Genomic DNA, 72,089 nt, shown 5'->3' on the forward strand with positions numbered 1-72,089 from the left:
ATTGCAGACGAGAAGTCATGACGGGGGTAAAATGGACAGCACTTTGCTTGCCGTACCAGCCACGTCCTGTCATTTCTTGAATGGATACATCTGGTGATTATCTGGTCTCACTCCACAATCAAACAGTGTATGGCTACAAAGACCTACTGCACCTATGTCCACCATGAAATCCTACACTAGACTAAGGGCTGGGCTCTGGGTTGAACTATGCACCTGCAAGATAGGGGAGTAAGAAATCCTCTTCTGCCTCTATCTTGCCTACCAGGCCCTTGGACAGGAGCGGACTGGTAGAGATGGGGGGCTGAACAGAGCCTTGACTCCTCTCCCCCACCATTCCAGCCAGCAAAGCTGAGCCAGTAATGGGTAGGGGAATAATAAGTTGTCACTGATATAGGCAGCAGAAAATAACTAACGCCCCCACCTCCACACCAAGGGGAGAGAAGGGAGGGAGTTGTGACTCCCCGAGCCACAGTTCCTTCCCTGGGAAGCTCCTGGAGCTGCTCTGCCCTTCGCATGGGCTGAGTCCTTGTGGCAAAATCTAACACTAAAGGAGAAGCTTACTATGGGGAAAAAAATGGACTTGCTCCACAGCTGGTGTAAATGGAGCATGTTGATTTACAACAGCTGAGGATCTGATTCATTATCTTTAGGTGCAGGGAAGTTGGGTAATTTTTTTCTTAATGACTAGAGCTATGCCTAGACTACACAGCATGCAACTGCGCCATTGTACAATCTCTAGCTCTACGCCAATGAGAGACCTCTCCTGTCAACATAATTAAGCCACCCCCAATGAGCAGTGGTTGCTATGTAGGCGGGAGAAGCAAGTTCTCCTGCTCACCTAAAGCACTGTACACACTAGGATGACCAGACAGCAAATGTGAAAAATTGGGACAGGGGGTGGAGGATGATAGGAGCCTATATAAGAAAAAGACCCAAAAACTGGGACATCTGGTCACCCTAGTACACAGCGGCACTTCTGTCGGTGTAACTTATGTTGCTCAGGGAAGTGGTTTATTCACACACATTCAATGTAAGTTATACTGACTAAGTGGTAGTGTAGACATAGACATGACTAAGGTGCAGAGTGCTTTTTGCAGGCAGCTTTGTGTGGGTCGCATTCATCTAAGAAGAAGAGAGAACATCACCACTGGATGTGTCCGCTCTGGTAGCAATCGATGCACAGTGTATGCCACTGATGAGGACAAATAACAAGCATCACATGGGGAGAGGAGCACGATGCAGCACTACCCTTCTGAGTATATGTCAAGCAACAAAATGAGCGCTACAAAAGTCAGCCATAACAGGCCACTCTAGGATGTCTCATGTATTTGGAGTTTATCTATGCAATATGAGTCTAAAACCTCTAATTTGAAACCAAAACACACATGCTGTTCTGAGCCATTGACACAAAAATATATTTTTTCCATAGCATTTCTAATATCAAAAATGAATAATTCTTTCATGTTACAGTAATGTATAGCCCACCTAAAACTTCATTATTACCACTGACAGAAGGACAGGTGTTAACAGCTTGGGGATGAACAGGTGTGGGGAATGGTGGCAAAATTTGAAGGGAAACGTATGAGTGACTTAGCCTTTGTAAGAGGATTTCTCAAGCTTGTATAATACTAATGTAAATATCAGCTGCAACCTACACCATTGCATCAAATTATTTCACTCCCCCATGATCTTCTCCACCGCCTCTGACTATCATCAGAAGTATCTGTTAATTGCCAGGGCAACAGCATTTTCCCTAATATAAAATGGATTTGGACTTTTAGCAATAGGTGTTCTAAACTATGGACACCAAAGAGTATGTTAATTCAGGAGACAACAGGACATGGAGTTGAGAAATACAGATTCATCAGCAAAGAAAAGGAAGATCTCCGCTAATCAATTAACCTACACTGGACCCAACACTGTGAGAAAGTATTGTGCATAAAGGGACAAAATTCTCTATGACAGATGGCACTTGGCCTCATGCTATTACTGAGTTACTGCTCACGAGCTTGTTTACCTCCCATTCAGAAACACTAAAATTGCTTATTTATTTTAAAGAGAGAAGTGGAAATGCTTATTTACCAAATCAATCAAGGCTTACTAAGGCAGAACAGCCACAATCCTCACTCCCCTAGAACATTAGATACTTCACTGATTTCAAGTGGCAATTATCCACTGCATTTTTTGCAGCCCACTCTGACTAGAGGCATTTTAATTTGCAGATTTTGATGAAAATTGTCGTATTTTTTTAATTGCCTATTTCACCAAACTGAATTTTGAAGCAAGTGATTAACTGGAAGCTGCTTTTCTCGCCCCCCCCCCCCCGCCCTTGCCCCCAACTGAGTTGCCTTGGGCAAGCAAGAAAAATATTTGTCAAGACCCATGTCTGGGTATTTCACGTTTGAGCTGAGAAATGCACAACTGCCTTCAAGTCAACATTAGGTATACCAGAAACATCACTATTATTTAACAGTAGCTGAAATGTCAAAAACAAGCTGTGCCTGGCATTTTGACAAGACAGACAGTGTTGAAAAGGAACCACTTTTTCAACACTTGGGAAACTGTAGAGCAAAACTGTACAGTTATCACTTGGCCCTGGGCAGGACTGTAGAGGTTTAAGTTTAGATTCTCAGGATTGGGTTATTAGGGAGTACTAAATTATTATCATTTGTATTCTAGTAGTCTCTGCCATGGACCAGGACTGCATTGTGTTAGGCACTGTACATAGTGAGGACAAAACCCTGCCCCAAAGCTAGATAAAACAAAACCTGAAGTCCCAATCCTACAAATGCTCACAGGTATGCTTGGCTTTACACACATGAAGTCAATGTGACTGTTCACAAGCCTGACAGTAAGAATGTATGTAACTTTTTCCAGATTGGGACCTAAATTATGACTCAGTGAGTGTTTGTTAGAAATAAACCAAAAATATTTTAAATCAGACATCCTCCCTAGAAGTTTATTAATTATCATCAAAATTTGATTTGGCACATTTTTATTAAAAATAGCATTGTGAAGGGGGAAAAACCCTTGATACTGAAATAGCGTAGAAAAATTAAAATCAAATATACTTTCCTCTGAACAGAAGAGCAACTTGAGGGAGATCTTTTTAACCGTGGGGTTAAGAAGTGACAGTTCTTGTGATCCAGAATATTGGGTGGGTCAGTGCTAGAAGCGGACAATACTCTCTCTATATATTGATGATAGTTTTAAAGAATTCTAATTAGCAGGATGGACAAGGTGTTATGCAATTAAAAGACTCAAAAGCATCAAATATATGTTCCGCATAGTACAAGCAACTGTTGACCAGCTTCAGGTAGGTTAACTGGCTGCATCTCTCTGTGCTTCACCAAGATTCAGGTAAACAATTTCTAACCTGTTCATTTCATCCCACTAGGAACCTTTGATATCAACCAGTTTTAGGCCATGTATCGTAGCTCACGTAGATTTGTCTGTATAAACATCTTTGAACTGAATTTCACAGTTGTTGGTTTCCTGAGCAAAAGCTAGAGTCCAATAATTCATACCCGTTGATCCTTGGGTGAAGGATCATGATTTCTTCTCTCTCCAAACTCCTGCCTACAAACCTTTAACTTTGTACCAAAGGACAGTTGCAAAACAGATCTCTGCTTGTTCTACTAGTGGTTTTCTACTTCAGGGTCAAACTCTACTGAGAGTTATGAAGACTGGACTAAATGAACCACTACTTCAATGTACTAGGAGTCCTGAAGACTTTCACACTACTTTTGGAGCTTCAGGGAATCATCCATACAAAGAGAATGGGTATCCTCAGAGCAGAGAGATTCCACATACAAAGAAGTATTTGTTTATTTTTCTGCTGATGTCAGGAAATATATTTCAGTTTCTAATGCCCAGGAGAACTTTCCCTTCACCGACCCACAGTGCAATGAACAGGGTCTGTAGACATAACATCAAGAAAACTTTACCGTGAGCAGATACCCACCTCAGACATTTCAAATGTAGATTTCACCAACTCTCACCCAGGTCACCGCTAACTGTTTGTGCTTGTTACACTGCTTTTGGGAAGCCAGTGGCTAACTGTGGATCTGAAATCACATGGAACATTATTATTGTTTAATCAGAAGAGACACAGGCCCGAATCAATCTGGAGCTGAATTTCCTACCGTGAAATATCAAACAAAAATGAATGAATATGGCAATCTGTTATGAAAACAAGCTCACCAATAGCCAACACTTTGCACTCACATCATTATTACTCTGATCTGCCACATCTGATGCTAACAAATTCGTCCCTCTGAAGAGTTGACATACCCTATAAAAAGTGCACCTTGTAAATCACAAAGAAAGATGACTGTTTTCATCCATGATGAAAGAGAAGGAGGGAAAGGCAAATTTCACAGCTTGTTCTTGTCTATCTAGGTACATTTCTGACCCTTTATTGCCTTAGGAAAAGGACTGAACAATTATTGTAACATTCTTGAGCGTTCTCAACCATGGTGGGCTAAATTCTCTGCGGTGAAACTGCTGCAAATCCACTGAGGTCAATGGAGCTGTGCCAGTTTAGCAGAGTACTTGGCCCTGTTGCCTCAGTTAATTGAGTAATGATTGTACTTGACAGTTAGTACAGAACAAGCATTTGTTTTTAAAAAGGAAAACAGTGGGTTCTTTCAATGCTAACCCACCCTATAAATAGTCCCAGTTTTCCAAGAACTTAAGTGCCTTTAAATCAAACTCATATGTGTAAACTAGTTTGAAGGGAGGGGCAGAGGAAGAGAAAGGAGAAGAGGATATCACTTTTACTTCTTTGGTATTTTTGAGTGATAGGGGATTTCAGCAGTGGAGGATGAGCAAGTGACTGCTTGAAAAGCAAGGCAGCCTGTTTTTCAGTTGTACCTCATTAAAACACACACCCATCACAATCAAAGTTATTTCTGCTCCACATAAACTTGATGTACTCTCACATTACCAGCAAAATTACTGAAGATCAGATCCTCACAAGACCGCTTTGCACTGCTTCAGTGGGTACTTAAAGTTGCCGAAAGACTGCAGCTCAAGAATGGCCTATGCTAAGGGACTGCTAGCCCTTGGTATAAGGTGATATTCAAGGTTGGATTAGGGGTGGGGATGGAATGGGGCAAATGCACAACATACTCTGCCAATTCTAGGCAGCAGAGTGACTCCTTAGGAGCAGTTACTCACTGTTATAATTTGAAGCAGGCCCAAGGATCAGAGAGTGTCTGTCTGAACACTGTACCTGTGGATCTGGCTCCCAATCTTGAAATTCAGGCTGTGAAAAAAACCCATTGATCATTTCAAGCTTTCTTGTCCCTTACTGTTCGTTGTGTAGTCCTGTGCAAAATGTTGTGGTTTCCCTTTCCCAGAGATGGATACATAATTTGTAACAATTCCTTTGCTGAATTTTGTTTCCATTTCTGTTCACGAATTTTCACTGAATAATTGCTTTGAATAATTCTTGCTTCAAAAACTAGTCACAGCAAATATTCAAAATCTGAAATTCAAGCTGCTTTTACCACAAGGCACATTCCCGTTCCCTGATTTGCTGAGCATAACTTTGAGTGAAGTTTCTAGTGCACACACACTCACATTTACAAATTCAATATTCCCTTTCTGAATATATTTTGCAACATTAGCTTAAGTTGCACTATTTCAGCAACCATCCCCACCAGTAAACTTATTTATTAGCATATTCATCGAAAGCAAACACAACAGGGGCATGGGCATAGCAGACGAGAATCTCTTTTTAACATTTGGATGAATATTCATGGAAAATAATATTGCATTGGCCTTCAAAAAAGTTCACACAGCTCAAGGCAGTTGCTGCGTGAGAAGAGAGACGTTTCTGTTTATCTGGGATTTGGAACATCATGAGTTCTGTATGGGAATCTAAAACATAGAATTTTCTGAACTCTCAACTAGTATATCTGTAATGTACTTACTAGTATCTCTCTCCCTCATCTTCTCTTTCTTATTGTTGTATTTGATTCCTTGAAATTATGGTACACTGGGTGCATTAGAAAATACCTAGAGCAGAAGTATTAACAGGAGAGTTAATCTTTTGGACCTCACACCTCGGACAGCAGAGTTCTAATGACTGCTAGAAAAAAAAAGAAATCCCCTTAAAAAAAAAAAATGCAAAGCTGCCCTTTAGCCTGGATTTAAGCCTGCAAAGTGAGGTCAGGAGAGGACTGCTGCTTCCCCTCGGAACTAACTTTCTTTCAGGAGTCAAAACACTAACTGCCAGTATGCTGCGTACAAATCTGTGCAAAAAGTTTATACTTTAATTTGAGGCTGCTACTTGCCTGCTGAAGAAAATTGAGGACAAAGCAGTCCTTTTGCTCAAACCATGATCATATACATCATGAAAATGCAATGTGACTGCATGAAACAATTAAACTAAGTAATGTTTACTATTCCACTGTCATTAACTAGTTGGATTTACCTTTCATTTAAGATTTAGAGTTGGACATTAAATTCCAACATGCCTCCTGCTTTGCATTTAGTGCTGGCATCAGAACTAACAGCACTAGATGATTAGTCCCACTGTGAGGCACATACTCCTTCCAAGCCGAGGTTGTACTTTTACAAGCACTACATTTCACATTTAACACCACTTAAGTGTGTGATGTTTATCCATTAATGTTATAAATGGGCATTACTAGCAACGATTCCAAATGTAAAAAACACGCAAGACGGGCCGTGTGATACACTTGTTATGACAACACTCTTTCCTTATGAGCTGGGGGAGGGAAGGGGCTGCCAGTCCCTACTGCTGCAGAATCCAGCCAAACACAAAGATGGAAAGACTGGCTGTGACAGAGTGCTAGGAGCCTACAGCTGACCCAGCATTCTGGTCACTAAGATTATGTCTATACAGGGATAAAAAAAACCACCGCTAGCCTGGGTCAGCTGACTTGGGCTCATGGGGCTTGGGCTGAAGGGATGAAAATTGCTGTGTAGACATTTGAGCTCAGGCTGGAGCCCGAACACTGCAAGTGGGGAGGGCCCCAAAGCTTGGGTTCCAGCCTGAGCCCAAATGTCTCCACAGCAATTTTCAGCCCTGTGATCCCAAGACAGGTGACGCATGCCAGCTGTGGCCATGTTGCAGGTCTTTTATCCCTGCCTAGATGGACGCTGAGGTACTAGCTATTTCTCCCATGGAGCGCAGTCAATTGGGAGATGGTGCTCAATGTCTTAATTAGGTGGGAGGCTGACGAGCTAATGAGAGCAATCAGCTTGTCAGCTGGTAACAGTTACAGGACAGGAAGAAAGTGCTGGGAAGTCTGCCAGGGGATACAGGATCTCAGGATGGTGAGATCTTGCCTTCTCCCTTCCCCAGCAAGCGGGTAAGGAGGTTGTTTACTTCTAACAGTATGGTGCTGCACAAGGCTGTACTGGTAAGCTGGTGCAGTGGACCCAATAAACAACACACTGGTGTTCATGAACTTGAGAGCAACTAATCTGTTTGTGGTGGCCCAAGGTGTGGAGAAGGTGGCCCTGTCACACTGGCTTAGAGGGGGAACATAGAGAGAGGAAAGTTGGAAAAGGGTGGAGAGGACACAGGGTAGCTCCACCCCACTCCTCCTCCAAGGATGGACACTCCATTGTAAAACTCCTGCACCTACCTTTTGGCCTATACAGGACAGGTGACCTCAACAATTATTCAGAGCCATTAATAGCTCAGATCCCACAGACTTCATTTCTACATACAAACCACTGGCAACTGCGATCCCCAGGACATCATGGATCACAAAGCTCAGAACAAAGCCTGTGAGGACAAGGAATCTTGGGGTCAGGTGGGAGGAGGGGATCCAGCGGTCTAGGACAGTTTAGATGAGGCCAGAGTCCTCTAGGTTTCTCAACCTTTTTGATACCAGGCACCAGTGTGCTGCTTCCCTAAACTGTCAGGGAAATCTCAGGGGCCGGTGCCGATCCACAGACCAGCCGTTGAGAAACATTATTCTAAGAGATGCTGCCAAGCTTCCTATTTGACAAAGCTTTTCCACAGCAAAAGAAAGGCATTCACAGCCTTCTACCCTTCCTCCCTCCTCAAGAAAAGAAAAAAAAGACTCTACCCCAGGCAGAGCTGTCTATAACCGAAGAAAGGAGAAAAACTAGAAACTCCATGGAGCCTGGGACTTCTCTATTGCCAATCTCAATCTATTGTGTCTGGAAGGTGCTCTGATGACGGGCAGCAGCACAGAATGGATACATCATTTACGTCTCTGCAGTGTTTAGAACAATTGGGTCCTGGTCTCTAGGCACTATCATAACAAAATAGTAACAGTCAGACATATACAACCTACCCACTAAAGCACCCAATGCATCACCTAAGAAAAAGCTACATGTCAAAACAGCAACAAAATGAGGACTGCAGCCTACAAAAGACTCTCTCCAAAAGGTCTTGATGGGCTAAAGGAAATTTAAAAGAAAAAAGAAATATCTAAGTTACAAAGCATACAGCAGAAGTTTCATCCAACTTCCAGACACAGAACTCTGGGTCACCACCAAGCTGGTAATTTGGTAAGTGACATCACTGAAAGCTCTGTGTTTTCCTTGTCCATGGGAGAGGACATCAGCCGTGGGTTTGGGCTGGCAAGACCAGACCTAAAACCAATCCCTGTTAGATCCCAATAGACAGTCTCTGGCTCCTACTATTGTGGTTTATCATTACTATTTGTTTACAGTTCCTTCAACCAGTTTTTACATGTGTATGACAGTGCCTGTATTTAAGACCATTTGAATTAAGCTTTCACACACAGGTGTGAGGCACTGCATTAAAATGCTTTCATAAAATCCAGATCCATTAGACCTACTCCTTTCATCCAAACATCAAAAGAGCAATCACATTCATGTGGCTTGATTTACTCTTTGTAAACTCATGCTGTCTATTGTTCATAACTGTCACCCTCTAGTAAGAAAATGAACTCTCTCTTTCCATATTTGTTCCATTATTTTATTAGGGACTCAAGTGAGATTTCCACATATTTAATGAAGCACCAGTCGTCACAGAGTCATAGTACTCTTTATCCAATTGCTCCTGCCAGGGTTTCTTTTATATTAATATTTAAAGGACTGGCATCATGTTTGCTTTCTTCACAGCTGCCAACCCCCACTTCCCCAAATCACAGGGTAGCTTTCCATGGCTTTTTTTTTTTTAAATTGCAAAGGTCAGTAAATTCATTAGCTAAAGACTTTGAGAACCTGCAGGAGTGAACGTAAGATCTGTCACACTGCATCAGACCAACGATTCGTCTAGTGCAATATCCAATCTCAAACAATGGATAGTACTAGATATTTCTAAGAAATGTGTAAACCTCCCTGTTAAGGACAATTATGCAATAACTTTCCCATGGGAGTGGGGTGGAGTTTTTTCCTAACCCCATGCAACTGTTTGGCATGACCTAGTATGACGTAGAGTTGCCAAGTTTGGTTGAATGTATTCCTGGAGGTTTCATCATATAACGATCTTCAATTATAGATTAATCTTTAATTCCTGGAGACTCCAGAACACTCCGGGAGGGTTAGCAACCCTAGCATAAGGGCTCTATTCATTGTACATGCTTACCCTGTGTAGCATAACTATGGATATTCTTATTATTCATTTGTCTAATCTTTAATTTTACATGCTCTTTTCCTCAATACTACCTTGTGCCAATGAGTTACAAAGTGTACTCACTGACAAATGAGTTTTTTAAATAACTGTTTCTATTACAGTAGCAGCCAGAAGCCTCAATTAGGGATCTGGGACCTATTTAGCTAGACACTATAATACAAAGGCCTCCCCTTCTCCAAAGAGTACACAGTCTATACACCTGTTAAGACAACAAGTGTATAAAACAAACAGATGGGCCTGGAAAAAGACAAGGTAGACAATGAAACAATCCGGTTTATATTAATAAATAAAGGTGTCAGTATGCCAATGGCCTAGCCATTGTGCAGTGATTTATAGGCATCAAGGCAGAGGTGAGTTTCAAGGAGGAAACAGAAAGAGGAAATGTCTTGCCTGGCAATTTCATTGCTTTAAATTCCTTGCTACAGCATTGAGAAGAGGTAGAGAAATGCCCAATTTATGTTCTTTATAACGTTCATTATTGTAAATAGTTCCATCGTACCACATCTTCCCTGTTTCCTCTCTAATCTAAATAACCCTAACCCTTTTAGTATCCCCCACTTTAGATGTTTATACGGATATCATCATCCAGAGGTGTGTGAGATCTCATTAGATAAAATGAGGGATGTAAACCCTCAATCTTCAGTCCATAAATTAACCACTAACTCACAGGTGTTAGGGAAAAGCTTTGCCTACGAGTTATTTCGTAACAGTTCATAGAAACATAGGAATTGTCATGCTGGATCAGACCCAAGGTCCATCTAGTCCAGTATTCTGTTTCTGACAGTGGCCAGCACCAGGTGCTTCAGAGGAAGCTGTAAGAATGCTGGAGCAAGCAGATATGGGAAAATCTGCCCCCACATCATCTCTCAGCTTAATCTCTAATACTTAAAGATTGATTTAAACCATGCAGCATGAGGCTTCATATCCCTTCCAAAATTTTTGTTAGCATTACCTATTATGACAACAGGGATATGTGTGTAATAATTCCTATGTTCAGATGTGAAGTCATTTAATACCCCTGTCAAGGTTCCTTCCCCACTCTGAACGCTACAGTACAGATGTGGGGACCTGCATGAAAAACCTCCTAAGCTTCTCTTTACCAGCTTAGGTCAAAACTTCCCCAAGGTACAAAATATTCCACCCTTTGTCCTTGGATTGGCCGCTACCACCACCAAACAAATACTGGTTACTGGGGAAGAGCTGTTTGGACACGTCTTTCCCCCCAAAATACTTCCCAAAACCTTGCACCCCACTTTCTGGACAAGGTTTGGTAAAAAGCCTCACCGATTTGCCTAGGTGACTACAGACCCAGACCCTTGGATCTTAAGAACAATGAACAATCCTCCCAACACTTGCACCCCCTCCCCCTTTCCAGGGAAATGTTGGATAAAAAGCCTCACCAATTTGCATAGGTGACCACAAGCCCAAACCCTTGGATCTGAGAACAATGAACAAGCATTCAGTTTTCTTACGAGAAGACTTTTAATAGAAATAGAAGTAAATAGAAATCACCTCTGTAAAATCAGGATGGTAGATACCTTACAGGGTAATTAGATTCAAAACACAGAGAATCCCTCTAGGCAAAACCTTAAGTTACAAAAAAGATACACAGACAGAAATAGTTATTCTATTCAGCACAATTCTTTTCTCAGCCATTTAAAGAAATCATAATCTAACACATACCTAGCTAGATTACTTACTAAAAGTTCTAAGGCTCCATTCCTGGTCTATCCCCGGCAGAAACAGCATATAGACAGACGCACAGACCCTTTGTTTCTCTCCCTCCTCCCAGCTTTTGAAAGTATCTTGTCTCCTCATTGGTCATTTTGGTCAGGTGCCAGTGAGGTTACCTTTAGCTTCTTAACCCTTTACAGGTGAGAGGATTTTTTTTCTCTGGCCAGGAGGGATTTTAAAGGGGTTTACCCTTCCCTTTATATTTATGACACACCCCCCAAATCTCAGCTAGAGTGAAACACTGGCTGGGATTTCTTCCTGGAGCTCTAGGAAAACAGAGTTAATAAGACACATGCATCTCTAAATATACTACCAAGTACATAAAGACTAACAATATTTTCCACATCTCAAGGATGATTTTAACCAGGTGATTCTGGGAAACTTTCACGGGAGAGTCCATCAGCCACTTTGTTAGAAGCTCCTGAGATGTGTTGGATGTCGAAATCAAAATCTTGGAGAGCTAAACTCCACCGAAGAAGTTTTTTGTTAGTTTCTTTGATGGTGTGAAGCCACTTCAGTGCAGCATGGTCGGTTTGCAGGTGGAAACGCCGTCCCCAAACATATGGGCGTAGCTTTTCCAGAGCATAGACAATGGCGTAACATTCTTTTTCAGTGACTGACCAGTTGCTTTCCCTCTCAGACAGTTTTTTGCTGAGAAACACTACAGGGTGGAATTCTTGATCAGGTCCTTTCTGCATTAAAACTGCTCCCACACCACGCTCGGACGCATCTGTGTTTCCTAGGAACGGTTTGTCAAAGTCTGGGGCCCTTAGTACAGGGTCAGACATGAGTGTCGCTTTAAGCTTGTTAAAGGCCTTCTGACACTTTTCGGTCCACTGAACAGCATTTGGCTGTTTCTGTTTGGTTAGGTCTGTCAGTGGGGCGGCGATTTGGCTGTATTGCAGTACAAATCGTCTGTAATAACCGGCCAAGCCTAAGAAGGATTGAACCTGTTTCTTTGACTTTGGGACAGGCCACTTTTGGATAGCATCCACTTTGGCCTGTAGGGGGCTGATAGTTCCTTGACCCACCTGGTGTCCAAGGTAAGTCACTCTGTTTAGGTCTATTTGACACTTCTTAGCCTTAACAATTAGTCCTGCCTCCCTTATGCGCTCAAGGACTTTTTGTAGATGTTCCAGGTGGTCTGCCCAGGAATCCAAAAATATGGCCACATCGTCAAGGTAGGCGACTGCATATTCTCCTAATCCCACTAGGAGACCATCTACAAGTCTTTGGAAGGTGGCGGGTGCATTTTGCAGCCCAAAAGGGAGCACATTAAATTCATACAGCCCGAGATGTGTGGTGAAGGCTGACCTTTCCTTGGCAGATTCATCTAGCGGTACTTGCCAGTACCCCTTGGTTAAGTCCAAGGTAGAGATGAACTGGGCCTGTCCCAGTTTCTCTAATAGTTCATCTGTGCGTGGCATTGGATAGTTGTCTGGGCAAGTTACAGCATTTAGCTTATGGTAGTCCGCGCAAAAACGTATTTCCCCATCTGGTTTGGGAACTAGAACCACTGGAGATGCCCATGCACTTCCAGAGGGGCGGATTACACCCATCTGTAACATATCCTGGATCTCCCATTCTATAGCAGTTTTAGCTTGAGGAGACACCCGGTAAGGTTGGACCCTAATTGGGTGAGCATTACCTGTGTCAATGGAGTGGTATGCCCGTTCAGTCAATCCTGGGGTGGCTGAGAACGTTGGTGCGTAGCTAGTGCACAGATCCTTGATCTGCTGTCGCTGCATATGCCCAAGGGTCATGGAGAGGTTCACCTCTTCTACACCACCAGCACATTTCCCTTCGTAGTAGACACCTTCAGGCCACTCAGCGTCGTCTCCTCCCTGGGCTGTAAACTGACAAACCTTTAATTCTCTGGAATAAAAGGGCTTTAGAGAATTAATATGGTACACCTTAGGCTTTCGGTTGGAGGTGGGGAATGCTATGAGATAATTAACAGCTCCCAGGCGCTCCTGGACCGTGAATGGCCCTTCCCACGATGCTTCCATTTTATGGGCCTGGAGCGCCTTTAAGACCATGACCTGGTCCCCTACTTTGAAGGAACGCTCTCTGGCATGTTTATCATACCAGGCTTTTTGCTCTTTTTGAGCATCCTGTAAGTTTTCTTTAGCAAGGGCTAAAGAGGTTCGGAGGGTGTTTTGTAGGTTGGTTACAAAGTCCAGAATGTTAGTTCCTGGAGAAGCTGTAAATCCCTCCCATTGCTGCTTCACCAACTGCAATGGCCCCTTAACCTCACAGCTATATACAAGTTCAAATGGGGAAAACCCTGAACTGGGATGTGGTACAGCTCTGTAGGCAAAGAGCAACTGCTGCAACACTAGGTCCCAATCATTGGAGTGCTCATTTACGAATTTACGTATCATGGCCCCCAAAGTTCCATTAAACTTCTCCACCATGCCATTTGTTTGATGGTGGTAAGGAGTGGCAACCAAGTGATTTACCCCATGAGCTTCCCAAAGGTTTTCCATAGTTCCTGCCAGGAAATTAGTCCCTGCATCTGTGAGGATGTCGGAGGGCCAACCTACCCTGGCAAAAATGTCTGCTAGTGCCTGGCACACACTTTTAGCCCTGGTGTTGCTTAGAGCTACTGCTTCCGGCCATCGGGTGGCAAAAACCATGAAAGTCAGTATGTACTGCTTTCCTCTGGGTGTCTTTTTTGGAAAAGGACCCAGAATATCCACAGCTACTCGCTGAAATGGAACTTCAATGATGGGGAGTGGCTGGAGAGGGGCTTTGACCTGGTCTTGGGGTTTTCCCACTCTTTGGCACACCTCACAAGACCGGACATAGGTAGAAACATACTTGCCCATTCCCTCCCAGTGGAATGACCCCCCCCCAAACGGTCTTTGGTCCTGTTCACCCCAGCATGGCCACTAGGGTGATCATGGGCTAAGCTCAAGAGCTTGGCCCGGTATTTAGTTGGAATACTGTCTCTGAGGATGCCAGTCTTCCTGGTGTCCACCAGAAAGAGTTTCCTTGTATAAAAGTCCTCTTTCTACAACAAACCTGGATCGATTAGAAGAGCTAAGAGGCAGTGGGTTGCTCCGTGCCGCCGTCCAAGCTCTCTGGAGGCTTTCATCTGCTTCCTGTTCGGTCTGGAACTGTTCCCTTGATGCTGGAGACATCAGTTCCTCATGGGATTGTGGACCTAGGCTTGGTCCCTCTGGAAGCGATGTAGGGGATGGGGCTGTTTCCGTTGACTGTGAACCGCTCTCCGCTGGTGCACTATGTTGGGATTCAGGCTCCAGCTGAGCCTCTTGTGTAGGGTTATGGGCTGCTGCCAGTTCAGGTTCGGTGGGGCCCTCTGGTGTTGAGGTTGCAAGTATTGGATTCAGTGCTGACAATGGGTCTGGTATTGGTTGTTCGGCTGGTTCCGGTTCTGGGACTGGTTCCCGTCTGGGTCTCTGGGACTGGATCCACTACTGCTGTTGCAGACATTGGCCTGGGGTCCGGGTCCATCACCTCTGACCGGGTCCTGATAGAAGTTTCCGGAACAGAGCTAGGCCTCACGGCTTGTTTAGCCTGGCTGCAGGTGACCGTTCCCACCCTCTTGGCCTGCTTCACATGATTGGCCAAGTCTTCCCCCAACAGCATGGGGATGGGATAATCATCATAGACTGCAAAAGTCCACGTTCCTGACCAGCCCTTGTACTGGACAGGCAACTTGTCTGTAGGCAAATTGAAAGAGTTGGACTTGAAGGGTTGAATCGTCACTTGGATCTCTGGGTTGATTAAATTGGGGTCCACTAAGGAAGCATAGATAGCTGACACTTGTGCGCTGGTGTCCCTCCACGCGGTGACCTTCTTCCCGCTCACACTCACAGTTTCCCTCCGCTCCAAGGGTATCTGGGAGGTATCCGGTGTGATTCCGGTGCAATGAACTGTAATCTGTTGGGATTCTTGGGGCAGTTGGCCTTTACATGCCCCAGCTCGCTACATTTAAAACATTGTCCAGCTGACGGATCACTCGGGCGCGGTGGGTTGCTGGAGAATGGGCTGGTGGGACGATAAGGTGACTGGAGGGTTCCTTGGGAGGTAGGTGGGGCCTTGGGCGGCCCCCGGTAATAGGGTGTTGTCTGGGGTTGTCCCTGCTGGTCTCCGCTCCAACTGCGATCAGTTTTCTTCTTCTTTGCCACCTCCACCCATCTGGCTCCAATCTCTCCTGCCTCGATTACAGATTTGGGCTTCCCATCTAGAATGTATCTTTCTATTTCCTCAGGAACACCCTCTAAGAATTGTTCCATTTGCATTAGGAAGGGCAAATTTACTGGAGATTCAACACTTGCTCCTGATATCCAGGCATCCCAGTGTTTCACAATGTGGTAGGCATGTCGGGTAAATGACACGTCTGGTTTCCACCTTAGGGCTCTGAACCTCTGACGAGATTGCTCGGGTGTTATCCCCATTCTGACTCTCACCTTGGATTTAAACAGTTCATACTTGTTCACGTGTTCTTTAGGCATTTCAGCTGCCACCTCAGCTAAGGGTCCACTGAGCTGTGGCCCCAGCTCTACCATGTATTGGTCGGTAGAGATGCTGTACCCAAGGCAGGCCCTTTCGAAGTTTTCTAGGAAGGCCTCAGTATCATCGCCTGCCTTGTAGGTGGGGAACTTTCTGGGATGGGAAGTGGTACTTGGAGAAGGATTGCTAGGGTTTGTTGGGATATTCTGCTGAGCCTTTATCTTCTCTATCTCCTCCACATGCTTCCTCTCTTTTTTCTTCTCCTCCAGTTCTTTGTCCCTTGCTTCCATAGCTCTCCTGTGAGCAGCCTCTTGGTGTTGTTCTGCCTCTTTCGCTGCCTCCCTTTCTTGTTCCTTCTCCTTCTTCTTCAGCCGCATGAGTTCTATCTGTCTTTCATGTTCCCTTTGTCTTTCCTCAGCCTGAAATCTGGCTAATTCCAGCTTTTTTCGAGCCGTGGATTTCGTCATTTTAACCTCTCTGTTTTTAACTAACTTTACACCCGAGGTTTAGAAATAAACAAACAAAACTTGGCTGTAAAATTTTGCTGTGCTGGAATAGAATACCTATTCTCTGATAGTGATTGTCAGCCTACAGAAAAAGACAATTCCCTTGTCTCTGCTCTGGGCCCAAATCAAATCAAAAAACCTCCAACTACTTGGAAACCTGCTTACCAGCAGCCCAAAGGAAAAAAAAAATTTCCTTTTTAAACTTGTGCTCCTTGTAAAAATTCAAAATCCCCCCCCCCCAAAGAAACAAACAAACCCCTGCCACTTTTGTCTCCAGGCAAATGGGTAGAACACCCCCCCCCCCCCCATTTACTTTTAGGGGAAAAAAAAAACTCTGGGTTGGAAGACTGTGAATTTCCCTGCTGGAGTTAAGTACCCTGCCTCCAGGCAAAGAAAACCTGCAATTCACAAAGATAATCCCCTTTTGTCTCTGCTTGGCCACAAAGCAGAGAAAAACAAGCTGCTTTCAGTTTCAGCTGCTTTCTGGACTTCCCTTCCAAAGGAAAAAAAAATTTCCTTTTTAAAATCTGTATTTTTAGTTCAAAAAATCTCAACTGGATCTCAAAAAGATTTCAGGTTAATCCCATCACTATGCCACCATGTCAAGGTTCCCTCCCCACTCTGAACGCTAGGGTACAGATGTGGGGACCTGCATGAAAAACCTCCTAAGCTTCTCTTTACCAGCTTAGGTCAAAACTTCCCCAAGGTACAAAATATTCCACCCTTTGTCCTTGGATTGGCCGCTACCACCACCAAACAAATACTGGTTACTGGGGAAGAGCTGTTTGGACACGTCTTTCCGCCCAAAATACTTCCCAAAACCTTGCACCCCACCTTCTGGACAAGGTTTGGTAAAAAGCCTCACCAATTTGCCTAGGTGACTACAGACCCAGACCCTTGGATCTTAAGAACAATGAACAATCCTCCCAACACTTGCACCCCCCCCCTTTCCAGGGAAATGTTGGATAAAAAGCCTCACCAATTTGCATACGTGACCACAGACCCAAACCCTTGGATCTGAGAACAATGAAAAAGCATTCAGTTTTCTTACAAGACGACTTTTAATAGAAATAGAAGTAAATAGAAATCACCTCTGTAAAATCAGGATGGTAGATACCTTACAGGGTAATTAGATTCAAAACATAGAGAACCCCTCTAGGCAAAACCTTAAGTTACAAAAAAGATACACAGACAGAAATAGTTATTCTATTCAGCACAATTCTTTTCTCAGCCATTTAAAGAAATCATAATCTAACACATACCTAGCTAGATTACTTACTAAAAGTTCTAAGACTCCATTCCTGGTCTATGCCCGGCAGAAACGACACACAGACCCTTTGTTTCTCTCCCTCCTCCCAGCTTTTGAAACTATCTTGTCTCCTCATTGGTCATTTTGGTCAGGTGCCAGTGAGGTTACCTTTAGCTTCTTAACCTTTTACAGGTGAGAGGATTTTTTTTCTCTGGCCAGGAGGAATTTTAAAGGGGTTTACCCTTCCCTTTATATTTATGACAACCCCTATTTGTTTTCACTGGTTGCAATGCTCTTGACCTCTTCTATTTCTGTTATATTACTTTTGAGATGTCGTGTCGAAAACGGAACACAGACACTATTATACCTCAGCCTGAATATTTATCTGCCTTAATACACTTATGACTGATTGATTCTTCTTCTTTTTTTTTTGTTTGTTTTGGACTAGTACACCATATAGACCAGAAATTTTTATCTGGACTGCCCACAATGACACCCAGCTATCTTTCCTCTCTTTTCCGCTTATGTAAGATCCATCAATGTATATGAATAACTCAAACTGAACCTTCCAATGTGCATTAGATAACCACAGAAACATAGGGCTAACAAGGACCTCAAGAAGTCATCAAGTCCAGGCCCCCCCACATCTGTTTACAATGAAAGTTATATATGTACTATAGAATTGCTAAGCTTTGAAACTACTCAAAATTTTAGACTTGATCAACCTAACGTTGCCACCTCACTGTTAACCCCACCCAGTTCAGACCATTGATAAATACATTATACAATACAGGTCCTGTTATGGATTCTTGGGACCCCACAATTAACCTCTTTTCCACTTTATTTTCTGTCTGTTAAGCAGTTCAAGATAAAATTGGTTATTTGTATATATTCTCCCATCCAGCCCTGGTATTCCCCTATCAGCTTTCAGATTAAAAATGTGATCATTTTAAAGGCAGTTCAGTATCCAAGTTTTGTTAGAATCACTGTTGATTTAAGTCTCACTCCTTATTTAGTAATCCTGTTTTTAATCTAGTAGTTTTAAACAGGGGGACTGTGAAACCACCATGCCAGCTCTACAGCTAAAATTAGTGTGTGAAACACTTGCGGAGCTGGTTCGATATAATTATGAATGATTACTGCTTAAAAAAATAAACATGTCACAAAAGATTGTGATTATATTTAATACATATTTTGCTTTTAACAGGAGAAGTAAACAGCATAGACCTTACAACTCATAGTTAGTGAAGAGTTTATAGTGCTTATAAAGTTGTATCTAAAATATACCTTATTCATTCTATACGGAACGCTTTGAAGACAGTCTAATATAAATTACACACTATACAATAGCAGCATGTTCACACCACTATAGTTAAGGCTGTGCCAGCATTCCCATTATGTACCTCTTTTTTCAGGTTCTGAGTATTCCAGCCATAAAATTATAATGCAGTTTGAAAATTTGGCATACAAGGTTTTAGTCCGGCAGCAATTTATTTTAGTCAAGTAAGAATTAAAAAAATAACATCTCTATAATAAAGGAGACCACCCAAGTGCATTTTGCACAATCAGCTTAAAGTTTCAAAACTGAAATTTGGAAAGAAGTTAGCGAACAGTATATTCCAATCATTTTTAAATTAATGTGATTTTCAAATGTTGCAAAGTGGGTGCCACAAATGAACAATAACCACTTTTCACAAGGATTTTTGCTGTACATTTGAATACGCATGTCCTGTTTTCTATAAGCATGTAAACGAATAGATAGAAGAACTTATTACTAAGCAAATAATAAGAAATTTACTTACCTCCACACAGTGGTCACCATTAAAGCCCTGGAATCTGAGGTACCACATTACTTCCCTACAGCTATTGTAAAAATTATGATCAATATCTCAGCTTTTATGCCAATCATTGACTTTTTATGAAGACAACCATGCTGAGGATCTGATCAGGCAGTCCAACTGAAATCACTTGCCTGAGTAAGGAATGCAGATCAGGCCGAATGTTATGGAAAAAAAATACATTTAAAATATATCAGCAGGTTCCTTGTGAAATGCCAGAACCTGAAGATGGAATTACAGCCTTCATTTATGTAACATCCAAGGTTGCATTATTTATTATGGCCCTGATGGAGGAGAAACATCCCTAAACAGGAGTGCACTTAAGCATATGCTTAACGATAGCTTAAAGGAAAGAGCCTGCTTAAGTGCTTTCCTGAATTGTGACCAATATGTGAAAACGTGCACGAGGCACTGAAATGTCATGGAGCTGTAATAAGCCAATGAAAACCTGTGGAGCTTGCTGAACTGAGATCTCCAAATATCATTTGCTTATTTACACATTTTAAAAGCTTCATCCATGCAGAAGTTTTTCCTTCTGGTGACTCTTATTGTTGTTACATGCTATAGGAGGCATTTCACTGCATATGTTATAGACTTCAGATAGAAGCACACAAGACTGCAAAAAAATTGCCTATATCAGGCTTCATGTACAATACATACACAGACATTATTATTTATTAAAACTTATCTAAACATGTATTTGTTCTTTGGACCAACTTCAGTCTCCTTACGTGACTGTAACGTGTTTTAAAAATCTTTCATGGAAGATTAATAATAATAATAATTAAAATGCAATAAAAGAACTTGTTTAAACAACATCAAGACAGGGATGGAAGTCAAGAAACAAGAGGTGGGAATGTTCCAGGCCTCATTCACTGCTGGCATAATCAGGCAGAAATCAACGTAAATCAATCGGGGGGTGTCTATTTGAAGACAAGGAGAGTTTGCCCTATAATCTCAAGGGGGAATTGCAAACCCAAAACGGGAAACTGGGTGTAAGCCCCAAAATATAGGTCAGATTCCAACACACATATTGACAGAAGGAGAAGTGGTTAGTGCAATAACCTCCGTCTTGGAAGACTTGGGATCAAGTCCCTGCTCTAGCACAGATTTCCTGTGTGACCATGGGCAAGAAATTTAGCCTCTCTGTGCCTCAGTTCCCCATCTATAAAATGAGAATTACAGTACTTCCCTATCTCACAGTGAGGGTAGTGAGGATAAATACATTACAGAGTTTGAGACACTCAGATATTACATTAATGGGCCCATACACATACCTAAAATAGAACCTTCCCCCACCCACTAGTCCCACAGACTTCAGCCAGACTACTTGTAGAGTAAAGTATTACTCAGCATGACTAGTAGTGTCAGAATCTGGCCCTAGGTGATGCGTGTCTTCATTCATCAGTAGCAAGGCTGTGATTCTGTTCAGGGAGAAGACATGTTTATGATTAGCTACCAGCATGAGTTGCAATCTCTTCAACCTTAATTCTGAATTCTCTGGCTTTTACTAAACTATCAAAACCTTCAATTCCCCAAATTGCCTAGAAAAACTGAAGCACAATTTTCAGCTACAGTACAGTAACTCAGAGATCTGTTTGGCACTGTAACATCGTGAAAAAAAGATGGTAAACCTAGGTTCGATTGTTTTTTCGCCAATCTTGTTTATGAACAAATATTGTCAAATGTATTGCATACGAGTGTGACTTCACAGTAATCAGACACCAAGGTTTCTAACTGACTTACAGAAGCAGCAATCACAGATTGCAATAACGTGTACCATTCAAGGGGGAGGGGAAAACTGCATTTTGGCAATTTTATAGTCAAAATGTTCCTTATAGCATGTTCTTCCGACAGTTGTTTGTCATATATTTTCCTGTATACAAGATTTATTTTACTTTTCCTCAGTCCTGGTGAGATTTTTCTGCAATGACTTTGCATTCATACTGCAAAACAACCAAAGAAAATGAAAATTATTTGAGAACAAGGATTTATACAATTTAAGTTCTGAGTTAGACAGCTGTGAAAGGGAGGGATCTACATAGCAACTGACACAACAGCTCTGCCCACACTTTCTCCCAGATCAGTTCAGGACCCCAAACTTCCATGCTTTTCAGAGTACCCTCACCAATTACAGTTCTGTAGTAAGGATTTTGTACACAATCTATGCACGGAGTGCTGGCATTCTGTGCCTCCTTGCATAGCAAAAGAAAACCTAAGTACATTAGCTATTAACTTAGAGCTTATGCAGCTTTTTTCCCCTCACACATGGTGTTCTTATTTAGGCCTTGATCCCGCAAACGCTTGTTTGCATACAGAATGGAGTGAACACAATGAAACGGGGAACCCTTTAGGATATGTAGGGCACTTAGCAGCAGACAGAACTTCTGCTGGTGGCAGGGACATGCTGACCAAACTGAAAAGCACTGTCTCTGGACTCCCATCTTAGTCCACATCTGCAATTTGAATAACTATTAGGAAAGAATTTTTTAAAACCAGACACTACAAGCTCAGTACCCAAAAAAAAAGCAAAAACAAAAAACCCACCCTAACTTACCATTGCCAGCTGCCTACCAATGTTCCCCACAGTAATGCCACCAGCAAAAAATATACATGGTAACCAGGAACGAACATAAAGGAAATCTGGAGATGTATATCTAGAAAGGAATACAAGTTTGCATTATTATCTGTTTATTGCCAAGATTGAACTTAACCCTGTACGCAGTCCTTTCTTAAAAAAAAACTTATACTTTTAAAGTTAGGCACAGAGATAGACATACTGAGAAATCTGGATAGGGGAACAGATTAGCCTAAAGATACACACACTTGTAGTAGAAAGTTTGATTTCTTACTGCAAATATCAAATTTACTACCCATCCATTCATTCATTCTAATATCCTTTCTCTGTTTGATCCAGGTTGTTTTGCTGTTGGTAACGTAGCAGTTTTACAACTCCAAACCAAAATCTCAGTCTTACACACACATAAGCACTCACATGAATCGTCCAATTAAAGTAAAGTTACACATGTGTTTAAGTTTTAGCAAGTTCAGGGCTCAAGTTAAGTCAGATCTAGCTTCAATGTTCTTGTTTACTAATCTAACATGAATACCACTTAACCAGAGGAAAAATAAAGACTCACTGGTAAACCCCATTGTAGACCAGAAGCTGTGATACCAAGGTGGCCAGAAAAGCAATTCCTATTCCAAGACCAAAGCCACTTCGTGATCTATCAAAGGTCCACCATAGTCCAATTGAAAGCGCCGCTAGTGTAAGAGACAACTGTATGTTGTTGGCAAAATCCACTTTCTGTGGTCATTTGTTAAGGATCAGTTTTAAAGTGCCAACTTCAGGTGAAGATCAATAATATTTACCTTAACTAATTTTTGACCTGAAAAATAACACCCTCCTACATAAAAATAACACCTAGCTCTTGCATAAACACGGCTCTCTTCATTTAATACAACTAAATGGTATAAGAATACTATAATAATAATAATTATTATTAAAAAGCATTATTTTATCTGTGTTAAGAAAAGTATTTACTTAAAATGTTATTTTATGTTTACAGTATTTTTTAAACCCACAGTGTTGTCTCAGGACTTTGCTACAAACTGTACAAGTGTTTCAAAGTACAGGGAGACTAGACAGAAATTAAGCAGAATAGATTTACTGTAAAAATATTACTGTTCAGATGTAGCAGTACCAAGGACATTCCAGCCTCACCTGTTGCGCCTTTAATATCCTAAGGTTAAAACCTTAAATCTAGCATTAAATTGTCAAAATGCCATATATCTTATGTTGCTGCCTACTGAAATAAGGTCATTTGGAAAAACAATATCTATTTAATTTCAATAACTATTACATGTTTTAAATTAGAATAGTATTTTTATCTAGTAAAACATTTATCCAGAATCTTGTTTGCTTTTAAAAAAGCTACAGCTATGCAAAATATAAATACACAGCACCATCAAAATACTCATGTGAGTCAAGGTGGAAGATCAGTTATATCAATTTTTAAAAAAATATGATAAATTAATAATCCTAGCACTTTGCCCTCTTCAAAACACTTTACAAATATTAACTAATTTATTTTCTCAACATCTCTGTAAGAAAGTACCATTAAAGAGAGACTGTTATTCATACGCCTAAACTTAGATTTAGGGGGTGACAAATGTGTAGGTAAAAAGGTTGTCCTGGTCTCAACCACAGGAATCCACCAGCCTGGAGAAAGATCTAGTGGAGTCGTCTAACAAGAAATGGGGTAAACTGGATGGTAACAGAGAGAGAATGGCAGACACAAGGACACAATGACCAAATTAAAGTCAGATCAAATGTGGGAAAGTCCAAGATCCTAATGCTGCTATTTGAAAGTGAAATGAACTGAAGCTCAGGATTTTCAGGAAGCCATTTAGAAGAAAGTAGAGTTGCTACACTAATAATAGCTATGGAAGAGGCCTTGCTTCCTTAAAAATGTGGAATGGCTGATAATAAACTGCACAGGTGTTTGCTGAAAGTAATCTGACTCATGAGGAGTTCACCACTCATTTGTCAAGAAACAGGTCAGAATTTGTTAGGGTCCTGAATCTGAATGTGTCCACAGTCAGGAGATGGTCAGAAGTTGGTGGCATCCATGAGACCAGATGGACACATTGTCAGATATGGGAGAACTGAGGCCCGCAAGCGGACATTAGCAGAACCTAGCTTTGATAGCTCCAACTTCTCTGGCCACACTAGATAGGATGGGGTATTGTGGGAAAAGAACATCCATCCATCCAAAGGTAAGGCCACTTGAATGGGAACGCAGCGCATTTTCCATGCCTTCTTTTGGCATCTCATTTCATCCATTCTCTCTCTTCTAGTTCTCTTGCAGCTCGAAACAAGAAAGAGAGCCAGCAACACATGGCCAGGGAGTTTTCACCACACCACCAGCAATTCTCTGCAGATCAGAGTCTGAGACCTGATGCTAAAGATGAAACAATGAGCCTTCTAGAGATTCTTAATTTTCCTTTTAATTACTTGTCTTTGAGTCTGGGTTTGGGAGACTAGTTAATCGCCTTAACTTGGAGAGGGGGACCCTATACATGATGACACAAAGCACAACTGCTCATGGATTGCCAGTGAGGCATTGCAGTCCATTTCGAGGACCTGTTTTTGTCCAATGGGCTTCGGGGAATCATGACTCTTTCATCCATGGATAGTATTAGTCTAGTGTAAAGGTGTACATGGATTTCTGAGACTTCAGCAGGGAAACGATATTTCACATCATGCCACACTGACTCACTCGTAACTTCTCTCCTTTCCGCATATTCTAAGGCAAGTCACTTAGCCTATCTGCATCTCAGTCCCCCGCCCGTAAAATAGGGATAACGATGCTTATTCACTTTTGTAAAATGCTTTGAGATCCATGAATAACCAATGCCAAGTATTTTTTTCCTACCAATTTTCCCCCAGGCTTAGCAAAGTGCACACTCTTCATTGATGCTGTTGCACATGTGAAGTTTGGTCTTTAAACCTGTAACTGTATTGAGTTTACAATAAGTGCAAGAAGAGCATCCTTAAAAATTTCTCAGAGCATAAACTCCTTTTCCCACATGTACTTGAATAACTCTAAAAAAGACACAAATATATATTTTTTAAAAAAGGGTGGGAGATTTCAGTTTAAGTGGTATTTCCAGAAACTTATATGCATGACCTTCATGAACTAGTGCAGCTACTGGCATTCTATAACTGTTTTAACTCTAAGCTACACTCTGTATGTCCTTTTATACATCGTGGTGTAGAAACAGTTAAATTGTGAGCAGTTATTTAACCTTTGGTTCACCAGAAACTAATTTGTTACTGAAAACTTCATTACCACATAGAAGGATACAGCACTAGCGTGATTTATACCCACAAAGACTGCTACACATCGCATTACACTGGACCATTCTCTCTTAAATTTATGTGGCTCTCCCAGATGTCTGTCCATGCAGGGATACAACAACCCAATCACAGCTGTGGAAATATGAAAGAAAAATTAACAATTAAACCATCTGCACTATTTAGCTGCACTAGAGATAATCTAGGCCAAGATGGTTCTGGAACATAAAAACCAAATATTTTTCAAATACTGTCAAGATTTAAAAATAAAAATAAAGGCATTTCAGATAGTTTAGGCCCAAAACATAAGTTAATATTAAAAGGCTGCCTTAAAATTCAATGAAAACAGCTATAGGTTTATAATTTAAAATTCCCCTGCAGCATCTTCAGCCACAGCAGCTTTGTGCTGGTGCATAATACCAGGAAGGGGTGAAAATAAACTACAAGTGGGATTTTCTAAACATTGTCAAAACTTTTCCTTAAAACACTCACTATACCGTAGTTCCACCTATAAAGACAATTGCCACCCCAGCTGAGAGGAACAAGTGAAAGTGCTATTTAATGTTACGCTGTTTTAGTATGTCACACCTCAAGACTGTGACAAAGCCTGAACCTTAGACTTGCCTGGTAAAGAGTTTGTAGGTATGTAATGGTCTCAATTGCTTGCTAAGAGAGCGACACTATTGCAAATGGGACACTGTCATTTCAACCCCCAGAACAAATCCTTTAGGTAGAAACAACTGGAGTAGACTGTGCACTGAAAATAATGTGGGAGCACGGTGTGTAACTAAATGAGAACAGTAAGCATACCGCTGACCCTTTAAATCTTTTCAGAGCCTGTTTCCCCTCTCCCCTTGTAAGCCCCATGGACACAAAAGGCCCATCTTACTAAGAGATAATTTTACAGAATTACATCCATGTATTCTCTTTTACAAAACACACTTGAGATCATTCTTACTGTAAAAAGGCATAATAGATATGTTGTTGGATAGCTGAGCCCCGCTACAAATAGGAAAGAAAAATTCCTATGAGATGGCCAAATCAAACTGCCCTATCAGGAAATCAAACCCCTCATGAGCTCTATGTTAAGACAACCAATTTAAGCATAAAAAAATATGCAGCAAATACAGAGTACCATAGCAGCAAGATTAGAGAATAAGAGCTACGTTAGACAGCAACTTACAGAATAGACAAGTACATAACTGTGACCAAAATATTCCAAATACAGAGAGAACAAAACTGACATACTGAGACAGCTATTTGGACAGTTTCCTCTCAAATCAGGCTCTTCTATGAAATCTGTGGTGAAATGATTCAACACCATACCAAAAGAAAGGTAATTAGAAAAAAGACTCAGCTTAAAAATTACCTTTAGCAAAACCCTGAAGCCAGAAGTGCCCAATAGACCAAAGGTAAGTTTACTGATTTGTATTACCACCCTCCAAAGAGGCAAATGGAATCCTCACTCTTATTAAAATCAAGCTCAAGGAAGATACTGTCTTTAAAATAAAGGTCTGCTTATAATAGAATTCCCCCATCCAGCTGCTCAGAATAATCCACTAGTAAAGTGTTATACTGACCCACTGACTGTGTTCTGAAGCCCAGACTCTGTGAGACTTTTAAAGGGAGCAGATTTCAGAGGACATCCGTTGCTAACAATCTGCCACTAACAAGAGCAAAGCAGCACCTTATGCCTACACCTCCCTTAGGATATAGGGGGACTGCTGCGTTCCAGACCACGTGGAGCTTTACAGATCTAAACCTGCACCTTGACCCGCACTCAGAAGCAAACAGGAAGCTGCAGCAAAAAATGGCATACTCTCATCACAGTTTACACCAGACAAGGCAAACTACTTCATGCCGCAAAATCTGGGATTTCCAGGTTCCTTTCCAGAGTTGCCCACAAAGGGCATGGCAGTAATCTAGCCTCAAGGTTACAATCATATGGATTTCTGTGGCTTGCCTAACTCTGTTTTCCTAATCCTGAAGACCAAGCATAATCTTCTGACTCAAGAACTCAGCACAGCACGGCTCAAACTAGCTAATATAGTTAGTTCTGCCTCAGTGCAGGGGACTGGACTAAATGATCTATCAAGGTCCTTCCCAGTGCTACACTTCTATGATTCACAGTACAACTTCTGTAAAATGTAGAAAGAGCTTTTGGGAGCAGAGAAGGAGGAAACAGATAGATGGGAAAGGCAGTAGGACTAGATCCAAAATTTTAAATCTTCCACATTTTTCTATTAATGAAGGATTTTTAATTTCCTCACTACCAACCCTCCACCCCCACCCCATATCACACACACACACACACACACACAGTTGGCACCTTCTGACATTACCTGCAGCTGTGCCACAACAAGGTGGTACCCACCAAGCTGAAGAGAAGATGCTCGTGATCACATCTGGTGGAAAAAGCGTGACATTTCTCTGAATCTGTAACAAGTTTAATACTAATGCAAGAAGTACACCAATAAAAAACAGTACTATTCCACGAATCACCAAGTTCATGCCATGACTGGTTACAGATGAAATGTATGGACCACACTTTTTTGGTATGGTTGGTGCTGCATCGCTTTCTGCCATGACGTGCCAGGCGATATCCACCGGTGTGATTGGGGAGGAGCCACTTCCAGTCAGTATTTTAACTCTCTCAATTTAAAACGTTCCCCAAACCCTGTGAAAACAATAGACAAGGCTGGAAAAAAAAAACATTTTTACAAAAACATTTTTTAACCTGTTAAAAAATATATTTAAAAATAAGTCAAGCTTTTCTGAATTTGAAGAAAATATAATTTACCTTCTGAAGAAGGCAAACCGCAACAGAACTAGCTCTATCTGCAACAATGCTATTGCAGTTCTGTCTGCAATCATGCGTTAAGCTGATGAATATGCTGCTAAAAATTAAGTTTTAGCAACAGCTTTACATACTTTGGAGGGGGGAAAAACCCAACCCGAGAATGAGTGGACAGCATGGCTGATGACGTGGGACCATATGGCGCAAGAACAGGAAATAAAAACTACTCAGGAGGAGGTGCTTGCTTCAGAAAAAACTGAGTTTGTGATGACTTTGATGGGGAAGAAGACAGTGAAGTCGTACCAGAGTATAGGTAGTTCAGAAGAGAATGAGGCATCTCATTTCAAGGCAGCTGTGGCGTTACATGCTTCTTTGATCTTCAAAAGAAGCCAGTAAAAAAATCACAGTGTACAGTGGAGAAATGAAATTTGAGAAAAAATTTTGCAGGGTGGAGGCAACAACCTTTGTAATAATTGAGAAGAGAAGGTGAGTCTTTGAAAGCTAGAAGGGCACATAATGCCATTACACAGAAATTCTCATGAAGGCAACACAGAATTCATTAAAATCTGTGTAATAGGATGTTAAGAAAAATGATTCTTGGCTACAAAACTAACAGTGCAAAGAGGTTAAAAAAAAAAAAACCCTCCACCTTCCCATCAGCATCAGAGCACTCCATACATGCCCAGCTCTATACACTCTAGATAGGAATGCCAGAATTTCCTTAATAACCACCTTTCTTAAAACCGTCAATCAAAACTGCTGTTTTACATGGATTCAACATCACATTCATGTCGGACATGGACAGCTTAGCCACCTGGAACTTTAAAGAAAACAAACATTGTTTTTAAATTTGAAACTGCCAACTGGTGGCAGCTTTCGATAACTCTTACTCATGGCCACATGGATAGAGACAGAAATAGAATTGTTTCCCCATTCCATTCCTTGATCAGCAGATACATAAGGTGCATAGCCACAAAGGCAAGGTGGAGGAGCACTGTGTCCGGCAGGGCATCCACTTTTACAGAGTAGAAATTTTGGAGGAAATTACAAGTGGCAGACGTACCAAATCTGAGGTTAACTATACTAATACTGGTTAAGCCACAGCAACCAACTCCAGAAAGGATCTAATGCACACCATACTGTTTTCAATACTTATGATCTACAGCTAAGTAGAAATCCATACTTTTTGAGAGGGTTACCAAAGAGGCCACATAAAAAAAGTGTAGCCCTATCCACATAGAACTTCAATCTTGTGGCTTGAGCATCAATTTACTCACGTGGACAATCGTAATGACTCCAACAGAACTACACTCATGAGCAGTTAAGTGTGCGACTCAGGTTTGTGAGCCTGAAATGCTGCCATTATTGTGGATACAGAGGGCCTACTTTTCTGTCCTCCTGCATCTTGTACGGTCATTTACACCAGTGCTAAATTCACAACACTACCAGATCTGATGCAGCTCTGGCATGATGGCGCAGATGATAAATCTCCATTACATTTTTAGTTATCTAGAATGGAGCAGCAACATCTTAAATAACAAAGAGACTTTTTTTAAAAATATGAAGCTGGCAGTTTATCTCACTGCTGCCACTGCAGCGTCATGTCACTCTTGCCCCTAAGGAGGGGAAAAGAGGAGAGCAGGGCAAGGTTAATGAGCACCATACAAAACGAGAAGACAGCAAAAGCAGCAGCAAAAGTATCAAATCTGATTAGTGGGATAAGCCATGGACCTCTAGCGTAACCAAGGAAGTTCCAAGTAAGAATATGTCATTGCTTAAATAAGTAAAATAAAAAGCATGGGATTGAAGGGTCAACACTGGGGAGCAGTGTGGCCTACTATGTAGAACACTGGACTGGGCCTCCGGAGACCTGGCTTCTATTCTTGGCTCTGCCATTAGCAGGTGAGGTGATTTTGGGCAAGTCACTTCACCTACCTGTGCCTCGGTAAAATGGGGATCGTGATACTGATCTCCTTTTGTAAAGTGCTTTGAGACCTACTGCTGAAAAATGTTAGATACAGCTTGGTGTTATTATTATTAATTACCAGAGAAAACTTATTGGCAGTAGCATGGATGGAGTTTAATGACACCAGCATACACAATATTAAAAGAATTCAGCAGACAATGATTCATGAAACAACGGACAACATTCATCAAGCAATCACAGGCCTTGCCCATGGTAGGAAATTACTTCTTTTACAGCAGCAGTGCAGCTGCAGTGGTTCTATTAACCATGCAAACTCTGCTGTGGACCAGACATTTTTACCACAGCGTCACCTTGACCGTTCAGAGAAAGGAAAGGAATTCCCTAGTACAGAGGCATCTATGCAGAGTATGAACATGTTTACAGCAGCGAGCACTTTGCCTTGAATTAGCAGCATGGAGTATTGGTTAAGAGCAGGCAACGAGAACACAGGACTCCTGGGTTCTACTCCTGGCTCTGCCATTGATTTGCTGTGTGATTTTAAGGAAAATTGACTTACCTCTGTTCCTCAGTTTCCCCACCCATACATAAGGGACAACAACTGACCAACCTTTATAAAGCACCAAGATCCTATGTTTTTGCAATGTATTATTACTGTGCTTCCTGTACTAATTGTGGAGATTAAGATTTCTGAGGGAAGTTACAGCTGTGGGTATGGGAAGGGTGTGTGCATGCATATATATACACACACACACTAATCAAAATCAGTTACATTTTATCCAAAGCTTCCATCCAGGTCGGAATAATGACACTACAGTTTACAATTTGACCCTACAACATTGCTGTGCCTTCACCTCTTGGAAATGGATATTTAAAGCTGTAACAATGCAGGAAAGCTACAAAACTAGCATCTTTACAAGACAGGCTCAGCTCCAGTTTATCCCTTCTGTGGCACACCACTTCAACTTTTTAGTGAGGGGAAACTGTGCCACATGAAGGCTTTGGGAGTCATGTGCAATAATTAAATTATCACCTGCGATTTTTTTCCAGTCACTGCAATGTCTCTAACAGGAAAAGCATCGTGAAACTGCTCCAAGTTTACCAGTTGAGCTAATCAATAAGGCTCATTTGTGTGAATCCCACAAATAAGCTATTCTTATGTAATATACAGATGTTATGCAGAACATGGTGGAGTGGAAAAGAAGACTGAGTTTCTTAAACTAAAAATCTAGCACCAGGTGATGAGAACCAGGAAATGAAAAGCTACCATTATGACAGAGATTTCAAATGTAGATGAGGACTAAGTTTCCCTCATGACATTAAAATCCAGGAACTTCACCTCAAAGCCAAGTCAAAGTTCCCCCAAACCAATAGCTTCTCAGGCTGAGGTAGTTAAGGCATGTCAGTTTCCTAGCCAACAGTACACAAGGGAGTGATGTGGCCAGCATCACATCAGACAGATTTGACTGCCCTAAACCAATGGATCAGGGACTCAGTTTGCAGCTGAGTGAACTGGAAGTGGCCTTTCAGTGTGAGATCAAGTTAGACTTGAACCCATGACAACCTTCGGGATTGCAGTCAAGCACCTTAACCACTCAGACACCACACCAATAACTTTGCAGCTTTCCCTGTCCTGCCCTTACTGATTCCTGGCCTTGCAAGTCTCATTCATTTGGAAGGAGACTCTGTGAGACATTTTGGATTAATTTGAAGGTGGGTTGTTTTTTTTTAAGTCAATGTTGTGATTATGAGAAGTACCAGCCTGACAGCCGTGGAAAGCAAAAACATAGAACAGAACAGGTTCAGGACAGACAATAGCAGTGCAAGTTTCTCCACTACAGCCTGCCAGGGTGGCTCTGGCACATGTTCAGAGATAAGAGAGTAGCCAGAGGGCAAGGTGATTTCAGGCCTTCATTAGTCTGCCAACAAGAGCATCTGCTGTGAGGGTGGATTTTTCAGAAAGATGTGTGTTGTCTGAGGACCACCAAACCCAGTTCACGTACGCCCATTTCATGTACTTTAGGGGCTGCAGCCCAGGGCCCTGGGCTAAGGGGGATCCCAGTGCAGCAGGGCTCAGGCAGGCTGCCTGCATGCTGTGGCCTCATGCTGCTCCTGAAGGCGGACAGCTGCTGGCATGTCTTTGTGGCCCCTGGTCGGGGTGGGAGGAGAGACAGTTCTGGGTGCTGCCCTGCCCCCAGCACCACCCCTGCAGCTTCCATTGGCCAATGGGAGCTGCAGGGCAGTGCCTGCGGGCACAGGCAGCTCACGGAGACATGCTGTCCCCCTCCGGGCTGGGGCGCACAGAGACGGCTGCTTCCATGAGCAGTGTGGGGCGGTGCAGGCAGGCAGCTTGCCTGAGCCCTGCTGCACCACCGGCTAGGAGACACCTATGCTAAGTGCCTCCTGGCCGGAGCCTGCACCTCACACCCTCTCCTGCACCCCAACCTCCTGCCCCCGGTCAGAATCCCCACCTGCACCCAAACTCCCTCCCAGACCCTGCACCCCAACCCCCTGCCAGAATCCCCTCCTGCACCCAAACTCCCTCCCAGACCCTGCACCCCTCACCCTCTCCTGCACCCTAACACTCCGCCCCAGCCTGGAGCCCAGTCCTGCACCCAAACTCCCTCGCAGAAAGAAACTAATATAACACCTGTTCTAAGGTAAGAAGTAGGCTATTTTGAATTAACTTAATTATATTCTACATGTTTTAAGACTGAAATGTATCCATGAAGGGCTTTATGTTAATTAAAAGGCAAGTTTAGTAATAGTGTTAATAGCCTCGATGCCATAATTGTGATCATTTTGTTTTAAATTAGGAAAATGACTTGTATACGGGGCCCCCACAAAATCTAATAGCCCCAGGCCCAAAGGAGAGTTAATCCGGCCCTGCCTATGCCAACAGTCGGCTATCAGGTGGCAACAACTCTCAGTGACTGGGACTAGGACCGACATGAAGCAGTGCATTGTTATTAATCATTTGGGGGCAAATTCTGCCCTTGGACAGGCATATAAAATTCCTCCTGCAGCCAACAAGGGGCTTGCGTGCCCAGAGGGCAGCATTTGACCCTTACCCAGGCCTGGATGTCTACGTGGCACCTTCTGACACATAATACAGGGCTGACTCCTGCCGGGGGGAGTTCACTGCACAGATCCCAAAAAGGGAACCCCGGAGCCACCCGGCTGAACACGACATTTGAAGTCACTCTCTCCAGGGGAAAGGTTTTAGCAGCGAGACATCACCAGCCTAGTCAGGGGTGCAGCCCTGTCCCATCCCAGCTGCATCCTCCAGAAGGACCCGCCCTTATCTCCCTCTCCTCCCCCCGCTGAGTGCCTCTGCCCCCCCCCTCCCCCTCCCCCTCCCCCTCCCCCTCCCGACCTACCCCTCCCACTGCAAGCCAGTGCCCAGCCCCAGGGCAAGTGTCCGCCACAGCTCCCTTACTTACTCTGCCTCCGCCATCTTCTCCCTCCCCTGCCTCAGTCTCCGCCTTGCGCAGGCTCCACGGCGCTCAGCTGGGCCGGGGCGAACAGCTGACTCGGGGCACCGGGGATTCCGTGGGGCCGGGCCCGCTGTAGACGAGCTCGGGGCACTGGGGCTTCCGCGGGGGCCAGTCAGGGCGCTTGCAAAAGCACGGAGCGGAGCCGTGGTTCCCCTTCGCTCCTGTAATAAACGAAGCAGGAGGCGAGCAGCCTTCGTTTCCACGGGTGCTGGGAAAAGGGGAGGTGGGGGCTTACCAGAAACGAGAGAGAGAGAGAGACACGTCAAGAGAGAGATTCCTGGAAAAAGTGCAAGAAGACTTTAGTGTAGCCTGTAATATACAGAGAGGAAGGAAATGCACCCACCAAGCAGCGGCTCAACTAAAGAGACAGTGAGGAAGGAGGTAAAAGTGCAAAAACAAACAGGAATTCAAAAAATAAAATAAACAGTGCTAAGAAACGGGAGGGGAGCAAGCTAAAAAAGGTACAGTGGAGGAAAAACGGAAGTGAGCTCGTGCTAAAACGGGGGGAGGAATTATTCAAAGAGTAAGCAAGGCAAAGAAATGCATCATTAAAAAAAAGTCTTTTTAAAAGACTGAAAAGTTAGAGCGAGGATGAGAAACTGCAATAAGAAATAATCTGTAACAAAAAAATACTACAGCTCCTATCCTGCAAAAAGAAAAGGAGGACTAGTGGCACCTTCAAGACTAACCAATTTATTTGAGCATAAGCTTTCGTGAGCTACGGCTCACTTAATCAGCTATGCAAATACTTAACTATACTCCCATTGACTTATTTTAAACCTAGCCGCAGTGACTTCGGTGCAACTGGATTTAAAAGAATTCAGTGTTTTAGGCCTGAAGAAGAAACTTCAGTTGCAGTCTTTGAATTCTTTTTTCTCCATTATATTGCTTTTTATAAAATTATTTGTTACGTGTCGCCTTCAGCTGCATTTTTTAAGATTTTTTTTCCTGTGAATTCATTAGCTCATTGACTTCAGTGGGATTACTCCGGAGTAACATTAAGGATGTGTGTAAAGCATTTGCAGGATTGGGGCCTATGAAATGAAGAAAATGGAGGCTGGAAAGAAATACTAAAAAATGAAAAGAGAATCCGTGCGAAATGAAATAATACTTAAAATGCAGAAAGAATGTGGATAAGGTATTAAAAATGCAAAAATACAATATATAAAAAATAGACTTTTCAAATGTAATTTAAAAGTGTATAACAAATGAATAAAAGATCAATTAATATATAACAAAGTTACGTTCAATTAATGCAACTGCACTTTCTTTTTAAAATGCAAAACGCTGGCCTTTGTTGTGAATCCAGTTCATTACTAAAGCAGGAAGCGCAAAGCTGAGTCTCTGTGTAAAATCCTTTTGTTTTCAGCTTTGTTGTTGTGCTTAATAAATTTCACTAACAGGGATAAAGATTTCCTCATTTGCGATTAATTTCAAAGAGGCTTTAAAAATTGTTGGCCTGAACTGGGCCATTTCTCCTACGAAGATTTGCGCACATGCTTAACGTTGTTTAACAGCGTTGGTTCGCTGATTAGGGCAAAATGAACAGAGATTACTAATCCAGGGATACCATTTTTATCACTAATTTGTGGCACCTGTAGACTTCCTTGGGGGAGAAGCTACAATATGAGGCGCACACCCTCTGGTAAACTAACTTGATGAGCAGGAAGAACAATAAATAACATCCCGGAGGCTTGTTATTTATATTTTTAGAAATCTGAGAGAAATATCATTGGGAGAGAATGCTATGACTCATTCCATTATGGTGTTAGTCAATGAACTTTCTTTTTAATCTTATTCCACGTGTATTATTAAATACAGTACAATGGATTTAGAATACTTACAAATCATAGTCATTCAGGTCGACTATTGTATTGCAAGTACTTTGCTATATCCACATTACAAAATCACTGGTATGATGATTGGAATGTGGTTTGTTGTTGCAAATAAGAGTGCAAACTCCAATACAATCGCAAGAAGAGTGATTGGTTAACATGGAATTATTTTATATTATGTATTACAGTAGCACCCAAAGGCCCCAGTCACAGCTAGGGCCTCATTATGCTGGACTACGTACAAATATATAGTAAGGAACAGTCCTTGCCACAAAACAGTTACAATCTAATTTAAGGCAAGACACAAGAGATTGTGACAGATATATTAAGAAATGGGGGAAGGAAGAAGCGGTTCACTGTGATAGGAGTACATCATTACAGAAGTGATCTAGGTGTGCAGTTATCTACTTTCAAGTCATTCAGTGTCTGTTTTTGTTTTATACAATAGAGATTAACAAAAAATATTGATCTCAGTTACTCCTACAGCCAACTGCTTAGTCAGTGTGTTTTATGTGATGATATTTGACTTCCAGTTTTTGGATCCTGCAAGGCAAAAGAAGTTTTTTTAATCAGATAAAATGACCTTTTTGGATGTAAGATAAACTCCTTAGGACAGCTGCCTCGCCAAGACAAAGCATTGCTAGTTTTACTGTACTTATGGCTCAGGAGCTTTATTCAAAGACAAGGCCTGTCAGTCCACTGGGGACAACTTTCTCGTAAAAGCTTTATACAAACAAAATGAGTGCATTAGAGAAAGGAATAGCTTGAATGTATGAAGACTACAGTTGATTGATGGATCTTTTTCTTGTCATATATATGACCTAATAATGTTTTATCTTTAAATAAGTTAAGGTTACTTATAGTCTGGGCCACCAAGTGTTTAGTACAATAAAATTACAAGGAACTAATCTGCAAAGAAAAATTAAACTGATCACTTTACAAATATTGACTGTATGAGTAGAGGGTGGGGGGAATGAAAGTCTAATATGTGACAGAATAAACAACGAGGGTTGGTATAAATAAATCAGTGCAGCTCCAAGAACTTCAGTGGGCCTATGCCAATTTGTGCCAGCTGAAGATCTACCCACCTTTCAATGTAGCTGAATAGAAGAGAATATTTTAAAGAACAAAAAAAGATAGGGGGAAAAAAGGATAGGAAGTTGTGTTTGAATTTGAGATTGCAGAAGTAAGCAAATCAGAAAAGAGGTGTGCCAACAGAGAAGGTAGACATAAAGGCCAAAATGTAGACTCTAGGGATTTCGTACTTACTTGGACATTGACAGGAATTATAATGAAACCACACAGAGAAGGCATCTTTTCTGGAGAGCACTAAAAGGCTCTTTCTTTACATAGACCTCACAAAAACAAAACAAGATACAGAATATCTTGGACTTAGTCCCCTGAGATGAATATTTCCCTTAGTATGAACAAGATAACAAAAAGTTGTTTAGCATAAAGGAGCGCCCAAGATGATCACATAACTTAAAAAACAAAAAGCAAACAACTAGAATGGCTTTTTTTCCCCACATTTGTCTCCATGCCTGCTACTTTAAAAAAAAAAAAAGGTATTTTGTAACACTTTTTTATGAATTCCTGCAAATTGTGGCCACCTACCTCCAGAGACCCCCCTACCCAGAGAAACCACAAACCCAATCTCCAGGGAACCCTACTAACAAAAAAACAAACCCTGGCTACGAGGAGCCTACCCACAGAAACCCACACCCTAGCTCCAAATAAACTCACTATCGGAACCATAACCCTGCCTCCAATTACCCAATTTGGAATGCTAACACTAGTCCGGGGAGCCCTAGTCAAAGAAACACTAACCATAGCTCCAAGTACCCTACCCATTGCAACTCTACCCCTGACTCCAAGTATCCTATCCATAGAAACCCTAACCTTAGGGCGGGGAGCCCTACCCATAGGAACCCTGACCTTAGCCCCAAGTCCCTTACCTATTTGAAGCCTAACCCTAGGGCAGGGAACCCTACCCATAGAAACCCTAGTGATAGGGAGCCCTACCCATAGGAACCCTAACCCTAGGGCAGGGAGCCCTACTCCTAGGAACCCTGACCCTAGGGCGGGGAGCTATACTCATAGGATCCCTAACCCTGCAGCAGGGAGCCCTACCCATGGGATCCCTAGCCCTAGCCCCAAGTCCCTTACCGATACAAGCCCTAACCCTAGGCCCAAGTCCCCTATCCATAGGAACCCTAACCCTAGGGCAGGAAGGTAAGTTCCCTGTAAGTTGTGTGGCTGCACGGCAGGCTACCAAGGGCCGCGCAGGTGTGGAGAGGAGTCTCTCCTCTGGCCCGGCTCTGGTGGAGCTGCTGGGGAGAGAAGCCCCTTGCCCAGCCCAGGCCCGCTGGAGCTGCCAGGGAGAGGAGATGCTCCCCGAGCCTGGCCCAGCCCCGCCAGAGCTGCTGGGGAGAGCAACCCCTCCCCCAGCCCAGCTCAGGCCTGCTGGAACTGCCGTGGCTCAGGAGAGGCACCTCTCACCTGGCCCTGAGCTGCTGTGGCGAGAGAGGGCTGTGGGGAGTCGTCTCGCAGCCCCGGGACAGCCTGCACTCCAAACCCCTCGTCCCCAGCCCCACCCCCACCCCAGAGCCTGCACCCCAAACCTCTTCCCCAGCCCTGAGCCCCCTCCTGCACCCCAAACCCCACATCACTGGCCCCACCCCAGAGCCCACACCCCCAGCCAGAGCCCTCATACCCCCACACCCCAACACTCTGCTCTAGCCCTGAGCTCTCTCCCGCACCCCAATCCCCTCATCCCTGACCCCACCCCAGAGGCTGCACCCCCAGCCAGAGCCCTCACCCGCCTGCAGCCCAACCCTCTGCCCCAGCCGAGAGCCCATTGCCACACTCCTTACCCGTCGCCCCCACCACCACACATCACCTCCATAGTGGTGCGCGTAACAAAATTCATTACACACATGGACATAAATAATTAAAGGGAACACTGGTGGGGAGTCTCACCCATAGGAATCCTAACCCTAGGCTGGGGACCCCTACCCATAGGAACCTTAACCCTAGCTCCAGGTACCCTCCCTATAGGAACCTTAGCTCAAGGACGGGGAGCCCTACCCATAGGAATCCTAACCTTAGCTCCAGGTACCCTCCCCATAGGAACCTTAGCTCAAGGGCAGGGAGCCCTACCCATAGGAATCCTAACCCTAGCTCCACGTACCCTCCCCATAGGAATGCTTACCATAGGGCAGGGAGCCCTCCCCAAAGCAACACTAATCCTAGCTCCAAATACCCTAACCTAGGAACCCTAACCCTAGGACTGGGAGCCCTCCCCTTAGGAGCTTTAACCCTATGCCAGAGACCCTTACCCACAGGATCCCTAACCCTACCTCCAAGTACCTTACCCATAGGAGCCCAAATCCTAGCTCCCAGAACCCTACCCATAGGAATCCTACCCCTAACTCCAAGTGCCCTGCCCATAGGAACCCTAACCCTAGCTCCAAGTATTCTACCCATAGGAACCCTAATCCTAGGACTGAGGGCCATACCGAGAGGAACCCTAATCCTAGCTCCATGTATCCTACCTCAAGGAACTCTAACCAAAAGTGGGGGGAACCCGAACCATAGGAACCCTATCCCTAGTACCAAGTACCCTCCCTATAGCAATGCTAACCCTAAGGCGGGGAGCCCTTCCCATAGCAACCCTAACCCAAGCTCCAAACACCCTACCCACAGGAGTCATAACCCTAACTCCAAGTACCCTACCGATAGGAACCCTACCCATTGGTGCCCTAACTCTAGGGCGGGGAACCCTACCCACAGGAACCTTAACCGTAGCTCTAAGAACCCTACCCATAGGAACCCTAGCCCTAGCTCTAAGAACCCTACCCATAGGAACCCTAACCCTAGCTCCAGGTACCCTACCCATAGGAACCCTACTCCTAGGAACCTTAGCTCTAGGGCGGGGAGTCCTACCCAAAGCAACACTAATCCTAGCTCCAAATACCCTACCTGTAGGATCCCTAACCCCAATTCCAAGTACCGTACTGATAGGAACGCTAACTCTAGGGTGCGGCGCCCTACCCATATGAACTCTAACCCTAGTGAGGTTAGCAATTGTTCACCTTAAGAGGTGATATTGAAACAGGCTGGCTACCAAAACATGTGCCTTTAAAGCAGTATAAATGAAGAAGAGGAGGACAATGAATTGAGGGACGAGAGAGAGGCAGACAGGAAGAGACTCAATAATCTACACTGGTCTGTAGGTCACAATGTGGCCACATGTGACATAAATGTCCAAGTTGCTCTTGGATCTATGTGCGCGTGTGTATTGGGTAGGAAGAGAACTCTCCTTTGCTTGTGCTCAGCACAGTGCTGTTGGGGAGAGCAGGAATTGCTTCTTGCTAATGCTTCCATGTGTTAACTGAATGGGGGAAATAATGAAGCTAGGGCTATATTACTGCCTCCTTTCTACACCAGTTAGTGTGTGTGTTGGTGGGGAGGCGTGCACAGTGCACCAATTGTAAGAGTGCAGAAATGCCAGGCAGCAGAATGTACTGCTCTAGGAACCTTAGCTCTAGGGCGGGGAGCCCTACCCACAGCAACACTAATCCTAGCTCCAAATACCCTACCAAACACCTACAAGAGCTCTATCAAGCATTCTTACAACTACAATACCCACCTGCTGAAGTGAAGAAACAGATTGACAGAGCCAGAAGAGTACCCAGAAGTCACCTACTACAGGACAGGCCCAACAAAGAAAATAACAGAATGCCACTTGCCGTCACCTTCAGCCCCCAACTAAAACCTCTCCAGCGCATCATCAAGGATCTACAACCTATCCTGAAGGATGACTCATCACTCTCACAGATCTTGGAGACAGGCCAGTCCTTGCTTACAGACAAGGTGAAACAAATACTCACCAGCAACCACATACCACACAACAAAAACACTAACCCAGGAACCTATCCTAGCAACAAAGCCCGTTGCCAGCTGTGTCCACATATCTATTCAGGGGACATCATCATAGAGCCTAATCACATCAGCCACACTATCAGAGGCTTGTTCACCTGCACATCTACCAATGTGATATATGCCATCAGGTGCCAGCAATGCCCCTCTGCCATGTACATTGGCCAAACCGGAAAGTCTCTGCGTAAAAGAATAAATGGACACAAATCAGACATCAAGAATTATAACATTCAAAAACTAGTCAGAGAACACGTCAGTTTCTCTGGTTACTCGATTACAGACCTAAAAGTTGCAATTCTTCAACAAAAAAGCTTCAAAAACAAACTCCAACGAGAGACTGTTGAATTGGAATTAATTTGCAAACTGGACACCATTACATTAGGCTTGACTAAAGGCTGGGAGTGGATGTGTCATTACACAAAGTAAAACTATTTCCCCATGTTTATTCCACCCTCCCCCCTGCCCTCCCACTGTTCCTCACACGTTCTTGTCAACTGCTGGAAATGGCCCACCTTGATTATCACTACAAAAGCTTTTTTTTCTCTCCTGCTGGTAATAGCTCACCTTACCTGATCACTCTCTTTACAGTATGTATGGTAACACCCATTTTTTCATGTTCTCTGTGTATATAAAATCTCTCCACTGTATTTTCCACTGCATGCATCCGATGAAGTGAGCTGTAGCTCACAAAAGCTTATGCTCAAATAAATTTGTTAGTCTCTAAGGTGCCATAAGTACTCCTTTTCTTTTTACTGCTTGTGCCCGCAAGGGCTGCGGGGGAGATACCAGCAAAAGAAGGACACTCAGGCCTAAGAATAGTAAACTCTGCTTTATTGAAGGAAAGAAGAACTTATGCTCCAATCTGTGCGGGGAGCCCCTAGGACGCGCGGAGGGGCTGCAGGGGACTCTGGCCATTCGGGACAGCTGACCAGGCAGGACTCCACCTGGGGGGAGTCCTCTGCAGTGCTATATTCTTCGCGCTTATCTCGGGGTTACATGGGGTCAACAGCTGGCTACATTCTTATATGTACGATTTATGCTTATTACATAAACTGACTTGTTTACAGGCAAAAATATGCTGAGCTATGCTACAATGTCTTTTGGCAGGGTCTGTCGGACAAAGTTCATTGAAACTGCCTGCATCCTCCGCTTACCTCCAGTCACATACTCAGTCCACCACTTAGCTCCTCGCCAATCTTCAGCAACCTTGCCCCTACACTGCTCTAGAGGAATTCTTTCTGAGACAGAATTCTCCCTAGGATCTCCCTCTCCATTGCAGGTTTCAGAGTAACAGCCGTGTTAGTCTGTATTCGCAAAAAGAAAAGGAGTATTTGTGGCACCTTAGAGACTAACCAATTTATTTGAGCATAAGCTTTCGTGAGCTACAGCTCACTTCATTTACAGTATGCATCCGATGAAGTGAGCTGTAGCTCACGAAAGCTTATGCTCAAATAAATTGGTTAGTCTCTAAGGTGCCACAAGTACTCCTTTCCTCTCCATTGCAGCTCTGATGTATCTCCTCCAGCCTGTCTCTGGCTGTCAAATCCAGAATCAAGTTCAAAGGGTTTGGTAATCAAACTCTTGGTGAGGCAGAAACAGCTCCTGAGGTACCAGATGGAGAATTCAGAGGTTGAGCCTGAATGGCAAAGAAAGACATTGGGAAAGAAATTAAATGAGCTGAATTTAAACAGATTATAGCAAACAAATCAAAATTCAGAGGCAGTCATTTTGAAGAGTCAGAGGAACTGCTGAGGGAGAAGCTTACAAAAATCCAAAGGCAAAGCAAATTTAAAGAAACAGACATCAGGTGTGTTACCTATGTGTGGCTGTCATCATGGCCCACACTGGGGATTGGAGCATGGACGTCTAGGAGTAAGAGTGTAGGTTGCTATAACTTGGGGCTGTGATAGGCTCATATCCTCTGTGGATTAGGCAATGAGGGGAAACACTTCCTGTGACTAGTGGAGATTATTCTCAGAAGAAAACCCCACGTACTGTTGCCTGTATTTTTCAGAGGGCTACAGATATCCAGACAGAAGCCTCTGTAAACTGCTTCTTCTCAGGTATGAGGCCAAATTTGCTTTCACTTACATGCATGCAGCTCCATGGAAATCAAGTTCCACAAGTGTAACTGAGAACAGAGTTTGGCCCAAGGGGTCTGTAGTGTGTGAATGTGAATGTATCACACACACACCCTGTCCTGCAAGGAGGCTACCATGTAGATTATGTTGGAGTCTGACTAAGAGCGAGTAGTCAGCAGTGTCTGCCTCTTCTTTATTGCAAAATCCGGGCGACTACACCAGGTACAACTGTGCATCTGAGGCACCATCTATAACAGTAAAAAAGGTCTTTATTTTATAAACAGTATCTAGCAAAATATATCTGTACAAAATACCCTACAAAGTTCCTGGAAAGCCTTCTTGAAAGTTTCCCATCCATACAGAAGGCCTCTGGAAGGTCTTCAGACATGTGGAAATGTATAATTAGGCACATTTTCCATAGATTTCCTTTATTCTGGCAGCTAAGGCTGCTGTCTTGTCTCTCCTTCACAAAAGGAGGCAGACTAGCCATTCTGGTTAGCATGCAGCTGGGACACATGCAAAAATCAGAACTGCTGATGTGTTTTGCAACATATGGGAAGCTTGTTATGCACAAAGGGGCAGCACACTGTGAATGTTTCCAATATCTTGGCAAGAATACAACCTGCTATAGATAAGTTGTATAAAATTGGCTTTTCAACAAGGTTGGCATTTCATAGACTGAAGCATAACAAAGCAGTAGCAATGTTAAACTATCAGCTCACATCTGTTCTTACACGTGAAAAGGGTTGTTGCTTATCTCACATTATGGATGGAATATAAAATCCTAGGGATGATATCAGTGACAGTCTTCGTTTGGTTTATTTGTTTATTTTACTGCTTGCAGAAAGTGCTGGATCACCAGCTCCAGAGACTAAAGCCCTTTATTTATCTACTGAACAGGTGCAGTGTGGACAGTCCCAGCACAAGTTTGCCCACACCAGCCTGCCAACATGTCTCAGCAGTGATCTAGTCTCCATACACATTCAGTCCTTGGCATCCCTGCTGAGGCTGCTACCTAGGGAGTGATATAGTGCCAATGACGCTGGTGGTTTCTGTGATATGGAGACCTGCCCACTAGGAACATGACCAAGACAACCTCATTACATCATACACCGAACAGCCACAGACAGCCATCATATTGTAGGATTTAGGTTTTAAATAATGCCACTGACATTATGGGTTTGATCACTACCAAATGAGGCCAGATTCAGAAGACCTAGATGTGAAAGGCATCCTACTGCATTATTAATTCCATAGGACATCCAGATTCTAAGAGTTAAATAAAACTAAAATACAGGAAATCAATGCAGGAAGATAGAACTTCAGCCGCATACTTTTCTTTTTTTTAAAGAAAAGGAAGGTTTGTGTGAACTTAAATGTGCTAAAACAATGAAGAGAAAGGTCACAGAAAGGAAATTGAAAATGTATAGACATAAGGTAATGCATTTCCTAAGCATTATGTGTGTGTCATTTGGCAATAAATACAATAGAAATCAAAACAAGGTCAAGATGAATGTATAAGCCCTGGTCTACACTAGGAGTTGAGGTCAAATTTAGCAGTGTTAAATCGATTTAACCCTGCACCCGTCCACACGACGAAGACCTTTTTTTCGACTTAAAGGGCTCTTAAAATCGATTTCCTTACTCCACCCCTGACAAGGGGATTAGCGCTGAAATCGGCCTTGCTGGGTCGAATTTGGGGTACTGTGGACACAATTAGACGGTATTGGCCTCTGGGAGCTATCCCAGAATGCTCCATTGTGACCGCTCTGGACAGCACTCTCAACTCAGATGCACTGGCCAGGTAGACAGAAAAAGGCCCGCGAACTTTTGAATTTCAATTTCCTGTTTGGCCAGCATGGCAAGCTGCAGGTGACCATGCAGAGCTCATTAGCAGAGGTGACCATGCAGAGCTCATCAGCAGAGGTGACCATGATGGAGTCCCAGAATCGCAAAAGAGCTCCAGCATGGACCAAACGGGAGGTACGGGATCTGATCGCTGAGTGGGGAGAGGAATCCGTGCTATCAGAACTATGTTCCAGTTTTTGAAATGCCAAAACATTTGTCAAAATCTCCCAGGGCAAGAAGGACAGAGGCCATAACAGGGACCCGAAGCAGTGCCACATGAAACTTAAGGAGCTGAGGCAAGCCTACCAGAAAACCAGAGAGGCGAACGGACGCTCCGGGTCAGAGCCCAAAACATGCCGCTTCTATGATGAGCTGCATGCCATTTTAGGGGGTTCAGCCACCACTACCCCAGCTGTGTTGTTTGACTCCTTCAATGGAGATGGAGGCAACACGGAAGCAGGTTTTGGGGATGAGGAAGATGATGATGATGAGGTTGTAGATAGCTCACAGCAAGCAAGCGGAGAAACCGATTTTCCCAACAGCCAGAAACTGTTTCTCACCCTGGACCTGGAGCCAGTACCCCCCAAACCCACCCAAGGCTGCCTCTCGGATCCGCCAGGTGGAGAAGGGACCTTTGGTGAGTGTACCTTTTAAAATACTATACATGGTTTAAAAGCAAGCATGTTTAATGATTAATTTGCCCTGGCATTTGCAGCTCTCCTGGATGTACTCCCAAAGCCTTTGCAAAAGGTTTCTGGGGAGGGCAGCCTTATTCCATCCACCATGGTAGGACGCTTTACCACTCCAGGCCAGTAGCACGTACTTGGGAATCATTGTAGAACAAAGCATTGCAGTGTATGTTTGCTGGCGTTCAAACAACATCTGTTCTTTATCTCTCTGTGTTGTCCTCAGGAGAGTGATATCATTCATAGTCACCTGGTTGAAATAGGGTGCTTTTCTTAAGGGGACATTCAGAGGTGCCCGTTCTTGCTGGGCTGTTTGCCTGTGGCTGAACAGAAATGTTCCCCACTGTTAGCCATGGGGAGGGGGGAGGAGCTAGCCATGCGCGGGGGGAGGCAAAATGCGACCTTAGAATGAAAGCACATGTGCTATGTATGTAATGTTAACAGCAAGGTTTACTGTGACAGAGTGTACCCACTGTTCTATAAAATGTGTCTTTTTAAATACCACTGTCCCTTTTTTTTTCTCCACCAGCTGCATGTGTTTCAAGGATCACAGGATCTTCTTCTTCCCAGAGGCTAGCGAAGATTAGAAGGCGAAAAAAATGCACTCGCGATGAAATGTTCTCTGAGCTCATGCTGTCCTGCCTCACTGACATAGCACAGACGAATGAGTGGAGGCAGACAATGTCAGAGTGCAGGAAAGCACAAAATGACTGGGAGGAGAGGTGGAGGGTTGAAGAGAGTAAGTGGCGGGCTGAAAAGAGGGCTGAAGCTGAAAGGTGGTGGTAGCGTGATGAGAGGAGGCAGGATTCAATGCTGAGGCTGCTGGAGGGTCAAACTAATATGCCCCAGCGATTGATTGAGCGTCAGGAAAGGCAGCAGGAGCACAGACCACCACTACAACCCGCGTGTAACCAACCGCCCTCCTCCCCAAGTTCCATAGCCTCCTCACCCAGACGCCCAAGAACGCATTGCAGGGGCCTCTGGCCACCCAGCCACTCCACCCCAGAGGATTGCCGAAGCAACAGAAGGCTGGCATTCAATAAGTTTTAAACTTTTAAACTTTTAAAGTGCTGTGTGGCCTTGTCCTTCCCTCCTCCACCACTCCTGGTGCTTCTCTCCTCCACCACCCCTCCTGGGCTACCTTGGTAATTATCCCCCTATTTGTGTGATGAATTAATAAAGAATGCATGAATGTGAAGCAGCAATGACTTTATTGCCTCTACAAGCGGTGATCGAAGGAAGGAGGGGAGGGTGGTTAGCCATAAATGTCTCCCCCTTACTCTCACAGATATTGTGGAGTGCACAGCAAGCAGTAATAGTGGGAATATTGGTTTTGCTGAGGTATAACCGAGTCAGTAAACTGCGCCAGCGTGCTTTTAAACGTACAAATGCCCAAATGCACTACCACCATTCTGCACTTGTTCAGCCTGTAGTTGAACAGCTCCTGACTACTGTCCAGGCTGCCTGTGTATGGCTTCATGAGCCATGCCATTAAGGGATAGGCTGGGTCGCCAAGGATAACTATAGGCATTTCAACATCCCCAATGGTTATTTTCTGGTCTGGGAATAAAGTCCCTTCCTGCAGCTTTTGAAACAGACCAGAGTTCCTGAAGATGCGAGTGTCATGTACCTTTCCCAGCCATCCCACGTTGATGTTGGTGAAATGTCCCTTGTGATCTACCAGTGCTTGCAGCACTATTGAAAAGTACCCCTTGCGGTTTATGTACTCGCCGGCTTGGTGCTCCGGTGCCAAGATAGGGATATGGTTTCTGTCTATGGCCCCACCACAGTTAGGGAATCCCATTGCAGCAAAGTCATCCACTATGACCTGCACATTTCCTAGGGTCACTACCCTTGATATCAGCAGATCTTTGATTGCGTTGGCTACTTCCATCACAGCAGCCCCCACAGTAGATTTGCCCACTCCAAATTGATTCCCGACTGACCGGTAGCTGTCTGACGTTGCAAGCTTCCACAGGGCTATTGCCACTCACTTCTGAACTGTGAGGGCTGCTCTCATCTTGGTATTCTTGCGCCTCAGGGCAGGGGAAAGCAAGTCACAAAGTTCCATGAAAGTGCCCTTATGCCTGCAAAAGTTTTGCAGCCACTGGGAATCGTCCCAGACCTGCAACACTGTGTGGTCCCACCAGTCTGTGCTTGTTTCCTGAGCCCAGAATTGGCGTTCCACCGCATGAACCTGCCCGTTAGCACCATGATGCCCACATTGCCAGGGCCCGTGCTTTGAGAGAAGTCTGTGTCCATGTCCTCATCACTCTTGTCACCACGCTGACGTCACCTACTCGCCCGGTTTCGCTTTGCCAGGTTCTGGTGCTGCATATACTGCTAGATAATTCGTGTGGTGTTTAATGTGCTCCTAATTGCCAAAGTGATCTGAGCGGGCTCCATGTTTGCCGTGGTATAGCGTCTGCACAGAAAAAAGGCACGGAATGATTGTCTGTTGTTGCCCTGATGGAGGGAGGGGCGACTGACGACATGGCTTACAGGGAATTAAAATCAACAAAGGGGGTGGCTTTGCGAGAAACAGAATGGCCCCCTCAAGGATAGAACTCAAAACCTCAAGGATAGAAGTCAAAATTGGTTTAGCAGGCCGTTGATTTCATGGAGGGAGGGAGGAGAAAATGAATACAAAACAAATCTGGTCTATTTCTTGTTTTGAGCCACTTCATCTATCTTTATACATCTTGCTGGAAGCAAACTGTGCAGTACGACAGCTAGCCAACGTCATCTCCTGGGTGCTCGGCAGAAGACGGTGCAGTATGACTGCTGGCCATCATCTTCTGCTGGCTGCTGATTAAAAGACAGTGCACTGCCGGTAGGACTCAATCGCCATGAGACGAAACTTAAAAGGGAAATGACCTGGCTGAGTCACTCCCATGTTTGTCCAGGCGCCCCTGACCTCATCGAGGTCGGTTAAAAGAGCACCCAGGACTATGTCGACGACGGCTACCAGTCATACTGCACTGTCTGCTGCCAAAAGGCAATAAACTGCTGCTGTGTAGCAATGCAGTACTGCGTCTGCCAGCACCCAGGAGACATACGGTGACAGTTAGCTGAGCGGGCTCCATGCTTGCCGTAGTATGGCGTCTGCACAGGTAACTCAAGGAAAAAGGCACAAAACGATTGCCTGCCCTTGCTTTCATGGAAGGAGGGAGGGAAGGGGGGCCTGACGATATGTACCCAGAACCACCTGCACCAATGTTTTAGCCCCATCAGGGACTGGGATTTCTACCCAGAATTCAAATGGGCGGCTGAGACTGGAGGAACTGTGGGATAGCTACCCACAGTGCAACGCTCTGGAAGTCGACAGTTGCCTCGGTACTGTGGACACACTCCGCCGACTACATGCACTTAGAGCATTTGTGTGGGGACACACACAGTCGACTGTATAAAAACGCTTTCTACAAAACCAACTTCTATGAATTCGACCTAATTTCATAGTGTAGACATACCCTAAGCAAGTGAGAAGAAAGAAGCACATGTCAGCCTAAGCAAATGACTGGAAGGATTGGAGAATTAAATAAGGAATGGAAATAAATAAACTGCAACAGTGGGGAATGAAAGAAATCTTCCACAAGAGGTTAAAATGTTGTACAGACCCAATAAAAAATATCTAGAGTATCCATGAAATATGAGGTCAGTGATGGAGATGATTTCCCTGTCCAAAGTAGACAAAGATTTTTTGGGAACATTCAGCCCTGGTATAAAAATGCACATGCCACTGACTCAGTATTACTATCCCTGAGCATTAAAATCTCATGAGTCAGGCTCCAATAGATTCATAGATATTTAGGTCAGAAGGGACCATTATGATCATCTAGTCTGACCTCCTGCACAATGCAGGCCACAGAATTAAATAATAAATGTTGGCTTCTTTTCCTTTGCCTTTTGAGTCTTTGGGGTCAAACTTTCAAGTTTTTCTCTACAACCATGAGAACTAGAAATTTACTTTTAAAAAAGGAAAGCTGAGAGTCTCATGTACTGTAATCACAAGATTCCAGAAGCTGGGGCTTTAACACCAAATATCACAAGACTTATAACTAGTCATGGTCAGAAAGTTTGAAGCAAAATGGACAAAATATTTTCTCAGACATTATTTTCCATGAGATTGATTTCACTGTTTAAGTCAGTTTTACTTATAACTTGTTTTAGCCATAGGTGTATTGAAAACCGTTGTTAATCACACCTGAAAATAATGTGTAGACAGGACTCATTAGTAGAGCTGGTTGGAAAAATTCTTCCACAGAAAATTGATATTTTTTGGTGAAAATTTTAATACAAAAATAGATTTCAGCTGAAATGCAGGATTTTTTAATTAAACAAATTAAAATTTTCCTCAGAAAGCAGACACTTTTCACAAAAAAAATCCTTTAATTGAAAACCACATTTCCACCAGCCCCACTCATTATACTGAGTAAATCTCTAAACCAGAGGATAAGATTCATAGTCTTAGATTCTAAGACTAGGAGAGATCATTGTGATCATCTAGTCTGACCTCCTGCGTAATACAGGCCATGGGTCTTCCCCAAAATAATTCCTGTTTGAAGAGCAGGATATGACACTTGTCTATACCACTTGGATATAGTACCCCACCTAAACTTTGTCTTTTGTTGCTGGGTGGTGTTAATTAGCTGCCATATTGTACCAAAAACGTGACTGCATTTCAGTAGTTAGTAATGTGATTATATAAAATGCTTCAGGATGAATGGATCCATAGCCCAGAAACCTACTCAACATACAGTAGTTTTCACCACAACTATAAAGGGAGGAATTATTCATGCGTATTGAATTAATATTACTATTATATTCACAATAGATATGGAGAAACGATGTATTTCAAAAATGAAGGTAATGCCTAGAGTGGCTGCATGATATAAATATTCGCAAAAAGAGCCCTTAGATAGTCGGTTTTGTACTGTAGATTGATCTGGCCCAAAACATTAAACCCTTTTCCCTCCTCCTTTTTAGTTTTGCTGCTTTTGCTATAATCTTTGTTAGAAACTGATTGGAAAGACTTGTCTATTTCTTCTACAGTCATCCATCAACCAGTGTCAGCAATGAGTCCTGAAGCAATCCTGGTTTTACAACTGTCTACACTGCTGTTTTAGCTTCTGTTTCTGGAAAAAGCATTGATAACAATGCAGATTTAATTTTTGAGAACATTGGAGCAGAACCCTTCAAATCTGGGTGGAGTCTGAATCCAGATCTAATCTTTATGCCTTGGGCCCATCTCCAGGTTTTCACAATAACAAAAAATGTTTCTGTTTTCAGCATTAGCTTTATTATGTTTTACCTCATGTTATTTAAGGTTGCCCCAGGGCTTTTGAGCATACATTCTTTCTGAGGTCTGATTCAACAAGATACTTATACATGCGTCCCACCTTAAACATGTCAGTAGTCCTACTGAAGTCAATGGGAATATACATGTGCTTAATGCCAGGCATGTGCCTAGATACCTTGGTGATATGGGGGCACTGAATTAAAGCCTGGTCTAGACAGGATCTCAGGTTTCCCCTTGTCCCTTTGTTCCTGTTTATTATGGCAATGCATTTCGGACACACTCTCTGCTGGTATAAATTGGCACTACTACACTGGAGTGGCATTGATTTATACCAGTAAAGAATTTGGGCTGTGTACTCTCAAGGAACCCAAATAATATCTCCATACTTCTGTTTGGAATTTTTGGATGAGATCTAGGCTTCTGATGGTATTTCCATCATCCAAGTATTAAAGTGCTCTGAGCAGGCCAGGTCTTGCATAAATGGAAACTCATGTACAAATAGAAATATTGGAAACACAAAGAATTATTAAAACTTATGTCTTTTATTATTTACCCACTGGATCCTTTACAGACTGGAAAAGTCGGATGAGAAACCTTTTCCAAGAACAATATTAAGTCATTCCAAAGAAGGTGCTAAAATATAATGATTGAACCATCTGTTTTCAATATTAGCTAGCAGTCTCTTTTTATAGAGTTGTGATCAAACTCCAGTAGGTAACATTCTCTGAGTTATCTGATATTCACATTGTTTTTACTTCTGTTCCTTAGGTAAGTGTTGAGCTCCATGTCCATTGTTCATATAATATGATCAGTTTGCAAAATGATACCAGCCTTTCATAGTACAATGCAAGAAATTATCACATATTGCTTCTGAAAGTCTCATGAAGTTCTTCCATTCCAAATAAATTCCAAGACATGAACAGGGAGTGGCCGGTGCACATGGTAGAAACAAGACACATTTCTGGAGTGTGTAGCGCCAATCTGTTTCAAGGTAACCTTCTCATACAATTTCTTAATGGAAATTCCCCAGTGCTTAGCACAATCTTGCTGCCATTCCATGTGCAGTGGAGCAAAGATAATGTTTCATGCTACTAAATGGGATTCCGATTGGGTAAGGTCAGAAAAGTGTTACGGCATTTTGTTGCTTCCTGTTGAAAACTGAAACCTGTTGTAATTTAGTGGTTCCCAAACATTTGACTACGATGACCCACCAACTGCATTTTGTCTTTTTTTTTTGCAACCCCCCACCACCATTACATATATGCCCCCTCTGTCCGGGCACTGCAATTCTAATCCCAGGCCGGTGCAGAGGGGAGGCTCTGGAGGTATGCGTGGGGGGGTGGTTGAGGAGCAATCCCACCCCACTTTCACCCCTCAATGGCAGCTCCTGTCCCACTGGTCTGGGCCCGGCTCCCTACTCCAGGCCTTGTAACCTAGTGCAGTGTCACTCGGGCAGCCAGGCCAAATCTGAGTGGCACTGAAACCCCAGGCACCAGGTCGTAACACCCAGAGCAGGAAGCCAGGCCCAGCCCTGTGGGACAGAAACTGTTGCTGAAGCCTGAGTGCAGTGTGGGCTTGCTCTGCAACCCCCTCCTCTAGGCCTCCCCTCCATACTGTGCCAAGAGAAGTATATATTTGCCTAGGCTGGGGCACAGTGTTGGGTTAATCCCGCCTTGGATGTGGTGACCCATCTGGAGCCTTCCCGCAAGAGCACTGGTGGGTCAGGACCCACTGTTAGGGAAACACTGCATATGGAGTAAACTGAGTGATGCTTTGTCTAGAACCTCAATGACTATCTGCAGCCTCAGAAACAGTGGTCTAATCTTTACAATCAACTTGATCCTCCATCAAACACCTTCAGACAGGACTTGATCTCCAGTGGGAATATTAGAACATTGGTGAGTGATGCATATCTTATTAGCGTCCTTGTGCTGCTTCACACAGTGCACAACCTGTGGAACTCATTGCCAGGTGATGTTGTGAAGGCCAAAAGTATAACTGGGTTCAAAAAAGAATTAGATAAGTTCATGACGGGTAGGTCCATCAATGGCTATTAGCCAAGATTGCTAAGCCTCTGACTGCCAGAAGCTGGGACTGGAAGACAGGAGATGGATCATTTGATAATTGCCTTGTTCTGTTCATTCCCTCTGAGGCATCTGGCATTGGCCACTGTCGAAAGACAGGATACTGGGCTAGATGGACCATTGGTCTGACCTAGTATGGCCATTCTTATGATCTTATGCTTTAGCAATACTGCCATTGTTCCTGGCTTTCTCTTTCACTGCATATAAATAAGAAATCTGATTTGTGTTCTATTCAACTTATTCCTAAATAAGAAATCTCATTCTTATTCATTTGGAGGGTATGAGCTTCAAATGCTTTACTGAGATTTTCTTGTCTGCTTTGGTAACAAATATGCTACCTGTGCTCAGGACCGTGTCTTCCATCAACCAAATAAAATGTGTTCTGTTCATTTGTGTGTAACCCTTCTGCCCGTCAGAATTGGCAGCAACAAGGGCCAGGTTCAGTATCTAGGGGTTCCATTCCAATAACACAATGCAAACCGGCTCGAGCCCCCACCCAGTGACCTGGGACAAATATATACCACCCCCGCTGGGCGCCTCCAAGAGGCAATACTTCCCCTCTCGCAAGCACATAGTCTGAGTGTAGCAAAAGTCTTTTAATAACAGAGAGAAACAATGTGGCATTATGTTGGGGAAACACCACCAACCGGATTCATAACACAACCCATGAGCAAAAACAACCCCACCCCAGGCAAATTGGGGCATGCCCTTTTCCCTTTGGTTCTTGAGTCCAGCAACCCCAAAAGTCCAATGCCCCAAAAGTCTCTGTCCCTGGTCAGGGCAGCCCCAGAGTTCGAAAGTTTATCGGCGGAGCTTTACCTCCCAACCTGGGTGGAAATGGGACGGGGGTAAGAAGCACCTTACGTGATCTGAAGCTGACCGCCCCATAGCTCCATAGCGGCGCTCCGCTCCGCTCCGCCAGCCGCCCCACAAAACTCCTTCGCGCAGCTGCACTCCGCTCCACCAGCCGCCCCACGAACTCCTTCGCTCAGCTGCGCTCCGCTCCGCCAGCCGCCCCACGAACTCCTTCGCTCAGCTGCGCTCCGCTCCGCCAGCCGCCCCACGAACTCCTTCGCTCAGCTCCACGGCCCACAAGCAGCTCCTGCCATCCACACACTGCTCCGCGTTGAACTGCTTCACCAGCCGTCCCGCAAACTGCTCCACAATATATCTTCAGGCTCCCCCACTACTTAACACAACACTCAGTGATTTCAGCTCTTAGGTGAATTCAGCTTATAGTAGGGGAGCCCCAGTGCTGGTGCACTGTCAGCCCAAAGTGAGCTCAGCAGCCTATAACTAGACTTCTAATGAAATCAAAATTAGCTCTGATATTCCACAGTGGAGAGAGGAGGAAGTGCAATCAGCATGTAAGGCCCTCACCAAGGGGCCCATGCCACCAAGTATTACTACTTGTCCCTAGCCTCTCTCCCTTCACACAGTTTTGGAACCCATGACCCTTGCCTAGCGAGTGCTACTTAGATGATGGTGAATCCCTCCATCGTAACAAAAGGCCACGTACAGTTCCAAGCACAGTTCCCATAATCAGGGTAATAACAATTTATTCTTCCTGCCCCAATAACAGAGACACTGGGGATCCCACAGCAGCCAAAGTGACCATTTGGGCAGCTATGGTCTCATTCTAGGCATGGTGGGTGTGCCTATGCAAATGAGATCGGCCCCTGAAGTTCTTTTCCACAACTTGCCACACCTCACCACCAGATGTCAGGGTGGAGCTCATCCTGACACTGCTTACATGTGTATAATAAAACACTCTGAATTAAAGTGTCTCACTGGTGGCTAAGCATGCTCAAACACCAACCTTTCATTTTTAAAGTCCTTCATTCAAATACTGGCTCAGGCTCAAATGAAAATGTAACCTGTAGTTTTATACTGCTCTGTCATGGACATATATCCAAATCAGTAAGCCACCCCACTATGTGTGATATCAGAGACTCAAGACTAGATTACTGCATGTCAGGCATGAAGTTTGTTGGTAGAAATGTGTGGGAAAACTTGTAAAGCACTGTTCCTAATGGTCTGAGAAAAAGGGTAGGTGGCAAATTTTGCAGATAATACAAAATTACTCAAGATAGTTAAGTCCAAAGCAGACTCTGAAGAGATACAAAGGGGCCTTACAAAACTGAGTGACTGGGCAACAAAATGGCAGATGAAATTCAGTGCTGATAAATGCAAAGTAATGCACATTGGAAAACATAATCCCAACTATACATATGAAATGATGGGATTTAAATTAGCCATTACCATTCAAGAAACAGATACTGGAGTCGTGGATAATTCTCTGAAAACATCTGCTCAATGTGCAGCAACGGTCAAAGCTAACAAAATGTTAGGAATCATTAGGAATAGGATAGATAATAAGACAGAAAATATCATATTGCCTCTATATAAATCAATATGCCACACCTTGAATACTGCATGCAATTCTAGTTGCCCCATCTCAAAAAATATATATTAGAATTGGAAAAGGTACAGAGAAGGGCAACACAAATGATAAAGGATATGGAACAGCTTGCATATAAGGAGAGATTAAAAAGACTGGGGGCGTTCAGCTTGGAAAAGAGATGATTAAGTGGCGGGGTGGGGGGGGAAGGATATGATAGAGTCTATAGCAGTGGTTCTCAAAGTAGGACTGCTGCTTGTTCAGGGAAAGCCTCTGGCAGGCCGGGCTGGTTTGTTTACCTGCCGGGTACGCAGGTTCGGCCAATCATGGCTCCCACGGGCTGCGGTTCGCCACTACAGGCCAATGGGGGCTGCAGGAAGGGTGGCCAGCACATCCCTCAGCCCGCGCTGCTTCCCGCAGCCCCCATTGGCCTGGAGCGGTGAACCGTGGCCAGTGGGAGCCACGGTCAGCCGAACCTGCAGATGCGGCAGTTTGACAAACCGGCCCATCCCGCCTGGGGCTTTCCCTGAACAAGAGGCGGCCCTAGTTTGAGAACCACTGGTCTATACAATCATGAATGGCATGGAGAAAGTGGATAAGGAAGTGTTATTTTCTCCTCATAACACAAGAACCAGGGATCACACAATGAAATTAATAGGCAGCAGGTTTAAAAACAAACAAAAGGAAGTACTTCTTCCTAAAATTTACAGTTAACCTGTGGAACTCCTTGCCAGTGGATGTTGTGAAGACCATCTGGCCTCTAATAAATAATAATTATTATTATAGTAATAAATTCTTGCTGTATTTAGTTTTTCTAATACTTGTGCTCAGACACTATGGTGACATGTGTGATATGAAATACAGAAATTAGATAATAATAGTATCAAATAGGTAACTATAGTTTAACTATTTGGGGAATTCATGCTTCAAATGATCCATCTCTCCATCCTTTAAAATTGCATATGCCTTTTACAATCTCTCTTGGTCAAGTGGTTTAATTTGTTGTGTGTGCAGCTAAATATTAAAGATGACGTCATCCAACAGTGCTCCATCACTGGTTGAGAACCCAGGCAGAAAGACAGATGAGACTTTCCTTTGTGACATTCCCATCTACAGATATGTATGAATGGGTAGAACTAACCTTTTGTACTACCCACAATTTTCTGTAGTTCTAATTTTTATTGTGCCTGCTGCTTGAAAGATGATAAGACTTATTCATAGAATTCACACTCCAGTAGTTTGATAAATATATAATAGGCTGAAAAGGTGTTTTTTGGTGCAGTGCCTGTTATTCATCAGGTCTCAGTTTTCCTTGCATTTGGTTCTGAGGGGGTTTTTTATTATTATTATTATTATTATTATTATTTGACATTTTTGGCTGACTTCTTTGATCCTTCCCCCACCAATATCCACAAAGAAAAATAGTGCTTGGAACAAGTAAAACTAAATGTGGCATGACAAAAAATATGTTTATATACTTTTATTATATTATCTCTTATTCCCTATCTGACAAATGCGAAGGAGAAAATATTGTAAAGCGATATTCTAGACCAAGCGCAATGCTTATCAGTTATTTTCCTTTGACCTTCTGCCTTAGAAAATTCATTCAGTTGAGCTGTTCACACATAGAACATTAGGGAAAAAACAATGTTAGCGCTAGTGAATATAATCTCTGCTGGAAAGCTGGGCAATTATTCAAAGGTCTAATCTCATCTCTTCTTTCATTTTTATATGGCAAGCCTACATTTAAACGCACTAGATATACCGTGCTACTGCCTTGCACCTTCAAACCACAGTAAATAAATGATGCTAAGTGCCACCAAGAGTGAAAGAGATTATAATGAGAAGTGTGAGTCGACATGTGCCCCATTCATCATTCTGTTCAGTCGTATATTGGGGCTCTTTTTATCAGCAGTATGCGTAGCAATGTCATCACCTCTGGTATAAATCTTCTGTCAGTGTCTGTCGTCCTGATGCCCTATTAAACTCGTGCTCTCACATAATCGCTGAATGACCTTTGGATGTCTTTCATTAACCTCTGACCTGAACCCTGCTGGCATCTTGTTGGCAGGTAAATCTGTAACATGACGTTTGCTTATGTATCTACATTTATCCTTGCTTAATATTTGGGCCTTTCACATTTTTGTTCTGAAGCTAAGATATAGTTGGGACCGCAGAGAACAGTGGGTGTTTTTCTTGGCTCTAAAGCCTGGAAACAAAATATGTTCAGTTACAACATGACCTAAGTGTCCACGAATAGCTTTTCTGACATTTTCTACTGGTGGTTACTGAATCCTATTAATCCTATTAATTGTAAATTGAAGCAAGGTTTTAGTCTCACAAATAATATGCTCTTTTCTGACAAAAGTTCATTTTCTTTCAAATATTTTTGTCTTGCTGTGTTCCGCTAATGAGACTCGGAACTGATTAATTAAAACTAAATTGTGCAGCTGTGACACAGCTCAGCCTAAAAGTTCTGGCTTTGGAGAAGATGCCTTTTGCACAGTTCAGTGATTTTAAAGGAGAAAAGTTTTGATCTACTAAACTCAGCATGGACTTGTAGCTCAATTCCTGAGTACTCATCCTGACTCTGCCTTTTTTTTTTTTTTTTTTTTTTTTGCTGCAAAGCCCTGAAGAAGTTGTTTGCTTTTTCTGTGTCTCAGTTACCCCATCAGTAACATGGGGTGTTGTAAAAACTAGTTACAGTGAAATTCTGCTCTATAGAGTGACTACATAAACATGGAATCTACATACTCAGCAGATCTCCTCCCTCTGTGTATTCAGATACATGCTGACAAAAATAAGCTTTAACTACTTTTTATTCCTACTAACCCCATAGAACTGATCCAGATAAGAGTGAGCTGAATTCTATTTCTTCTTGTGAATCAACAGAATTGTTTATTAAGGGTGGGTCTACACTGGGAACTTACATCACAAAATTCACATCCCTGAGAGATGTAGCTATCTGGACATAACCCCTAGTGTAGATAGCACTAGATTGACGGAAGAAATCTTCTGTTGACCTAGCTACTGCCTTTTGGAGAGGTGGGTTACCTATGCTAATGGGAGAACCCCTCCTGTCAGCGTAGATAGTGTCTACACTGAAGCGCTTCAGTGACACGGTTTAAGTGTAGACATGCCCTTAGGCCCAAACCCTCAAAAGACATTGAAGTGTCTCATCGAAATCAATTAAGTTAGGGTTATGTGACTAAATAACTTTGAGGATATAGGTCTACGTCCCTAGCAGTTACATCTCTGTGAACCACTGAACAAAGTACCCCCACCAGCTTGCCTCCTGCAGGGGTAGAAGTGAGTGGGTGACTTTGGCACTGGCTAACAGTAACTGAGAGTGGTATTGGGTGAACCGTTTTTAACTGCAGTTTCTCTGTTGGGATGTGGAAGAGAGGGACTGGCTATTGGAGCAGAATCAATGGGAAAAGAAGACATGGAATACGGGGAAAGTGAGAGAGAAGTCATATGTGGGGAAAGGGAGTTTTGCTTGAGGGCCCATCCACAAGTCATTCTGCTCCTGCTATAACCTTTTGAATGTCGATGGAACAAAAACAGGGCACACGACTGGCCAAAGCAAATTCATTTAAAAATCGGAATGAATATTCTTAGAATGTCTTTTGTATTTTCTGCTGAGGATATAAGGCTGTGAATCTTCCTTTGAGCAACACCAGCACAACAAAACAGGGAATCTGGCACATACACTCTAGTTCACCAAAGAATAGTCATGTGAAGTCCCCGATGAAAGCTGGTGTCACATTGGTCATCAGTATCATTGTGAAATGTATGTATAGATACAATATAAGGAGTTTATGTACATATACTGAAAATATGTTCTTCAAGTCTGTGTCTGGGGGGTTCATCACCTGCAAAGGTGAAAAAACAGGTTTTCTATCAGACAAGAGATGTTTATTCCTCTATCTGTTTACATGTAAATTGAATATTGTCTTGTTCACAGTGGGTAACCTATCACAAATGTGAAGTGAATGAAAATGAAGGATTGTGTGGAGTTCAGGAAAAAAAATAACAGGAAGAGAAAAGCTGGGGGCCGGGGGGAACCCTATCTGGCTGTATACATCAAAGGTTTCAATTATCTAATTTGTACATCCCCATCTGAGATCCTAGGCAAGTACTTAGGTGGCTAACCTGAGTCAGTGCCCAAGCCTCCATGGCCACACTATTTTTAGTGGGCTAGTTCCCACAGAGTTAGCCTATGTACGTATACCAGAGCTGAGAATTTCAACTCCCAGCTGCAGTGTAGATGTACCTGGAGCGGCGCAGAAAGGCCTTTTGGACTAAGCATATTTTAAGGAGGAATTTAAAAGGTGGTGGATGCATGGCTCAGGGGGAGGGGAGGGGCCGATCCCTTTGAGGTCAATGGAAAGACTTTAATGGGCTTTTGATCAGGCTCTGGGGGACCGAACACATCCCAGAGATAGGGGGTGACTGAGAAAGAAGGCTTGGAGAGGAGAGCAGCGGAGAGACACAAATGGGTGGTTAGTAATGAGGTCCACAGTGAGCAGCTGAGTACATGAATGAGAATAAAGAGTTCATATTTCCATACATGACCATTAGTTTTCTGCAAATGTTTTTTGAAATGTAAAGAGTGATTTTCACCTTCCCAAATCATCTTGGAAATCCTCCTTTGTGTAATCTTGAAAATGCAAGAGACAACCCACTGTCAGCAAATGTTTTCAGATGTCCAAAGTGGCAGAGAAATATGCTGTCTAAAATTATTTTGGGAGCACCAATGGGAAGGCAAACCAAGAACACTGCACCAACATTGTAGCTTTTCTGGGGGAGGTGTTGCCAGCCTCAATAGGGAGAGCTGGCTAATTTATAGGTTAACATTTTCTTTTTATGTGAATAGCATTTTTTCTCATTTATAGTTAATTAGGTTAAGCATGCATGGGGAGCAAGGGAGGAAAGTCTTTCAAAGATGATCTAAATGATTAGTAATTTGAATAAAGCAAAAGAAAACTCTAAAAGAGGTAGCTCTGTCATATATTAAATATGTGCTTGTGTCCTGGGGCACATCACTCACCACTGGACTGGTGCCTCCTCCTGGTCACTCTGAGGATTAGCTCAAGCCAATGCCCCCTGTTCGTAGTTTGCACACCATCACTCCGTCTCTGCATCTGCCTGCCACCTCAGGAACTGCCGCACCCTCTTCATGATTCAGCCCTCAGGTTGTTTCATCATCTATGTTCCCCCCTTCTGGGGGTTAGCATCTCTGTCCAATAATCCTGCCACTTCCCCAGTGGTGCGGGGGACCTGGGTCTGCCCACTGCTCCAGGTCCCCTGAACCACTGGGGAGAATGCACCAGCCACTCACATTTGCCAGGAGAACTGAGGTTGGGACTAGGGTTAAGGCACCTGGTGGGGGGGAGGGGAGGAGTTTTACCTCATAGAATTTGTAGATTTATTAATTGCTAGTTTTCTCAATTTCATTCTGTTGTATCCCCCTCCCATCTTCCCCCAAATAAAGTTCTCTTTTTTTTTTGATTCATTGCTTGCAAGTGGGTACGTATTGCTCATCAAGGTGGTGTATACAGTTCCCCAGGTTTCTGGGTGGGGGCTTGAGTCGGCATTAGTTACATCTTTAAAGAACCCCCTAGAAAATTGAACCCAGTGCTTTTTGCTGCCATCAGCACCTGTCAGAAAGGTTACGCGGAGGCGAGTAAGAATGATCGTCTCCATTCTATTGATGGGGACAGTATGGGACAGAGCATTCCAATGATTTGCTCAATATCATACAGTGAGTCAGTGTCGAAGATGAGACTAGAACAGAAGTCTTCTGACTCATAGCCAGATCAAACTGCTTCCCTCGTATACCAAATATCTCATAAACTAAGCCAAAGAGATATTTTCACCCACAGTAGTTCAGGGGGAAAAATGGTGGATACAAAGGAGCCTGTTCACAGCAAGCTTGGATAAATACACTGTGCTCTAGTAGCCTGAATGTAGAACCAGAAGCCAGGACTTCCTGAGTTCTGTTTCTGGCTGTTTTCCTAACTTCATTTATGGCCTTTGACAAATCATTTAATTTTCTATCTCAGCTTCCTTATCTGTAAAATAGGGATGATACTAATAGGGCTGAGAGGTTTAATTGTTTAATGTTTGACAAGAGCGTTGACAAGGAAGGCTGCTAGAAGTAGAATGTGACACACTGTCTACCAGGAAGCTATAGCCTGCCCTTGCAGGGGGTGCCATTAGTAATACACCAGCGCTTTTCTCTCTCTAGTATGGTCTTTGGGTGGTGTTTTAACGCATACTAAAGCCACTGTACTTGGAGCACCCACACCCCAAAAACTCTGATGCAGGGGGTATGCTGGAAGTGAGGCTGGGGCCAGGAAGGGGGCAAGTGCATAACTACAGACATTCTCTTTGCCACCAGCACCCACAGGGCAGCCAAGCGAAGCAGTCATAACTGGGCTGTCCTGCTTAAGTTACACTGAGGGTCATTTCAGCTCCCAGAGCAGCCTGGAACCAGGAAAGTGCAAAGTTACTAGAAGGGGAACGTTGCTTCTGTGAAATCCTTCTCCTTCCAACCCTGGTATTCTATGATTCCTTTACCTGGCAGCCCTTTACTGTGATGCAATCCTGGAGAGAACTAGACCAGTTCACAAGAGAGGGTGCCTCTGCCGTTGAATGCAAATGAGCTCCTGATTTCCCCAAGCATCTGTCTGCAAGTCAGACTCTCTTTCCCCACTGCTGCAGCTTTGGGGTGGGGGCAGGGGTTCACAGTAGCCCATGAATCTCCTGTGCTGGTGTGAGAGAGAGGTGAACAGGCATGGCATTGGTAAAAACAACAAGCTCTTGGCGTAGGAGGCAGGGGGGTTGTGCTCAGTCTCTCTCTCCCGCTTCTTTGCCCCAGTAAACTTCTCCTCCCCATGGCTGATGGCTCCATTTCCAAGCTGTTGGATGGAACATCTCTTTTTGGGACACTCAGCCCAATTGGTTTCCCTGGCTGTCATTCAGCTGGGAAAAGCCCCCATACCCTAGACTTGGACTTTGTCTCTTAACCACATCCCCAGCACCCTGAGTGCCTTGGCAGCTGAAAGTGTGGGGTGGAGTCTGCCCACTGTGATTGGCACTACCAGGCTACCACCAAGGGCAACTCCTCAGGTACCATTCCCCAAATGGATCTTGCAGGTCCTGTGGAATCCGTGCCAATGGATGCACCCAGCCTTGGCTCATAGTGATAGTTTTCTGTGAAAATAATGACTTCACTGTAAGAGGGTGCCAGTGTATTAAAAAAGGAAGAGGTAAAGCATTTTTCATGGTGAACACTTGCTGTCAATATGGATAATGAGTTACTTGCTGCTAGTTCCTTTCTTTCCCGGGACTAAACGGCCCATGGACGTTTGTGAAAAGCAGATATTATTCAGCTATTTGTGAGCAGCTTGCAGACACTGGTAGTGCAGGGTCATTGCATCTCTAATTTTTTTTCCTTTGGGCAGGTGGCCTAGCAGCATGGCAGCTGATCCTCTTTTTTAAAAATTTAATTTTAATTGAATGCACTGCTAGAGATGCCTTAAATTGACTCTTTTTGTTTAAATTTCCTAGGGGAGTTTGCCCCAAGACCTCTATTCTAGTGATAACTTATTCTGGCCAGTGGAGCCAGTGTATATTTATTGTATATCTCTTCGCTCCTTCTCCAGCTTCTGCTACTATGAGCACTGCAGTTGCTCATGACTAGAAAATTACTCAAGTGTGAACTGTTTCACTGTCTGTCACTTTCCTCATTAGGCTAGTGAGAAAATGTATCTATGACTCTGTCACACAGTCCTCATTAGGTTAGCAGCAAATTGGGCTCATTTCTTCTTTTAAAGAGGGCTGTGGGAAAATGGTTGTTTAGTTGATGCTCCTCAGTAATAATTGTAAATAGCAAAAACAGTGCTCAACTTACTCCCCTCTGAAATAATTGGAACGTTTGCACTGTCTGACTAATGGAATTGTCACCGTTAGAAGTTTGCCAGAGGATGTGTATTTCATTTCTTATTCTGGGAGGAAGAAGAGGAAGATGCTTGAGATAATAATTATTTTCTATGCAATGGGGTTGTAGAAACAGGACTGGAGCAGTACCCATATTGGTATATGCTTCTCCTTCTTGTTTACACCAGAATAAACCTGGAGTAACTCCACTGGACTCAATGGACTTTCACCTGCGTTAGACTGATATGAGTCAGATGAGAATCAGGCCTAATGAGTATAGGTCTAGTGGAGCCAGGAACTGCTGAGTTCTAAGCCCCTGTTTCACTTTGGAACAGATTCAGCCAAAATGGTGCAGCCACGTATAATGTACAACTCTCTGCATCAGTTGTGCCCCAGAGGGAATTCTCCCCAAGAGAGGCTAGATCGAGATGGTACTGCTGCTAGACATCCCACTGGGATTATGCTGGGAGAGGTGGTGTGACAAGTTAGCACATGCCTTCTCTCTGACTAATGTTCCTTACATACTTTGGCTCTCTAGTCCTTCTTCAAAGTGAAGATAAGCTTGCACTTTCCACATCAAACATGAGCTGAAATGGGCCCAATGACTCCTATGTGCTTTAGAAAGGCATTTAACTATTGCTGTGTCTGAATTTCCTTATTTAAAAGGAGCAATGATAAGGCCTTGTCTACACTGGGGCATTTTAGCCCTCAGAGTAGCTGCACCAACTTATCTCTACCCATGCAGACCCCTAGGACGGACATGCTGCAGTGGTGTAAACTATGACTTGTACCACTTAAGATGCACATGTTGGACTGGTGCACTACCTCTATGCCGGTTGTTTGCACTGGTGCAACTACACCAGTGGCTAAAAACACCAGTACAAACAAGGCCTGTCTTACCACGTTCCTGGCTGTTGTTAGGATTAATAAGTGAAGGTTTTGTAAAGTGTTTTGCACATAAAGAGTGCTAAATTGCCATTAGAAAACTTGTTTACCAGGGAGGCTGTTTTTGTGATTTCCTTTTGATGGTCTATTTATGATTTCTCACATGTTCTCATTTTTTATTCATGGGGACAAAGAACTGTAATCAAGATTGCACAATGACACATGCAGGCTTGACACACTGAATCTTGACAGGTTTCAGAGTAACAGCCGTGTTAGTCTGTATTCGCAAAAAGAAAAGGAGTACTTGTGGCACCTTAGAGACTAACCAATTTATTTGTGTTAAATAAATAAATATTTGTGTCAAATAAATTGGTTAGTCTCTAAGGTGCCACAAGTACTCCTTTTCTTTTTACTGAATCTTGAGAGAAACATGTAGGGCAATTTCTAGGTGTAACATCAGACTTGCAGTGTTTATGATCCATTTTTGTTCTACCATATAAACTTTCTTTGATTAGCATTTGTGTAGAGCAGTGGTGATACACTGTGGCCGATTAGGTTCATAGCAGATGTGTCCCCGAGGAATAAGATTTTAATAACTCTTATGGCCTCTTTCCTTATTTAAAGTTGATATTAGACTCAAAATTAAATTGGTTATCAAGTACTTGACTTGTTCTGCATATACTCTAATACTTTATACATATGATTCTTCTAATTATCTGCATTTACAAATTCAGAGGCAGTTAGCCCTGAAATTGCTAGAAATGTGGACAAAGTTAGAAAATCCTATTTCCTTCTGAGTTTGAATTTAACTCTGTGATTTGAAGACCAAGGTAAATAGAACAGTGGGATCAGATGGCTCAGGGTACTATTACGGGAAATAGAATATTTACCTCCTAGACTCGTGGTTCAAACATCAAATGGGTAAGTGGTTGCATTGTTTTGATGGCCTAGCTGAAATGAGTTTTAGTGCAGATCAGAGGGAATGGATATCCACTTTACAAGAAACACCATCTTTTGAAGAATTGGTGATCTCAACAGAAGCCATTCCCTGAATAGGTAGGGAACACGAACGACCTTCTTAACTAGAGTGTTCCTTTGTGTCCCAGATGGGGTATGTTGGTGAATATGGAAGCTTGCATTGCCAATGCCTGCTCTTTACCTGTAATGTAGATAGCTGCGGTGACTTGTCTCCATCTGCTTTCACCAGCACTAAATTCACTAAATACTGGGCTATGAACCCACATTGGTGAGCTCATTCTCACAAAAGTAGTCCCATTGCTCACCAGTGTGAGCAAGAGGTTCACAATCTGGTTCAGGTTCGAATTGCTCGAAATCAAACTTTAAATGTTACTTTTCCTGTAGCTATAATTCTGCTTCAGAAACACAAACTTTCAAGGAAAATAATTCACTTTATATCCCCCGCCCACTTGCTAATCATCTTTTTTAATGCCTAGGTACAGGAAATTGGGTTTTCTCCATTCTGATTGCTAGTGAAGGGATTCTGGGAGTCTCTATGAGCAATAAGCATGAAAAGAGCCTGAAAAGAGTCCAGGGACTGGCAGAAACACAAAACAAAAAGTACAAATCTTCAAAATGCTTGGAAGGTTACATGGTTTTAATTATTCATTAAACAACACATTATAATCATCTTCCCGAAAGTACATGGTGGCACTTTCAAAAAACAAAAAAAGAAGACCGAATCACTTTTCCTTAAAGGCTTATACAAATTAATTTTGATCATTTTCATGTCATTAAAAGCAACCTTGACATATGATAGAAGATCAAAGAATGTTTTCTGTCCCTCAGAATGATGCCTCTTGAGCTAATTTTTCTGTAAAGCAACATTCTCACAAAGAGTTATTGGTTTCCTGGTCATAATTACCTTTGGACTCTAAATATGGACCATTCAAAGGACTGTGGACAGTACCAATCCCTTGTTTTTATTTTGATTTTAGTCAGGAGGCGCCAACAATAGACGATTTGGCTTATTAGCGTGCATAAGCAATCGAAAGCCTTCTGCAATCAGAAAAGTAAATAAGTAACAACATAGCATGAAGACATTATGCATAAAATGTCTTGAACTGGGGTCCCACTAATATGTATGTAAACTGCTTTATAGAACCATATCTTTAGCAGACTAAGTGGTTAATTGTTATTGATTAGCTCTGCCCACTGTTCCAATATCAGACATTATTGAAATAATCACCATATCCTTCATTAAACATGCATCTGTTTTCATGGGAATACATTTTTAAATAAGAAGTGTTATTTGAATATTATTGGTTTCACTGGTTGTTCAGGCATTTAGTACTGTGGTTGCCCAATCTGTCATAGTTAATCAACTCTCATCTCTTAACACTGGCTGCAGTTATCAATGAGGTGAGGATTAATATTCTGGGCGAAACAGATGATAAATCATTTGTATATAATTAGTGTACAGCAAGGTTACAGCTGACATGAATTTTTATCTTAATTATGAGAGAAATTTGTTCCATTAATTTAATTTAGTTTGCATGAGTGGCTAGACACCTAACAAAGTTAATCTTACACCTGTCATTACAACATTAAGGAGAATCTCATTTTCAAGCTGTAGACACAGATACTCTAAGTATATAAGGATAATATTGCTCAATCTGATTCAAAAGTAGATCACTGTAGACAGAAGATGTAGAGGCTACTCTTTTTAAAGTCATCCCAAAGGATTTATGTGAGAATACAGAGGAGATTCAAATCATGTTGCCAGTGTATTCAATATTATTTCTATTATTCCTTCTAAACTAGGCACAAAGCACTTTCACACAAGGGGGGGGGGTTGTTTTTAAATTACCTATAAATAAATAAATGAGGCTATCTGCCATAGTGAAATACCATTTGTATGACATAAGTAAACTGATAATTGTATTAAAGGCAATGGATGAAGAAATATGTACTGCTTAGATTCTAACCTTCATGTTTACCTGGAAAAGAATAATTCATAACTTGATCTACTGGTAAATGGCGATTATGCAGGCATTCCTGAGGTTTCAGCACACCGAATAAACCTAAATCCTGTACTAATTATCCAAGCAACTATTAAGTCTGATAAATCATACATGATTAATAGATAAGGTGGGGCTGTTTGGGTAGGAGGATATGGTGTTAATTATTTATTTTGCTAATAATTAACGAAGAATATAAATGAAAAAAGCCTAGTCGTGGCGTCCCTTATAAAAATGTTTATCTTTATAGATTTGTAGATTATAGTTATTTTATCCTGGCTATATGACTTTGCAAAAAAGAAAACCCAGTACCAAGGTTTTTTATACCTAATGAGATGAGACTGAATACAGGAGATGCTCAAATGTAACTGAAAATAGCATTCTGCACCAGCACAAGTACAAAATACATATTTGTAATACAAGCCACAGTCTCCTTCACATTTTCAGTATAAAAATAACCCTTGAACAGAAACATTAATTGAACAGTAACTCAGATTAATGTTTTGTAATATTAGTTCACAATTACTACTCTCAGATAGGGTCAAGAAGTATATAGTTGGATATTCACAAAGAAATGACTGATTTAAAAACAAAGAGCACTAATGGAATTCAATAGTGCTTTTCAGTCATTCTACTTGGCATCTCTATTACCTGAAATGATTCACAGTCCATTATGGGAGCTTCCATGCTAATAGAATGTCTATCTTCTGTAATACAGACACATCAGGGCACTAACTGAAAATCTGTCACAATGAATTTCATCTAGATTTCACTTCATCTCTTCATGGACTGTAAAATTTGCTCTTGTACAATGCCTAAATTTACTGTGGGTAATTGAGAGAGATCTATAGATGCAGCACTCGGTATAAAGCAGTTTTCCAAAGATCTATAGTAAAGTGTGTAGATTTAGGGAAAGATTATGAAGTGCTGAACATCAGTCTTTGCTAATTAAATGTTTCGGTGAGCTCTGAAAATATTTTGAATGGATCCTGGTGGATAGAAAGTGAAAATGTATCTTTCATAGCTGAGAAGGCAATGCAGAGAGCTTTTTGAAATTTAAGAAACCTTAAAGGGGCCAACAAATGAGTTTGAACACAAGCTTCATTGCCTTTTGTAAGACTTATGGATCATATCAAGCAGACATATGATTTCTTTTATCTGTCTTGCGTTTACATAGTGCAATGTGGGATATCACCCACAAAATCTGGCCTCCTGTAGTTCTTTGGAAAATCTTTCATCAAAATTTCAGGTAACTCAATTTTGCTTGTGCAGTTGAGATTATTACCCCTAACTAAAGATGCTGCTATTAAGTTATGTGCATGGATTGTTGATAAAGAAGTAAAATAATATTTAATGCATGGCTCATTTTTCCCAATGAATACTTAATACACTGCTCATAAAGTATATATACTGAGCATTTTCAAACCATTTTTTAAAATTTTACTTGTTCCCATCAAAAACTAAACCGAATTATTGGCTGCCCTTAACAATCATAGACTTTAATATTTGTTAGCCAATTAGAATTGTGATATATTCTATAGCTTTTTTCCTAAGCCACAAACTGAATAATAGCATCATGCTTCAGTGCAAGTGAAGTGATCTCAGCCTTTACATTAGGAGAAAATCAGAATGGTATGACTGCAGTTCATTACTGAAATAGGTAACTGATGAACTGAAAAGACAAAGGGCATTGTTAAATGAAATGTCATTATTAGAGCTGCTCATGTTTAACAAATGTACTGCAAGTTAATTCAGTAGTGTTTTCTACAAAGTTCTCTGCAGAATGTTCACCATTCATTATTTTTACATTCTTTACATGCCCGACATAGTTTTTAATTTCTTTCAGGAAAGTGTCAACTAAATCCTAACTAAAGAACGACTAAACCAAAGCAAGGAATGTCAAATCTAGTCAAACACAAGGTTTAATTCCTGCGTTAATATTACTTTCACTCCATAGGCCCCAAAACATGTGTCTGGTTTTTACTGTATTTATTTAAGGATTCAATAAACAGAAATGTTTTAAGGCCCAATCCCATCTGAATGAAATGAAAGTGTTACCACTGACTTTAATGGGATCAGGATCCAGCCTTTACGCTGCAGTTCAACAGTCCATCCCTGTTCAGCAAAGCACTTAAGGGGCTTAACCTTCGGCAAGTACTTAAGTGCTTTGCTGAACTGAGGCCTTAACGTCTAAGTATAAACTTTTACCTTATATTTGGGGGTGTACAAATGTGATATTTTTATGTTCAATAAAAATTCTATCACACTGTCAGCATCTGTAGGAAACTGTTTTTATTGCTCTGGGGATGATAAAAATAATTTATGGACCTCAATATTTTTCGCAATAAGGAATGAACTCAGCTTTTGGCAATCTCAGGTAGTTAGTGAAGCTTTTCTGCTACATTTATGGATTTACTTGAGCTACATATTCTTTGACCTGGATTTTAGATTTATTGGCAGATACAAAAGTCACAGTAAATAACCTAAAATGCAATTGATGCTCTGTATATTTTGTGCATGGGCTGATTGACAGATTAAGAAGAGCCGCTCCTTCACAAGTGATTGAAACTGGATGCGCTGCTTGTTATAAATATGTCTAGCAGCATGTCATGCACATTTTTAAAGCAAAGATTCTAATATTACAGCAAGATTAAAAGCATATTCAAAACATGATATGTATAGATACGAACTTGAAAAGAAAATATGCATGCTACGATAAGGGCAATCAAATCTTGAGAGTGATGCTGAAGCTCTTGCAAGCAGTCCCATTGGCCTGGGACTTCACTCAGGAGTAATGCTGCAGAATCAGCCCCCTCAGACTTCAGGGCATAAACTGATCTACAGAAGGGTCAAGAAGGATTTTTTCTGTCCACTCTAGGCATTTACACTATTTTCATCACCATAATATCTGAGAGCCTGATCATAGCCCATTGAAGTCAATGGGAGTCTTTTCATTGACTTCAATGGGCTTTTGAAAGAGGTCCTCAGTGCCTGATCTCCATAGTATCTGACAGGTTTCAGAGTAGCAGCCATGTTACTCTGTATTCGCAAAAAGAAAAGGAGTACTTGTGGCACCTTAGAGACTAACCAATTTATTTGAGCATAAGCTTTCGTGAGTTGCATCAGATGAAGTGAGCTGTAGCTCACGAAAGCTTATGCTCAAATAAATTGGTCAGTCTCTAAGGTGCCACAAGTCCTCCTTTTCTTTTTTCATAGTATCTGAGTCTCTCAGCTGCAATACTGCATAATTAGCTAGGTGCATTAGGGGGGTAGAATAGCGTTCACTTTCCTCTTAATTATTAAGTACTGGCCATGAACATACACGGGATGCTGAACTTGATGGGCCAGTGTTCTGATCTGAAATGGTGTTTTATACATATCACTATGCAGAAAGCCTGCTTGATTGCATTAGTGTGTTAGTTACAAATTGGTACAATTTAGATAGATAGATAGATTTCCTTAGATGGAGATAACTTATATATATATAAGTTAACTTATATAATTTATAAATATATAAATTGTACCAATTTGTAAGTAACATGCTAAGGAAATCAAGCAGGCATTCAGCATAGTGATCAATCAAACAAACTACATTAAAGTGAAGACAATCTGACTTTCAGTTTTCCCTTCACCCTGTTCTTCATCTCAGGCAAGGAATATCAAAGGTGAAGCTAGATTTCTGTGTTGACATCTCGATCCTTTTCGCCTCTGGAAGTTTGAAAAAAATTCCCATCAGATGTGAGATGAAGTTAAAGTGTCAGTTTGGATTTTAAAAGATTAAGAGTAATCTCATTGCTCTCGTTGTTTTAAATCAAGTTGTTAATACCACTTTCATGCAGCTTTTGTGTTTTACCTCTATTCTTATTTGGCATTTTAAAAAAGTTTTAAAGCACCCCAGGCCAATAAACTTATATTTTTAAATGCTCTGATAGTACAAATTATTTGAAAAAATGAATTGAAAATGCACTGACTTGAAATTGAGCTTCATCCTCACATGGTCAGATATGGGTTTAAAATGGAAATATTGACAGACCATTAACAGCATCCCAGTCAGAAATGTTCTGACATTGCATTAGCAGCATAATATGATTTTGACTTTCCATTAAGTAATACTTGCTGATACTAAAACATGCCTAGTTCATCCCAGTGACAATCCATACACCGGACACATACTTTTTACTTTATGAATATGCATCAAGATCTATTCAGGGCAGGCAGCAGTACAACTTAGAAGGGGAAATAAATTTGCTTTTTATTTTCATCCATTTGCTTAACTTCGGCGCCATCTGTTGCTGACACAGAGAAATGATTCCACAGAATCTTAGAAAAAGCGTACACAGGATATTACAGAATTATTTTTAAGCTTCCCGTATTTAAAGTCATTGTAAGAGATGGGATGGAATCTCTCTCTCCATATGCATTTGTCCCAAGGCGCACTGTGCAACTGCTACCATTATTAGATATTTTTAAAATAGCTCCAGAGACACTAAGAAATTGGTCCAGCTCCCATTGAAATCAGTAGTAAAAGGCCCACTGATTTCAATGGCAGCAAGACTGGGTCCTTAATAAAGATTACTGGTGTATGACCTGCAGTCCTGTACATGTTAACTCCTAACCCAATCACATCCTCACCAATCCACCAGTGATGCCAACCTTAATAACCCCACTGTTCCCTTCACCCACCCCTTTCTCTGTGCTTTCTCCCCTGGTTCCCCTATAGATGGAATGCCCTCCCTAGGCCTGTTAGCTGAACCACTTCCCTTGCTTCTTTCAAATCCCTCCTAAAACCCCTCTTCTTCCATCTCACCTAGGAGCACTGAAAGGGAAGAGGAAGAGGTGGGAGTGGGAGGAGAAGGAAAGTAACTGGGGTTTAAGGAAATTAGCACGAACCATGAAGATGTGCACACACCTTGTGGAGTAGCCATGTGATCTTATATCTAATCCTTGTGCTTTTTCTCCTCTTGCCTGACATGGCCCTGATTCAGGAAAGCATTTAAACATCTGTGTAAGTCCATCTTCTATTTAGGATCCATGCTTAACTTTAAGCATGTTTTTATATTCCAGTGAAAGCAAGGAGATTTACGCAGGTGCTTCAAGTTACGCACGTACTAAAGTACTGTTCTGAATTCATTCCCTGAGTTCATTTGTTCATGGTCCTTGCTTGCTGACTTTGGTTGTATGTTCTGTGGGCCATGGTCTGCTGCAGAGAAAACCATTTGCTTTTTGTGTTGCAGTAGCAGCACCTAGACTCTCCAGCCATGGACTCTAGTGTGCTAAGCATTGTGCAAACACAGAACAAACAAACAAACAAAAAACACTGCCCCAAAGAGCTGACAGCCTCAATGAGACTATGTGTCTACTGTTTTTTGAGGCACCCAAGCAAATTTTGTTGTCTTGAAAAATAAAAAAGTATATTATTATTTCCTTTGCCTCAAACGAGTAGAAGGATATGCAGTAAGGACAACAGCTTAGGTTAAATGAGAAACCTTGCTGCATCTAAACAGAAATTCAAACAATCTAGTTTGCAACCAAGAATATGAAGAGGTTCTAATGGTTAAAAATGTCACCTTCAAGTGCAGTTAGAGACAGGAAAGAGGCTAT

General features: G+C 42.6%; 2 protein-coding genes across 7 annotated transcripts; one reads left to right on the plus strand and one right to left on the minus strand.

Annotated features, from left to right (window-relative positions):
- Positions 1-21,069: 21,069 nt before the first annotated feature.
- Positions 21,070-33,809, minus strand: INSIG2 (insulin induced gene 2). Of its 5 annotated transcripts, none has more exons than XM_073305246.1 (6): positions 33,450-33,809; positions 27,628-27,962; positions 25,296-25,420; positions 22,566-22,732; positions 21,983-22,082; positions 21,070-21,371 (listed from the first exon to the last, which is right to left on the minus strand). In XM_073305246.1, exons 2-6 carry the CDS (start codon positions 27,869-27,871, stop codon positions 21,330-21,332), a joined length of 678 nt encoding a protein of 225 aa, XP_073161347.1. In that variant the 5' UTR covers positions 27,872-27,962; positions 33,450-33,809; the 3' UTR covers positions 21,070-21,329. The 5 variants fall into 5 exon arrangements, with proteins under 5 accessions (XP_073161347.1, XP_073161348.1, XP_073161349.1 ...); XM_073305247.1 differs by having other exon boundaries at positions 27,628-27,983; XM_073305248.1 differs by lacking the exon at positions 27,628-27,962 and having other exon boundaries at positions 33,450-33,796.
- On the plus strand, positions 32,639-46,071 carry LOC140895484 (uncharacterized). Of its 2 annotated transcripts, none has more exons than XM_073305244.1 (4): positions 32,639-32,666; positions 43,261-44,343; positions 44,440-44,845; positions 45,424-46,071. In XM_073305244.1, the coding sequence occupies exons 2-4, from the start codon at positions 44,152-44,154 to the stop codon at positions 45,678-45,680; spliced, it is 855 nt and encodes a 284-aa protein (XP_073161345.1). In that variant the 5' UTR covers positions 32,639-32,666; positions 43,261-44,151; the 3' UTR covers positions 45,681-46,071. The 2 variants fall into 2 exon arrangements, with proteins under 2 accessions (XP_073161345.1, XP_073161344.1); XM_073305243.1 differs by lacking the exon at positions 32,639-32,666 and adding an exon at positions 33,768-33,884.
- Positions 46,072-72,089: the final 26,018 nt, after the last annotated feature.

The sequence above is a fragment of the Lepidochelys kempii genome, chromosome 11 (genome assembly GCF_965140265.1).
Source record: "Lepidochelys kempii isolate rLepKem1 chromosome 11, rLepKem1.hap2, whole genome shotgun sequence".
Taxonomy (NCBI): Eukaryota; Metazoa; Chordata; order Testudines; family Cheloniidae; genus Lepidochelys; species Lepidochelys kempii.

Coding starts and splice junctions, on each gene's coding strand:
- INSIG2 (XM_073305246.1), bottom strand. CDS start 27,871: ATGGCAGAAAGCGATGCAGCACCAACCATACCAAAAAAGTGTGGTCCA. Junction 22,733..25,295: donor GTATAAATCACGCTAGTGCT/GTATCCTTCTAT, acceptor AAATGACCACAG/AAAGTGGATTTTGCCAACAA. Junction 21,372..21,982: donor TTGGTAGGCAGCTGGCAATG/GTAAGTTAGGGT, acceptor GTTGTTTTGCAG/TATGAATGCAAAGTCATTGC.
- LOC140895484 (XM_073305244.1), top strand. CDS start 44,152: ATGCACTGGCCAGGTAGACAGAAAAAGGCCCGCGAACTTTTGAATTTC. Junction 44,344..44,439: donor CAGCATGGACCAAACGGGAG/GTACGGGATCTG, acceptor AAAATCTCCCAG/GGCAAGAAGGACAGAGGCCA. Junction 44,846..45,423: donor AGGTGGAGAAGGGACCTTTG/GTGAGTGTACCT, acceptor TTTCTCCACCAG/CTGCATGTGTTTCAAGGATC.